General features: G+C 38.7%; 1 protein-coding gene across 1 annotated transcript; it reads left to right on the plus strand.

Moving 5' to 3' along the window:
* Positions 1-9,368: 9,368 nt before the first annotated feature.
* On the plus strand, positions 9,369-10,827 carry LOC124169495 (putative nuclease HARBI1). Its single transcript, XM_046548131.1, has 3 exons — positions 9,369-9,467; positions 10,304-10,480; positions 10,609-10,827. The coding sequence occupies exons 1-3, from the start codon at positions 9,369-9,371 to the stop codon at positions 10,825-10,827; spliced, it is 495 nt and encodes a 164-aa protein (XP_046404087.1).
* Positions 10,828-72,089: the final 61,262 nt, after the last annotated feature.

Here is a 72,089-nt window from a genome sequence, read left to right on the forward strand (position 1 = left end):
GTAGGGAGTTGTTCTTCTTCCAGAAATTCATTACGACGCATTTTTTTCAAATTTAATTCTAACTGCAAATCATCGCACCAAGCTTGGATAGCAGCAAGGTCATTCGTTAGTTCATCTATATATTTGCTGGAACGGATTTCTTTGTAAACTACAGCGTCGTCTGCAAGTAATCGTAACTTACTGTGTACTACTTCGCCAATATCGTTTATATAAAGAAGGAATAGGAGTGGGCCCATGACACTACCCTGAGGAAAGCCAGAAGTGACTCTAACCTCATTGGAGACTGCACCGTCTAATACTACTCTTTGAACGCGGTCACTCAAAAATTCTCTTATCCAGGAAATGACATCTTCGTCTGGACTGTAAGATTTCAGTATTATTATTAACTTTCCGTGGGGTACTTTATCAAATGCCTTTTTGAAATCAAGAAAAATGGCGTCTACTGGAATGTTGTCTTCCCCGGAGACTAAAATATCGTGGGCGAAAAGCGCTAACTGAGTTTCGCACGATCTGCTTTTCCTGAATCCATGTTGAGTTCCCATTAATATGTTTTGCGCGTCTAGGTGTTTCATTATCGAGCTGACTACGATGTGTTCAAGGACCTTGCATGAGATGGACGTTAAAGATATCGGCCTGTAATTAGATGGCTGTTCCTTGTCTCCACTTTTAAATATTGGTGTTACATTAGCGATTTTCCAGTCATTAGGTACTTCTTGTTGCTTGATGGATTTACTGAATATTAACTGCAAGTAGGGGGCAAGGTGACTCACCTAGAGGTGACTCACAGGGTGATTCATATGTAGATGTAGATATTTATTACTTGGCCTTACACAATTTCTAATGCGTGCAATTGAGGTTGTTAATCCATTTTTTGCGTAAATCCCTGAAAAAAAATCCTCATATGTATCGATATCTCCACTGCATAAACGCTCAACGATCGCCCACCGATTCAAATCCACTCGTCTAGATAATAGGGCTGTGCGAGACTCTCGACCACTCGAGAGTCTCGACGGCCGAGACGAGAATTTCATTTCTCGGCATTGTCGGGACGAGACTCTCGGCGCGGCGAAAGTCTCGCCTGGATTGCCCCCTTCGAGATTTCTCGACATCCGTCGAGACTCCCGGACATGGCGAGAATTTCCGATGAATATCGCAATCAGTCGATGATAGAGTTTACTATCCATTACGAATTTTATTGATTTATTCACATAATAAAAATATTTTACTTAATGATTATTAAGCTATTAATTAGTTCCCAATGGGGGATGCGGAAAAAATTATTTCCTTTTCCTGACCTCAATATTTAATATAAAATTTGAATCTTGGAGTGTAGGTCTTTAAATTGAAATATAAATTTTGCCGAGTTTTCTGTTTATTTACAAACCATTATCAGGGCTTAAAATTAAATTGAGCATATAATTTTGATACGTAGGTCTGTTAAAGGGTTACATCAATGTTTCCTACTATGTATTAATATAACAAAAAAGAAACATTCAATTGTAAATTAACAAAAAAGAATAGATCATAGTCTAATTCTATATAATTTTATATATTTATTTGAAATGTTTATTTATGGTAACTAAGGTTCATGGTTACCTGTCAATTTGGTTGAATAAATAATAAAAGATGCTTGTATTCAATGTCGATCTTATATTACAAATATATCTAGTTTTGGAAATAAATAAGATGTTTTATGATAGTCTTTTTGTTAAATTATTTTTAATGTTAAAATAGAAATAGTTTTATTTTTTATAATAGAAATAGTTTAAGATATTTAAAATAGAAATAGTTTAAAATAGAAACTGCCGCGCCGAGAGTCTCGTCCCGACAATGCCGAGATATCAAATTCTCATCTCAACCGCCGAGACGAGACTCTCGCATAGCACTACTAGATAGCCTTTATAATACTAGACTCGCTTTTGCTCGCTGGGGGGGGGGGGGCGGGCTCTGCTCCCCCGGGCCTCCCTACAAAGGCCTGCGTCCTCTGATGTTGACTATGTGAGGTCACATACTTTTTGTCTGCCATTTGTTACTTGAGATTCGTTTATTTTTCAGTTGGCTAGATTAGATAGTAGGGCATTTTCTTGAAAATGTCAACTTTATCTTTCAAATTAATATGTAGCCTTTATATATTTTATCTTGATAAATCTACAGGTAAATGACTTTATTTTATGAAATATGTATTTGAAACATCATTCACATCCTTATTAAAAATTTTCAATTTATACTTCGAATCACAGAGTTTTGAAGATGTTTGAAATATTACCCACACTTAGGAAGTTGACCAAGCAGTATTTCCGTCACATGTTAATTTTGGGCATATTTAGAAGGTATTTATTTAGTTTATTTTGTTTCTTCATGTGAAAAATCACCTTCATAAATGTTTTTTGATCATTCTGAGTTAGAATTTGACATTTTTTTGTATTTTACAATTTTATCGAAATATCCTATGGCATAGTTTTCTTTAAAGGTAATTCTGCCACAAATGGAATTGCCCTTAAGCAATATTTCCACTTTCAAGTAAAACGAACGCATGGTACATAGATTACAATATGAAAATACATATTTATAGAAGAGAAACCTGTTTCTGAGTGATTTAAAAAATAAAATAATTTTTTCCATGTAAGACATAGTCTCTATATTATTCAATTCAGTTACAAAAAAACGTTGAGAGCATATTCCACGGAAGCATTCAAAAACATGCTTTATATATATACATAACGACTTCACGAAGCACAATAAACTGAAGTTAACTACATTTTAATTGATAATTCATTGCATAAAAAGAGTAAACACTGCAAAAAGTATAGTTAAAAACACCAGTTTCTGATCGTACTCATCCCAGTTTGGATTAATATGGAGCATAAAATATTTCTATTACTCTTACCTAAAAGTTTGATCAATGTAGTTCGATCTATACTATCAACATGGTACCCATTAGTTTGATAAAAAAATTAAGCCCAAACGCATAATAAACCCGATGTAGCGTGAGCCAATGAATATTTTCCACCCAGATAACCATTTTTTTGATTGAAAATCATAAAATTGGAAGTTAAATGAAGGTTTCCTCAAAATAAATACAAAGCAGTAGGAGAAAAAAAATGTTCCTGCATGGGGTATGTGACATGGGCCCCCAACATACTATGGACCAGGCAAATCGGTTGCCATGATAAATATTACAAGAACGTTTCTTAATTATTTTTCACATTACTCGACCAATTTCTTGAAATATGAATAAGTTGTGACTGCGATTTCCCTTCGTAAGCTTTAGAGAGGATACACACAATGGAATTACGTAAAAACTTAATATCAATATCTAGTGCTATTGTGCAAATTGGAGATCCTTCGCATGAATTGAGGCTAGTACGACGAATTTTAGCAAAATATTATTTTTCATAATCGCGAATGATACCACTTCAAAAATACCTCTCTTTAAAGTTTTAATGAGTCGAGATTCACAAACATCTCCAAATAGCTTTAACATCCAACATAATGCGCGATAAAATCTTGTGGTGAGTAGTATATCACAAGATAAAATTGCACATTAAAAAGGATATTAGCGGAAAAAAGAACGAAAAAATAAAACGTTATCGCTATCACAATCGATGAAAATAAAATAACTTGGCCCACCTATCTTTTATGGAAGGTTAGTTGAGAAACCTTTCGATTGCAACCGTGCATCGGCAAAATGACAGGAACTACAGTCAATAGCACGAATCATATTTAAAAAATGGCATTATGTGCACTTTTTTACTATGGAATTCATCATAACCACACTTTCAATTTTGATAACACCGAAATTTCATATACAGAATGTAATTTATAAAAAAAATGAGTAATTTCCTATTTTATATTTCTCCGCTTTTCAATTGAATACGCTTTGTTGCAAACAAATTTTTGTTACAATGGAAAGAAGCCATAAAGTAATCAAATTTTAAAAAATTACTTTCTAAATTTCCTACCTTATCTTTATCATTTGATCGTTTTGATTCCTTTATCTTATTTTCCAATATAATTGCTCTTGTGTGCATAAACAAATAAACAAACTTTTGCTATGATTGTTTGTATGATTGCCGCGCCGCCATTGGATTTTGGTGGTCATTTTTGGAACTAATCTCTGTACTCAATTTTAAGTAAATAGACGGATATATAATGGGAAATTTACTGCTTTCATAATTTTTCCTTGGGTTTCAGAAAATTTAAGAGGGGGTCTTTACAACACTTTTTGTTTCATCTCGTCTCGTGCTCCTCAAGCATTTGTATGAGTGAGTGAGTGGTCGTTAGGGGCCTTATAGAATATAGACACCATATAGAAATTGAAACAAAAAGAGACAGAAACATAAATACAGGACAGTGACATAGTGTGGCGTGGAGATGGAATAAAGTCCGAAAACACATGGGAAATTTCAGCTACTTCGCAATCCGTGTTGGAATATGGGAAATCGGAAATATGGCTGGACCTTAACTTAAGGCTATTACCTTAGATATTAATTTTCTAGGAACTTGTACGAATGCTCGCGTTTTTATTTTTGGTTTACGTGCAATTGAGATTGTCTAATCATTTGGATTTTTCTCCAAAGGAATTACTAATATTGGGAAAGGAAATGTTTGCCTTGCTTTCGGCAACTCCGCAGTTTATATCTGATTGCTAATAATCTTAGTGATTATATTCCACAGCGTGATCGTTTCCCAGAAAAAATACCGGGAAAAATAGATGATTTTGTAATATTTATTCTTTTATTTATTGATCGCGCTTCCCTCCCAAATAGGATTCGGAGACTGGATTGGTTGACAGGAAATGCACCCTTAAATACTCCACCATCACCACCACGCCAACTGCTTCGTTGTTTTTAATTAAAAGCGAAAAGCACCTCTTTTGCGAGTGGCACATTCGCGTCTGAATGAAATCCCTGCGTGGAATGAATGAAATTACGGGGAACAGGTACGTTTATGCTTGTTTTTGTGTGGTAGTTCTATCAGATCTGCGGAAGGGAAAGAATTATTGGCTATCTGGCGAGCGTCAGATGTTTTCAAACGATTAGTACCAAGTGCTGATTGCGTCCGAAATTCGGTCGTGAAAATGCCTCTCGACGCCCATGTTTACTCGTTCGAACGCAGAGGTGCGTATTGGTAGAAAGAGAGCGGGGGAAGCAGATAGCCAATGAGTAAGTTAATCTGTGCAATAGTCAGCGCTTGTACTGGCAGATGTGTGTGTTGGGAGTTGTGAGAGGGTTTGGAAGTTGAAAAAGCGAACAGCAGTAGTGTGCTAGCTACATGCATCTAATTTTGCTATCACTATCGACATATTTAGAGCACGCAAACTGGGCACTCGGAACTCAGGTGAAACCTTCGCCCGCTAGCAGTTGGTATTTATCCCCCCTGCCCTCTCCTGGGTAGACGTTAAACCTAAACGCGACTGCGTGAAAGCGTGGGGGTATTTATGTGAATTCTCCCTCACACTTATGAGTTATAAGCTATAACTCGACATTCTTCAGTTTACTCACTGTTAAGGTCCGCCGCGGTGAGCGCAAGTGGTGACATCTGGCGAGCTGAGGATGTGATTGCGGCGTGCGCCCTTATTGTGGTTTCGATGGTGATCGCGAAGCATTTAGAAAAATAATTTTAGTTCCGGACGCGAAATTCGTTGTGAGGGACCGCTGTCGGACAGTTATTTTATTTTCCTTTCCCTTTCGCCGTGCCGTATCTTGCTGCTTCGTTGAGATTGGCGACTCTGCTCCCAACAATGTAAAAGAGTTATTTTTGGCGAGAATCGGTTTGTGGCTTTCGCACATTTTTTGTGCGAAACTTTTGTGGGCCGCACTGCCTCACCCGCATTTCACCACCTTGAATGAATGCTTTTACTTAGCCGCTCCCCTCCCCCGTCGATTCACGACTCCCTCGCTGTCGCCTGCTGCTATTTGCCTTTTGTGCGTTACCATGGAGACGGTGGCGACAATGAGAGACTCGTTCAGAATGGAAAGTAAAGAAGTAGTCAATAGTTCAAGAGAGCGTCGTTAGGTGTCTCCCGATCCCAAATATTGATAGCCATAGTAGCACTGTGAAAAGGTTTCCAGCATGGCACACCACAATTAGGGGCTCAGCCTCAGGACGCTATCTTACTTGAGACTGACTTACAATACTGGCGTTCGTGTAGCTGGCTGCATTCTATTGCAATGAGCCTTCCTTTCAATATATCCAACCTTCAATTGGCATGTCCTCCAACCAACCGCCCACTCATGTTTAGCTGTACACCAGCAAATCTCTCTTCTCCCTCACTATCTGCTTCTCTCCGTATTTGGCCGCTTTTGTTCGCATAAAATGGTCCAACTATGGTTCAGCACAGCCCAAAGCGTCTTCGATGCAGTTTAATTTTTAGATTCCATGTTCTTTTGCTTTGATTCACACCTATTACATTCTCTAATTATCTTTTCACGTTGTTTCCACTTCCATGCCCCATGCTTTATTCTTCATATACCTTCACCTCACTAGATGAGCTTTCGTACTACATGGATACACTAGTGACTAAATAATTTTCAATGTTGTTATTTATGTCATCTGTACTCTCTCAAAGTAATGGAGTTCTTATTTATTCTTTTATTAATTGATCGCGCTTCTCTACCAATTAGAGCTCGATTGTTTGAGGCGATGAAGAATTACCACAGAATGCACCCCAACCTTATTTAATCATCACCACGGGCTCTGTTTATTGTTTTGAATCAAAGGTGTCATCGGATTCGCGTTGGAATTTAAGCTATACTTTGAGTAATAGAAGCCGGATCGTTTGTTTTTTAGTGGAAGTGGAAGTCCTATCAGATCTGCGGAAGGGAAAGCATTATGCGGAGAGAGTTGGGCGTTTTCAAACAACTAGTATCAACTGCTGTTTGCGTCCGAAATTTGGTCGTATAAACACTTCTCGACGCTTTTGTTTGCTCGTTATAACGCGTGAGTGCGCAATGGTGGAGAGATAGGGAGAAGCAGAGAGCAAAGGAGTGAGTTAATCCGTGACTGCTTCCACGCTTGTATTTGCACTCGTAAGTTACGATTCGTGAGGTTTGCGAGCTGAAATAGCAAACAGAAGTCGTGGAACAAATGCGAGTAATGGCACCGTGGCGACCAAACGGTGCAGATTCCTCCTGATGGCACTCTTAGCACAGCTTCTCATAGCACATAGAATAGCTTAGCACAGCTTTCTCACCTAGACGACCCATTGCATGCGTCTTCACTGTCCGCCATTGTTAGGTTATATGCCCCCTGGAGCGCAGTGGGGAAATGGGAGGATTTTATGTTTTAGTGAACGTATGAAGATCTTCAAGCATTCCAGAAGAGTTGAAAAATTTTACCGGAGCCCGTAAGAACCATACCACAAACATTTACGGTATGAAAACTATGTTAACGACAGAAATAAAGAGAAATACCTGAATTTTAATAACAAAGGTATCAAAAATGTTTTTATGTGACGGTTAACCCATTTATTCTCATTTGCAATGGGGAAAATTGAAGATGAGCAATGCCCACGCTTTTCGACGCCTATTCTTCATCATATGAATGGTGTATGAAATAAATAAATAAATAAATATTCCGCCATTGTTGACGATTAAAACAATGGGATTCAGCGAAGACTTTACATTATGCAAACTTGATGACACTTCTATGAAGGTCGCCTGCTACAAGTTGGACAAGCATTTATTAGAACTGCCTCCTGGTGGCCAGCCCTTGAATCATAACGCGGCATCAGGAAAATGCGGCGCATTTGTTCAAGTGGTCTACTCGTTTTCTCTCTATCTGCACTCTGGTAAGGTCTTCAGCGTAAGTAGTGACATCTGATGAGCCGAGATTGTGATAGTAGAGTGCGTACTGATGCGGTTCCCAGGGTGATCGCGGAGGGATTACCAATCACTTTTAGTGAGGCACACTAAATGCGTTGTCAGGGCTGGCTATCAGATAGTTGTTACTATGACTTCATTTCCAATTTCGTACTCCTGCCCCTTGTTGTTCATTGTTTCGTGAACTGGTGGTTATTTAGTTTGGCTCCGCTCCTACTTTGCCCCCATCAATGCGAGATCAGCAGTTCTTTTTACCACCACGTTTTATCATACTCGCTTTTCTCTTTCCGTGAAAAATCTCGCAACTCAACTTTTGATCACGATCCTTATCAGTTAGAGAACTGAAAATTTTAGGATAGCTCAGAAGTGGATGACAAAAGAATGATCGTATACTTTTGCCACGATCGGAACAGCGTGTTGTGAAATATTCAGAAATAAAAATTAAATATGGCATTCCAAATGTGGCCACTGGACGCGTTGCAATCATAATTGGCGCGATAAAATATCAGTCTGTAAAGAGTAAAACACCTGTATATTTTTTTTTTATTATAATTTTTTATATTTTGTACAGTATTTATCTTCAGTAGAAACCTGCGATATACCATTCCTTTTATGACTTGCTCTGAAAATTGTACATTGCTACGTAGAATATTAGACTTCACACATAACTTTTGCCGTCTCTATGTTCCATTCAATGATTTAATTCACAAATTTTGCCTCAAAACTATTTCATTTTGAATAAGTTTGAAAAAATTAATTTAGAGATGAAATGGTAACAAAGAAAAGAGAAAGTGAGGAATTTTTAAAATGATACAGAGCGCTAAGACATCAATTTGAGGACAACAAGACAAGGTAGGTTGGCAACATACACTGCTTAATTAGAATCCATTACAAAACTCTTGACGGCTCTTGATGAAACTAATGCATTAGTTCTTGAAACAATAGAAAATAAAAAATATACTTTAAATTTTATCATCTGATAAATAGTGCAGGGAAGAGAATGGAAATCCATCTGTTTTAGTTTGTAGCACATGTTATTGCATTTGATTCAGAATGTGACATGAATGTAAATAAAAAGAAAAATTATAATAGTAATAATTATTATCCTACTTGATACACGGTGCTTTTATTATTTGGAGATTAAGGCCCGTATCATAAAAGTCCCCTCGAAGCCGGCCTCCACCTCATTGTCGTCAGGAGGAGGAGATGCGATATCATAAAACCAACCTCAACCTCAAAAACGTCGAATTTTGAAGCCAGCCTCGGCTCAAACTTTGAGGTTAGATTGTTGTCGGCTCAAAGCGTTTGAGGTGACTTCCGCCATTGTGAGAAGATGGATGCTTTCCCGAATGTGGAAGATAACAACGATTTGGAAGAGTTTTTGGAGCATATTGAGGACGATGCTTTCGTATATGCACCCAGAATCCGTCTAGTGGATAGAGACAATCACACAATAGAGAAAGAGATAGAGATTGGTACACAGACGAGGAATTCTTCGTCCGGTACCGGTTCCAAAAAGTAACCGCAACCGACGTGTTACTTCCGATGCTACGGCCGGATAAGGCCGACTTGAGAGGCGTTCCTGTCCCGAGGTTTCTACAATTGCTGGCTGTGCTAAGGTTTTATGCCACGGGCAGTTTTCAGGTGAGTGATTTAAATACTTTTCCTTATATATTTGTAGTGGTGTGCTTATCATTGATATTAGTTGTTACGTACAACATCATTGCTTTTATTCTTCTCGCACTGTATAACTAATAATCGTGAAACACCGGACGGATAGTATATTAGTTGACGAAAGCATTTATATATGAACTTATTATAAGCTAAAGGTGTTACATATGTGCATCGCTATACGAATTTCAGATAAATATTTATATGGTACATAATTTATATATTTCGAAACGCCATTTATAATTATTTATGTGTATTTTTCATTGTTGTAGATAGTCGCCGGTGATTTTCACGAACTGGTTCAGTCGACAATGCCGAGGATAATTAAGGTATGCGACTTTGTTTATTATGGCACAATCATGGGCGTACCCAGCGAGGGGCAGCTGCCCCTCCCCCCTAAAAGCAAAAATCGCAAAAGCCTTTAAGCAAAACCAGTACCGAATTGAAACGAAAGCATTGAATAAATTTTATTTAAACCCATGAAAAATGATATGCACAAGATATGCAACTAATATATAAATACTTTTTCAAGGAAATAATCTCATAAACTAATGTTGCAACATAGTTCCCTCCCCCTAGACCTTGGCTTGCCCCCCCCCCCCCCCCCCCCGGTATGATCCTGGGTACGCCCTTGCGCACAATTCTGAATCATCTCTATGTATTTATCTTTTACCTTGATCAAAGAGAACAAAAGAGTTGGAAACCTACTTACATTTAAGTTGTGTTACTACATCGTAAATGTAATGATTAATGCTTCTTTAAAAACATACAACACATTGGTTTGATGATTTGATCCAATTAAATTGCAGGTTATTAGCATAGAATTTGCCGGAAAGCTGCCAGAGGTAGTGAAGATTCCTCAGTCAAACGAGGAATTAGCCACTGCCAGAAACATTTTTTATAGAGTGTCACACTTTCCTGGGGTTGTAGGGTGTGTAGATTGTACGCACATTCCTATCACCAGTCCTGGAGGTGAACTGGCCGAGGTATATCGTAATAGAAAGGGATACTTTTCGCTGAATACAGGTAAATGTTAATTTTGATAACGATATGATTATTTACCTCATTAATAGAACACTTACAAGTGATATTTGCTTTACTCTGCATGTAATAGGTGGTTGTTGGTCCCAGGTTGGAGATTCTGGATATTGTTTGTCGATGGCCTGGGTCTACGCACGATGCTAGGATATTCCACAATAGCCGACTGCGTCTCCATTTTGACAGAGACGAAGTCAGTGGCTTATTGCTGGGAGATAGTGGGTATCCACCGCTGAGATACCTCTATACACCAGTGCGCAACCCAGCCACACCAGCTGAGCGGAGGTTGGTTTGAGAAAAAAATATCTTGTACAATTTTTATTCAAAAGGGTGATGTGCAGTGACAAAATGATTTCATGGAAATGATAGGGGACTTATGCATATCATTTTTTTCAGGTACAATGCATCACACATTGCTACCAGATCTGCAGTGGAGAGGGCATTTGGGATCTGGAAGAGGCGATTTCCCTGCCTCTCAATGAAACTGAGGACAGCCACTCAGACATCAGCAAAAATAATACTGGCTTGCGCTGTGCTCCACAACGTGGCCATCAGCCAAAGGGAGCCAGTTCCAGAGAACATACACTTGGAAGATCCCCATGCTGATGTTCCAATACCTGCCGTGCAAAACAGAAATCTCCGTGCAACAGCTGAGAGAAAGGCTTTCATCAACCGCCATTTTGCACGCCATCAATAGGTCGAACACCACTCTATGCAACATTACACTCAATACTTCAATTACAATTCAATTACACTCTACATATCACAAATTATACACTGTTAAATTTTAAATAATAATAATATGCAATGAAGTGTCATTGCTTTATAAATGTAGAGTGATGACATGTCAATGCATATTATTATTAATTCCTCGTTAAAACTTTCGCGGGTGCTCGTCATGTTGAATTAAAACTTTTGGGCTATGTCGCCGCGTCAGATTTTGGGTGGCCCCAACGTTTCCCGACCGATGCTGGTCGCTTTCTCAAGGGAATCTAAAGAGGTGGGATTTAAAATTGGTATATATAGGTATACGTGTCAGGTGGTGGGGGGAGGGGAGTGAGAGGTTGGAGGAGTAGGTTGTTGATTATTTTTGCCGATTACGGGTTGCCAAGTACGGCTGATTTTAAGGCCAGTGTCTCTGTTGAAGTAGTTTTTCTCCTCTTTAGATATTTCTATTGCTTCTCTTACGAGTCTCTGTTTAAAGCCTTTCACTCTCGCAACAATTTTTGCTTCCTTAAGGTCGATTGTGTGGCCCAGCGCTGCGTGTTCGGCTACCGCGGACTTCGTTGACTGCCCCAGTCGAATTGCTCTCTCGTGCTCCTCTAGACGTGTTTTAACCGATCTGCCTGTTTCGCCGATGTAGTTCTTCCCACAGGTCTGGCAAGGAATTCGGTATGCCCCTTCGACTTGTAGTGGAGTTCTATCCTTGACGGTTTTCAGTAGATGTTTTATCTGTACGTGAGGCGAGAATATTGTCCTTACCTGGAATTTGCGTAGGATATTTCCTATTCCTATTTCCGATTCCGATTTCCTATTCCGATTCCGATGGGTTCCCCTCTCTCCCCAGCAATTGCAAATATATTCATGGAGCACATAGAAGATACAGACATTCAGAACGCCCCCTACAAGCCGAAGATTTGGGTCAGATATATCGACGACACTTTTATCATTTGGACGCACGGCAAAGAAAAGCTTCAGGAATTTTTTACTTCTTTGAACGGGATTAACAGCAACATAAAGTTTACAATGGAGGTGGAGGAAGGCGGAAAACTTCCATTCTTAGATGTCCTCGTGGAAAAGAAGAAGGACGGAACATTGGGGCATGCAGTGTATCGAAAACCTACAGCAACAAATCGGTACCTGCACGCCTTATCTCACCATCATCCAGCGCAAATAAATGGAGTGGTCAACACGTTAATTCACCGCTCCTACAAAATAAGCGACCAGAACAACTTTGCCGTAGAGAGGAAGAAGCTAGAGGCCATTCTACGGGCAAATGGATTCGACGACAGAGTTATCTCTCGAACATTTAATAAAGTTATCAGAAAGAACAACGAGATCAAAATCAACACCGCAGAAGCAGCGAACTCCTCTGTAAATGACCTCAGCGACCAGAAGAAAGCCTTCCTGCCATACATTAAGGGGACGACTGACAGAATAGGAAATATCCTACTCAAATTCCAGATAAGGACAATATTCTCGCCTCACGTACAGATAAAACATCTACTGAAAACCGTCAAGGATAGAACTCCACTACAAGTCGAAGGGGCATACCGAATTCCTTGCTAGACCTGTGGGAAGAACTACATCGGCGAAACAGGCAGATCGGTTAAAACACGTCTAGAGGAGCACGAGAGAGCAATTCGACTGGGGCAGTCAACGAAGTCCGCGGTAGCCGAACACGCAGCGCTGGGCCACACAATCGACCTTAAGGAAGCAAAAATTGTTGCGAGAGTGAAAGGCTTTAAACAGAGACTCGTAAGAGAAGCAATAGAAATATCTAAAGAGGAGAAAAACAACTTCAACAGAGACACTGGCCTTAAAATCAGCCGTACTTGGCAACCCGTAATCGGCAAAAATAATCAACAACCTACTCCTCCAACCTCTCACTCCCCTCCCCCCACCACCTGACACGTATACCTATATATACCAATTTTAAATCCCACCTCTTTAGATTCCCTTGAGAAAGCGACCAGCATCGGTCGGGAAACGTTGGGGCCACCCAAAATCTGACGCGGCGACATAGCCCAAAAGTTTTAATTCAACATATTATTATTATTTAGAAGCATCTGTTTGGGCACATCAACACACAAAACACAGACATACACACCCTCTCTTGAAGTACTGGAGAGCTAGGGAAATGCCTTTTGGTCCCTGGTTCAAGGAAAGGAAAATCCTGATAGTCACCTCCCCGTGGTAGAGAGGGGGCAACGTTTGTAAAAACGGCTAACGACACAGGGACCGATTATCTCCCGGTATAAGGAGAAGCCTTGAAGAGAGCCATCCTCTTCCAGAGGGTGAATGTGCTGACAGAAGTTAGGATTGTATTCAGCCCTTTGTAATGGAAAACAAGTTTAAAATGCACATGAGCACACAAGGTCAACTGCATAGGATATAGAAGTCAAGGGAAAAGAACTACACTACCCATTCCAGAAGTATCACTCATTGTATTGGAGTATTCTTATAAGAATGATATGATTTTAGCAGAAATTTCCATAATAGCATGCCCTTATGCAGCAATACTGGGTGAGCTTCATCCCAGGATAAATAAATGCTGTAAGGTGAAAGAGGGAGGCGGGGAAACTTCTGGTAACATGATTGAAAATAGGAGCATCGGATGTCTGGGCTCAGAATAGGAAATTAAATTGTCAGGAGGGTAATAAAGCAATGCAATGTATGCAAGACCATTAAGAGGCCACAAAAGCATAGCATAGAGTGCACAATGTCACGCCATGATCATTTTGTTACATGCATATATAAAACACATTCAAAGCAGGTTTTAAATGATAACAAATAATGGTTGGCTGCTGATAGTGGTAAATGATATTTTTTTAGGGGTTAAACAATATTAGCATGTCCATATGGTAGTGCATGTAAACTTTTGAGATGTCATTCTCAAAGGTTAAAATACCAGTTTGCAAGCTTATTTATAGTTATTTGGAAATGTCAAAGGGGTTAAAGGCCTTCAAGTGACTTGTCTTTACCCCCCTTGACCTTTCCAAAACAGTATAAGATCACCAAACATGTATTTTAACATTTGAGAATGACGTATCGTACGGAGTCAAAACCTAGGTCAAACTATTAAAAGTTTTGTGGAACATACTAAGGTGTATCAATGATTATTTTCAGCTGTCACACAGCTCCACCAAATATCACCACCCACCCTTTCATTGGATATTGTTTTTTATTTAAATACTTCCAAGTTAATTGTTTGTTTAAACATATGTTGTGACTAATTACAGCTTTTCTTCTTTTAACTAGGTAATGCTGCCTTTGACATTATCGGACATGCTGCCCCCCCTGGACCTTGGCACATAATAATCATCACTGGATAATAACTGATTAGATTATGTAATTATTTTAACAAATGCTAATGCTCTTAAATCATATGCTTTCCCACACCCTATAACTGTGTATCACATCATATTACATTACTTTCTTTTCCAGATAATATGTTATTTTAACTTGTCATACCTGCAAGGTACCTATACGATTACCGAGGTTTCTCCCAAAACTTATGTATTTTATCTCTGCTGTTGCAATTATTAAAAAAATATCAAGCAACCGATGCCTTTTCTTTCTAAAATATTATTGACTAAAATCTTGTATGATTACTATCCTCTCAACTTTAAAGTATCACCAAAAATAATTTTATTACTATATAATAAACACCAAAATGCCTCACATCAAATAGAAAAATTATTCTTAACTATTTGTACACTTTGCAGTGCAGATAATGATGCAAATAATGATTTAGATGAATAACGATTCAAAATATCCAGTTTAGTTTTGAATGAAAATATATATTTTTCAAAGGTCACTACTTGACAATGTTTATGGTGGTTTATACCAACCAATGACAAATAAATTGATTGATTGACCCAGAGGAAAGTTCTGCAAATTCCATACCCCTAAAATAAATACCTTTCTTAAATAAATGCAGTTAAAAGAAACAGCACCAATTGACCAGAATGCATATTAAGGGATAAGCAGGCATTGTAAAGAAAACAATTTCATGCCATATCAGATAAATATATTTCAGGCCATGCAGGCAGAAGATGGTTATTCTGTGCAATTTGGTAGTACAAGGACATAATTGAGTGTATGCAGTCCGTCATAAGCAATGCAAGATGTTGGCAGAAATAATCATGGACATGCAGCAATTGAGGAAGGCGTGGGAGCGAGGAAAAGTGTGCTTGGAGCGAAAGCAAGCGACAAGCACCACCCAGAGCTATAGGCACATGGAGTGAATCACAGCAGTGGAGGTAAACCAACAGCACCAAGGGCACTCAAGAGAGATGGATGCAAGGTTGTAGCACTCGAGGAATTGCAAGTAGAATACAAGCAGCACCTTTCACTTACTATATTGTTGCTAGAAAGAAAAGAAAATTCGCAATTGATCATCTAAAATTCCAAGGCACTCTTCCACTATGCCCCTGCAAATACAAATTGTCATCATTAAATGTAACTAAAAATGCAGCTCCAGTTATATATATTATTAATCAAGTATTGTCATGAATTTGTGAGAGTGGACATGTATGCCATTTTATGAATTATAAGTTATTCAGGAATCAGTCATATCCATATAAAAGGCAGGAGATATAAAAAACATAACATAATTTAAATGATGCAATAAAGATATAAAAACAAATACGCATAAATTAACATAGGAGATCCTGAAGTGACTAAGTTATATAAGGATCTACCCACAGAGATACCATACCCGCTTATATTCTACTTCCAGTGCATGCAATGTTCTTTGATGCTCCAATTCCTCGAGTGCTGCCTGAATCCTTATCTGCCGCAGAAGAGCTTCGTCCTCTGCAGCAGCCTGCCTCATCTTAGCTTCATCAGCTGAGGCAGCCTGGATTCTGGCTAACCTTGCATCCAACTCCCCTTCGATGAGCTTCAGCTCTTGTGAGAGCCCTTGGTGCTGTGGTGTTTCTGGTTCCCCCCCACACAGTCTGTTGGCTGCTGTGGAGAAGGACCAGGTCCCATACGGGACTGTAGGGTATCCACAGCCTGCCTTGGCTCTGAAGCAGAGCGAGAGACAACAGCTGAGAACCCCACAGCTTCCACTATGGGTGTCTCCTCCAACTGGTGGGGTTCACTCCATGACCCAGCGGCATCTTCATTTTGAAACATAAAATGGATAAACGATTTTAATTTTTCCTGGTGAATACTTCTGATGAATATTTCTCGGGTTTGGAACCAGGTTAAAGCTTGAAATTGTACTTCCATTCATTAAACAGGCTTGAGGATGGGAGACAAGTCTTCTTCCAAAACGTCGGCTTGTATTAAAGCTTTAACCTGGTTGCAAACCCGAGAAATAATTGTCATAAAATGGATACTTTCAGATATGACTACATGGAATTATTATTTATGAAAGTTATGTTACTAGTTTCATAGTATCATGGAAAATCTTTGAAAATCAATTACTGATTATTTTAAAGGCCATTGAACAGCACAGCACCCAAGATCTCCGGCAAAAATATTCATTGACCTAGACAGTGGCAGCCTGTGACTTAGCTAGCGATTCTTGATTTTAAAACAAATCACTGGTCATGTCGCCGGGAAGTTAATTTCCAGTAAATTTACAAAAAATAGGAAAGGTAAGATATGGCGAGATAAACTATTCTTAAATTGACTGATTTGTTCCATTTTTGACTTAAAATATCTCATGTTTTAGCTTTAAATATCAATTAAATATTTATCACTGTCAAGCCCACTGGTTATGTCAATGGGCAAATCACGGTCTCATTTCACTGGGAAACTCACTGACATGAGTAGTATCTGAATTCACTGTATAGATCACTGAAAAGTCACTGTATATTTTTGCCAGGGATAAGATAAATAGTGCATTGGTATTTAGGTATCCTTGAACATTACTTTCACTCATTACTGCAATCTGATTATGTCTTCATAAAATTTGAGGTGTACAGTTGACAGGATTTTGTTCGAGAAAAATATTAAATAAGCAATCAACATTATTAATGAATACATTTCAATGACCCGTTGAACTTACCTTCTCCTCCGAGGTCTCCATCAATGATAACAAAGTCTTCAGGGCCGCTGGGTGCTTCCATCAATCGATCACTATCCCCAACTGACAACAGATAGTGATCGATCGATGGAATTGCCACTTCCAACTCTGGAATGGTGCTGTCTTTCGACGTGGATGGGCAAGGTCCTCCGCCTGTACCCATCCGACGTCGTGCTTCCTCTGCTAAGACACTTTTCCTCCTCATTTTTATATTGTCCCACGCCTTCCTCAATTGTCTACAGTTTCGCTAATAAAATGGAAAACAAAGAAACATTTCGTGATAGATATAACGGCCAAGTATTAACAATTTATGAGTTACACGAATAAAATATAACCGAAATACATCATAAGATAGGCACAGTTGAACTTATTTACAGATATATTCCAGAACCGATCTCGAAAGCGTAATATAGCAAAAACTATTCGATTATTAGATCATCCTATATGATGTCGACTTACCTGGCTTACACATCCATGATTATTAAACTCTTCAGTTATTTTCTGCCAACATCTTGCCTTGCTTAAAACGGACTCCGCATCCGAGCGCTTACACTCAATTACGTCCTTGTACTTGACCACCAAATTGCACAAAATATCCTGCTCCTGCCTGGCCATTCGCTCCGACTTCGCCATATTTCTGTTTCTATCGTTGATATTGGCGGGTATATCCCCGGCCGCATTCGGTATATCGCTACTGCGCATGTCTGCGCAAATACGATTCGAAAAAATTACCATGTAACAATGCTGGAAGACTGTCAACTCTGAAACCAGAAACATCGTCGACAACAATGCGTCATTTCCGCTGGCTCAAACCCCTCCTCCCATGAGCCGAGCTGGAGGAGGCTTTTATGATATGATGCTGTCGAGGGATCTCCTCGTCGACCTAGGCCGGCTTCAAACGAGGCCATCCTCAGCTCAAACTTCGAGGGGACTTTTATGATACGGGCCTAACTGTCTTGCCAAGTGAGAAAATTCCGGCATTTGGTTTTAAATAGATTTTCTTATAGCTTGTAATTTTGATAAACAATATCGCTGGCAGTTAAAAGTCGAGCATGAAAGGCAATATTGGAGACAACCACATGGTGGTTGCACTTAAAATTACAATCCAATGCAAAATTCCTCTCCAGCAAAACTAAAAAGTCTTCAATAACATTAAAGTATAAAAGCAGCATTTTTATAAAACAAACGTTTTACTAAAAAGAAGAAAATATGGGACCTAAAGTTATTGAAAATTTCAAGAGTGATTGATAAGAAAGTTTTATTAAGTTTTAGGAGAGCATTAAAGATATCAGAAACGAAAAATGTGGTGCGCATTAAAAATTATATTCGCTTTCGCTGAGAGACAAGTCTGATATATTGTTGACCAACAAGTATTACATTTTTAATCTTACATGCACACCAGGTTTTCAGATTTTGATGTCTGAAATGCTCTTCTAAAACTAACTTAACTTTTTCGTCAATCAAATTTGAAATTGCGATAGTTTAATGTGCCGTAGGCCGTTATTTTCCTGTTTTCAATAAAATGTGTTTTTTTTTATAAAAAATGTTAATTTTATACTACAATATTATTTCTTTTACGAGAGGAGGTTCGTGGCTTTCACATATTTTTTCGCGAGTGGTTTTCAGCGTAGCAGAGTAGGATGCATCGCAATTTCAGCAGTTGTTTGAATGATTGTTTGTTTCGTCTTTCCCATCCCATGTCGATTTACGGCTCTCTCGTTGTCGTCCGCTCGTGGGATTGTGTGCGTTACCATGGAGACGGCGGCGACAATGAGAGACTCTTTCGGAATGAAAATTCGAGAGGTACTCGAGAGTGAAGATAGCGTCCCTGAGCAGTGTCCCCCGATCCAACTTATGGATACCTTAAAAGGGTTTCCATAATAGTCTCTGGATGCTCCAATACGTCTGTCCCATCTGAGACTGCGTCATGCGGGCTGCACTATTTGCTGCATTCCAAGACCTTATTGCATTCATTCTATCAAAAAAATCAATCGTAGACCGAGAAAAAAGAACTCCTTTCGAATGTGGATTTGACCCATTTAACATTGTCTTTCTTTCAATGCGTCCTATCTAAAATATACCCTCCGAAAAACATTCTTCACTTATTGTGGTTGTGTACAGTTATAGTTGTATTTAAGTTAGTAAGGACGTCAATGGTGTGAAATTAAAGAAAGTGAAACTAAAAACATAGGAATACACACAAATATCACTCAATCACCCAGCATATTTTCATGGGGAACAAATTCCTGCATTGGTCTCAATCATGTAATCACTCGATTTACGAAGCTTTCGCGTACGCCAGTGACACTAATAAAGTAGGGAAAGTGGAGGTATTTAAATTTAATCCAAAGATATTGTGTGATAGAATCTTATAAATTTACCGCGGATTTTGCCAAAAAGTGACGAATGATAGATGAAGGTGGTGAATGTTTCACTCAATAATGTCGCAGTGCATAAGTTTACGACTCGGATATAAACTCAGCAATCTTTCACAAAAAAATTTAAATAAATGTTTATCCAACAGAAACACTTCCTTTTGTTGTTTGATTGTTCTTTTGTTTTCTTGAGATAAGTAAAATCAAGTGAATGGACTTTTGATAATGACATGGAAAGGTTGAAACCAGTCGAGTGTATATATTTTTGCAATGCAATAAAGTTTAATTTTTATCTATCACGTCAAGATTCTACCAAGAAGGCTCGCCAACCATTGATTTAATACCAATAGGATAGTTGATTTTTTGATCTAACATATTGTTTATGCCTGTTCCAAGTTCTTTATCACAGTTAAGTATAAATAATCTGCCCATTGGTTATATTTTCTTTTTGTATTAGGAACCTAAATTTATTTGTATTATGACTGAAATTACTTCTTTTTTTATAATATTGAATTCGCTTAATTGTAATGCTGGTAAATTACAACTCCTTTTTATTATCTAAATAAATAAAAGATCGTAACACTTTTCCACAAGAATTTTTAATGCGCACAACGCGTTTCGGCTCACTGAGCCGTCATCTGGTACAAGTCTGGTCTGGTACCAGATGATGACTCAGTGAGCCGAAACGCAATGTACGCATTAAAAATTCTTGTGGAAAAGTGCTACAATATTTTATTTATTTAAAATTGTCTTACTACCACCAATTGAAGCCTGAATCTGTTGAAGTAATTCCTTTTTTGCTTGTAAAGATTGGTATTATTACTTATCTATCTATTACAACTGGGAAATGGTGTCTTCGGCATTCCGTGCTCTTTAAGAATGAGCGTTGGTTTTCTTTTATCGCTTTTCGCGTCGGGAGCGTTTCATCTGAGCGTTTATTAGCGTGGCATGTAGAAGGGGAGTGGGACCAACGCTATTAACCTGAAATCTCTCTTGCGATTATCGCCGCGAATCATCGACCGATACAATATCTCGCCCCGCTTATCTGCAATCGATTGGAAACGGATCAGTTGGATCTGGTGATGACGGATGATCATGCCATGAAAAAGCTGCCGATTTCAATTTTACATCTGAAAGCAATGGACACCGTACCAAAACGGAAGATAAATATAAAACACCAACACACAATACGCAATGGACTCCCACTGATTAAATTTTAACCTATAACTATTTTCACAACTCTTAAAATAAAGAAGTTCTTAAATTTAAGCCAAATTCCCGAAAGTTTCGTTTTTTTGGGCCTGGAGCCAAAACCGTTGATCCAATCGGTCTGAAAATAGGGTAGTCCCTTCATCAAAGAAAACGAAAGGCATTGATTGCGATTCGTTACCCACCACTAGTGTATTCATAATATACAAATTGTATGGTTTTAGAAAGACCGGTTTCGACGAATGGCAATGGTCAATTTTTATCCTCATTTGAAAAAGGCCAGATTGGCGCCCATACGGTGCCACCTCAAGTGACGTCACAGGGACCTAGTTTCTATACGAGTAGATAGGAATTTTACATTGTCTGAGATTAGCAATGCATGCATGAGGCACAGAACTCAAGGAAACATGTCTTAATAATCACTTATTAAAACTGGCTAAGGTCGGAAAGTTTCCCTCGTTTGATAAGGTATTAATAACCCTTATTTAAGCCAGGCGCTACCAGCTAGCAGGGTACTCTACTACCTGCTAGCAAGCCTCGCCCCAAGGTCACCTCACTTGAAGCAGCGGGAACCAGAATGACGTCACACGGAGTTTTCCCGGCATTCATACTTAGCCGTAGCGTTTGCGCGCGCTTGGAAGTTTTGACTTTTCATTTAATCGAGAAAAATAGATATCGTAATTTAAAAATCTAAAAGCGTGAAATACGTACTCCAGGAGTAATAATCTTTCGACTTAGGCATTAAAAAAATAATAGGAAACCACCCTATTTGGGAATACGTTTACGTCGTAGTACCGAGTACACCTCACTCTGATTGGTATCCTAGATTGACGTTGTGCCAGAGTCGCCATTGGGGTCACATCCTGTGTGTGAGGGGATTAAACTTATGCGCAAAGGGTGACCAGGCACTCACTGATCAGCTTTCAATCTTAAACTTTTTCATATCTCTTAAAATAAACAAGTTATCGAACAATGAAGTTATGAGCATACGTGATACTTCTGGATGAAATGGTAATCCGTAAACATAGTCACAACCGTTTGGTTACACTCCATAGTAATGGACTAAAAACAACATTAATGGACAATAATTCTCCCGGGTCCACCTACACGGCACCCGTACCCTCTCTTTTGAGCGCATCGGTGTCGGGTGCGGAAGGGGGTTGGAGGATGGAGGGAGGGCCTGCTATTTCGAAAGAGGGTGGTATGCATGGTGCTGCCTCCTAGGTATTTGTCGCCCCCTCGAAAGGTGTGACCCCTTCAGCGGTGCGCTCGCCCCGCCATCTCGCGCCCACACACCGCTCCCCACTCCCCTTCGCCAGATGGTCACACAATTCCTCACGATATTTCAGGGTGTTCTATCCTAACTCAAAAATCCAAATTTTACGGTCGCCGGATTTTAGTTGCGAAGTCGGCCGCTACGGCCAGTGGAATGGGAAGCCTCCTTGGGTGGAGGGGAGTAGTCGCTGATCGAAGGAAAAAAAAAAGGAAAACAGGAGGTGTCGAGCTTAGCTCAGACCGAAAAAAACACCCGACGCTGTATCAACTTTCACTGTGGAGGGACGATGTTGAGAATGGTCAGGATTCGGAGGTTGACTTTTGCTCTCTGGTGGAATTGGTCCCATCTCAGCCACTCGGTTGATGTTCCTTGGATGAATCCAAATACGCACGCTCTCGACGAGGCTGGGAAGTACGGCCGGCTTCTATGAAGAAAGGCGATTACTTGCACTGTTCTCTCCTTATTCTACTCTCCTCGAAGGATAGAGCTGGTCAACGTTCACATCGCAAAATTGTTAAGTGCTATTCAAAGGATTGTAAAAGTCAATTACGCCAACCGAAATGCGCGTTCTTCGTGACTTTTTTTACTGTACAACTTTACATTTTTACGTTATTCCTCAGTATGAATGAAATAGTAATCACCCACGTCCATTTGAAAACGTTTATTCAATACAGTTACTTTCCGAAACATGTTTATTCAGTAATCATAGCGCCACAGGGAGAACATTAATGAGAAATATGACAAATACTGACTGAACGAAAATTGATTTTCAATCATCTTTAATATTTATTGATTTATATGGTAAGAAAAATAGACTGAAAAAATCCAAAAATAGACTATTCAAACCGCTTCTGTATGGATGGAACATTCCATTGAAAATAATAGTTATCGATAAAAATGTAAGTATTTTAATATTTAAATTTAATAATTTTAATGAAAAAGTTCGTATTAAGCATATAAAATAATTTTAAACATTATTAATGATACAGTCAATTAACAATTGAACTCTATGCCTATTTCTTTCTGAGAGAACACACTTAAGAAATCGCCTAGCACACAATTTATAATTTGAGAAAATGCAATCAAAACATACCACATAAAACTTTTCACTAACCATAAAAAAATATTATTAAAATATAAAACATAAGATAATATAAAGAATAAATTTTGCAGCCCACTACCAGTTTTCATTGGATTTACAGCCGTCACTGTCCTCATCAGAAGATGGTTCCTCCAGTAGAAATAAGTTTCTTATATCCTTTGACACATGTCTTTCAACATTTCCACGTATATACTTTCTATTGATATAAGAAGATCCGAAGTTGGGAGGAGCCTTCGGAAAAGACTTCCCGTTTTAGCAAAGCGCAAAATGTTTCGCGTGTGGTCTAGTCAATGCGAATGCGCACTTGAGCAAGTGGCCCCAGGAGGAGATCTATGCATGTGAGCTGGGAACGGTTTATTCTTCTCTGGCCAACATAGAAATTTTATTTCAAACCTGTCGCTATTTCTCTTGCATTCTTCCAATTTCTGAAAATGCCTACTGAAAAGGATTTGTTCATGACGTTCTTCGAAATGTTCTTTGTCTTTTAGTCTTTACCCAAGTTTAACTTGTGATGAAGGTATTGAAGGGCAAATTTACGTTTCGAAGACATCAAATTTCCACATCCAACAACAACAACGTCATGTATTTCTTTGCGGTTTACTTTCCTGCGCTCCATTTTTTCCCATCCGAAGTATCAACAGTCTAAATAACCGGAAAAGAAAATCGAAACTAGAATACAATTCCCCGGATAATATACTTATAGTCACTAAGATATTTTACCTAAAATGCGTACCTTTTATTGTTCTGACAAATCCTCCACTACCAGCAGTGGTAGTTTGGCCTCAACGCTGAAATTGCACGGTCTAGGGAAAATAACTGTTTATTCGCTTCCGTAGCGCAAGCGCTAATATGCTTTCGCACTCACGAAGATAAACTCGAAAATTTTCGCGGTAAAATCGTGAAAGGGAATATTTTTTAACCAATTGGAAAGAAGTATTCGTGGAAAACCCCGCGGGAGCTACTTCTTAGATATCGCTTGCGCGGATGTCGAAGAGAAGCGGTCCTCAAAAGTAGAGTAATCACTTCAGGCAATACAGCAATAAGCGGCATTTCCACAGACGGACAGCTATGTATCGATTACCAACTTCTTAAATGCTAAATAAGAATCATAACACGGTGGTTGGGTTTTCGGGTACAATAGGGATTAACGCGGTCGGCACGTTAGTGGCACTGCCGCGGCGGCACTCCGCCACTCGCGTGTCCTTTCCAGTGTTTGAGCGGATGGGAGTTATAAAAGGCCACTAATGGAATGGAATTTTAAATGTATGAAAGTGTAGAAAACTGTAATTTCGTCTCACTTCAAGAGCATTATCCTCTAATAATCCAAGATCTGAACAAATGTTTGCGTCTAACCAACGCGTCGTGAGGTTGGACATACACGCACATAACTTGATAGGAGAGGCGGGGTGGCAAATTGGGGCAGGATTTTTCCCTTGAGAATTAAAGTCGGCACTTTGTTTTAAAATTTGGTACAAAGTGAATAACATAATGTTTTCATATACACTATTTTAAAACAGGACATTTTAATTGTTCAATTAAAACTAATAAAATACATCATCATAATAAAAATACTCAGTACACCGGATTTTGAAAATGTTCATTTTTAATATAGAATGGTTTACATTAAGGCATTTTTAAACATAACGCAACAAAAGCAAAAAACCTCAGTACATAAAAAATGGGAAACTTTTTCTGATATACTTTTATATTAAATAGGCAGACTTCTCCTGCTTTAAAAAATTACTTAGAAATAAAATTACTTCAGTATTATGCGGTCAGTAATTATTCTATACTTTGAAAACATAGTCGTTTATTGAAAATTTTTAACTGAAAAAATCACTTTTGGCCAGCTTTTTTATATTTCAGCCCACTGTTCGTCCTCAAATCGTCAATTAACACCAAAGAAGCCATTCAAACTCATGGTTGGGATTCAAAAACACCCGCTATGCTCTCCCGATTTGGTTTCTACGGATTTTCACCTCTTTCAAATAGTATGCAGGTAATTTATTTCAATACTGACCCTTGGTTAAATGTATTTTTGAGTCTACACTGCGTGATTTTTACCAATGAGGTATTGAAAACCTTGTTAAGCATTGGAAACAGTTGAGTACAAAAAGGAGAATTCATTATTGATTTATTGATGATAATTTAATTTGAAAGTATTATAAGTAGGTACGGCAAGAACTTACTTTTCAACTTAACATTTCGTGCCAAATGGTCCACCTTTTTGTTATTTTATATATTATTGTACTTATGTTAGAAGCATCTTTCTGCATTGATGTATCAACATCCTCTGACTTGCAATTACATACTAATTTTTATCTATAAGAAAAGTGCATTAGGCATTCGATAATAAAAGGTGTGACAGTAATTTTTACACATGCTCAGTATATTTTTCCTGTATATGAGGAGCAACTACTTCTGTTAAATGAAGATAAACAGTTGATTGATAAATAAGCTTATTTCGAAAGTATATTTCATTGAATTTAGCCACGCTGCCAAGTTGAACAATATTTGAATTTGAAATATTTTGTAAATTGTTAAATAAAGGATGTTCAAATCAGTGATATTCGCGGATGACCAGGCGTTGATTAGCCAGTCAGCGAGGGGGCTTCAGGCTCTAGTGGATGCGTTATACGAGTGTTACGAGGAGTATGGGATGAGGATTAATCACAAGAAAACTAAGGTTATGCGGTTTTGTAAATCATCACGAGCAAGGAATGTGAGACTCAAGATAAAGGTAGCTGGGGAAAAACTTGAGCAGGTTGAGCAATTCAACTATTTAGGCAGTACGTTAGAGGAAAACGGATACAGTAGTAAGGACATCAGGAAGAGAATAGCATTAGCGAAGGAGGCGTTCATGAACAGGAAGGAGCTTCTGAGAGGATCGTTGTGTAAGAGTTTAAAGAAAAGGTGAGTGAAGAGTTTGATTTTGAGTGTAGCTCTCTACGGTGCGGAAACGTGGACACTGAGGAAGGAAGACGAGAGAAGATTGGAGGCATTCGAGATGTGTGTATGGAGAAGAATGGAGAGGGTGAAATGGACGGAGAGGAAAAGGAACGACGAAGTGCTGGATATGGTTGGCGAGGAGAGAAAGCTTTTAGATGAGATACGCAGGAGACAGAAGGTTTGGATGGAGTTAGTGCTTAGCGGTGAAGGGATGTTGAAAATGGTGTTGGAGGGTAGAATGTTGGGGAAACGAGGGAGGGGAAGGAAAAGAATAGGATTTTTAGATAGATTGAAAGAGAGTAGACCTTACAGTGAATTGAAGAAGGCAATGCTGGAAGGAAAGGGGGCTCCCAGAATACTTCTTGAATACTCCATGGAAACCTACCTTAATCGGTAAAATACTATGATCAATCAGTTAAATAAAGACGTGTTACGACTAACTCGTGGAATTGTGCCTTGCTAGAATTCTGTCCATGATTAGGTACCTTAAAATAGGAACTAGTAATGCGAGACGTGATAAAATGAGAAGGTTCATGCAAACTTCGCTGCTCCGAGAAGTGAAAAATACATTTTGAATTCGGTCAATATTTTCTCCCAATTCTATGTGTCACTCCATTCCTGCATCCCTTTCGGGTGAGATACGAATCAACTACCCGATTCGTTGAGACGCACCCTCTCTCCATCTGCCGCGGCATGCCGGTGGCAATCTGAAATAGTGCTCATGGTGCCTCGTTTTCCCACTTTTTTTTAGGAGCGAATCGTAATACCCTGCAAAAGTTGCGTACCCGGTTGGGTATTACAGATATGATTTTTTACAAAACCGGTTAATATCTTCTGTTCGCCATTTTGTCTTGAAATTTCGAAATTTTTAACGAAAAACGTTTAAAATGTTAATAACTTAAATTTGGTTTCAGCAAGCACTCATTTTTTCCAATGGTGTATAACATTGGTATTTCCTTGACATTTTAGGCTAAATACGTCAGCACTATTCCTTTTAATGTTCGAGAAAATGACCTTTTATCGTGTCCCCGAAAGCCGTTTTACGAGTAAGCAACCCGCAACACACATTCTCATTCTACGCCTTGCATGCAATAAATGACGCGAAATAAAGATGTGTTTCAGTCAAAAACGTGTAAATTATGTTTTAAGTTATCGAGGGTAGTCACTAGGATGAGTGCATGCTCTTTTATGCCATCGCCGACTATATTGACCATATTTCCGTGTAAGAAGGTATCACTGATGATATAAATTATCATTTGGGATTTACTATGACGGTTTTATGTCCCTCAAGGGTCAAATTCACTTCCCTGCGGTCAGAAAATTTTTTAGTATGATCTGGCAAACGTAGAGCTCCTCGATCACCTATCCAGAGAAGCTAGCCATGCGACCCAGAGCCCATCACGTGGAGGTGGCTGCACCTTGGGCTCCTCCACCTCCTCTACCCAACCAATCAACCAACGTTATGCAGACCAGTTTATTTGTTCTGAATCGTCACCGTCCGGAAATATTGTGAAAAATTGAGATTTCGATTGAAATTTTGGCAGAAATTACCGTGAAATCAAAGTGGATCTGATAACGCCATCCTTGGCGTTATTGTCGCATGCATGGGAAGCCGCTACAGAGACTAGCTTCACTGTCCGTTCCACTGCCACTGTGTGGTGGAGTTATACGGCGAATGAATTTTCTGGCGGATTATTTTCAGGAAGGGACAGTTTTTCAACGATTTCTTCATTTTATATATTCCTTACAACTGGTATCGCAATAATAGAAACATTGGAGCTTTCCCAATGAGTCATTTCTCAATAATCCATGGCTTCAAAATCCAAATGGAGAACAATTTTGCATCTGATGCCATGATTTAATTAACTGCTTCGTAATCTATAGCTATAAGAATTTTAATTTGTGCCTCCTGTCCGACAGTCAGTCGAAGGTCACTTATCACTGCGAGAAGAATATTTTCTGGGAGTGCGGGAAACACTTTTGTTTGGATGGATGAATAAACTACTGCTTGGTGCTTCCTTGACGAGTATCTTTCTCTATGAATGCTCTCACAGACGTGACGATAATCATCGGCGAACAAAGATTGAGTCCTGATCCTTCTTTGCATCTCTATGTAGACATTTAATATAAATGTTACCATTTCGAAGTATTTATTTGTAGGTTTCTTTGTCTGAATGTATAACCTAAGAACTGTGTTAGCTGTAGTCAACCAACGGGCTTTATTTAGTTTCCCAGGAATCATAGTGACTAGCCCTTCTGGACATATTTCAGACGCAGTGGCTTGAGGTATCTTGACTAAGTACTTCAGTTCCGTATTAAGGTTTCAAATTTCTTCTGGGCTGACGTTTGGCAGGTCACAACTTATGAGATGAAATGACACAACTGGGAGATTTTCACATTCAGGCAGTATTGAAACTGTATTAATACGGGCTGGAAAAAGCGAGGGTCAATGTGGAAGGAGGGAGGTTGAAACGACAACTGAATGAAATGCAGATGGCAAATATTGTCTATTTGCCATCTGTATTTCATTGAGTATGATGAATGAGATGAATGAAATTGAGAATGATGATGATAGGAATAGATGAACTATTGCATAGGTTTTCCCGACATTTCTTCCAATTTTCGCATGAAACCACCCTTCCAACCCGAACTGCTGTTCGTCCCGTCATAGTCAAGAACTATATTGCTGAACGCTATGTCGCTATGTGGAAGGTTACACGGGATTTCCACCGGGTCAGGTTATCCAACTCCATCTCGGCCGACGTTTCGATGGGCGAGTTGTCCATCGTCTTCAGGGCATATGTCGCTACATTGCTCTTGAACTATAATTCCTGCTTTAAAAGCTGCGTTATATTCTGCATCCCCCCCACTTACGCTATATCTCTGAGAAATTATTGCAGTCTTAGTCTACCGGGTATTATGATTCGCTCCTAAAAAAGTGGCAAAACGAGGCACCCTAGTAGTGCTATGTAATGAGGAATGTGCCAAATGATGACCTCGCTCTCCAACCTGCCGCATTAGAGCAAGCGATCCCCTAAACGTGACTTCCATTTAATTCTTTCCCTCTCCCTCATTGTGACTTTTTCACAGGTTCTTCAGCATTCAGCGTGGGTTGCATCGAAACAATCTTAGGATGATAAATATAATATTGGAGGAAGACAAATGCGCTCATTTTATTATCCACAACTATCTCCCCTTCCTCTCGCATTTTATCTTTTCTATTTTATTCCTGAAAATGTAAAGACGCCAATTCTCTTTCGATCCCTCACTCTCGTCGACGGAATATTATTCAGCTCTCTTTGCCGTGTATTTATTTATTCATAGTTGCAAATTTTTCGTCAAATATTTTATCCGATGATTTTGTGTGCTTAGTTTTCGTTATCTCAATCTGAAGAGGAGGTCTTTAGGTTTTTATTCTTTTGGAATATTGAAATAACTTGTTTGCAGGATGATACTCTTATTTCTTCGAAATATCTAACTGAATTTCCTCTTACACTGGATTTTAATTACCTATGTCTCAACCCCCGTCAATACGTATCCTGAGAACGTAGCCTTACTGCCCTCCTGTGACTTTTTTTATAGATTAAGTCGTTTCCCAATACCTTGGGAGACTGGAGGCTGGCTTAATATTTGCGGGTGTGAATTCCTTCCAAGATAACACGAAGATCTGATGCTTTCCCGGAGTTTGGTAGTAGCTTAGAGTAAGTATATTCTAGAGGGCTCACGGCATAGGAGGAAATCGTATCGAAAGTTTTAATTCTCAAAAAGCAGGAAGATGGCACGAGAGTAGCTAGCCAGAGGCGAGAGGGATCACTTCAAGGTCACCTCGCCTATCCCCTTTCCTTCCCGCTCACCCTCTTCCAAACTCTGTCAGTCCCCCAAGCATCGAAGGAAGGGAAGACGATGGTTACATCGGCCTGAGAGAGCATAGGAGAAAGAGAGGCGGCGAAAAAAGGCCCGGATCGCGAAAAAGTTTGACAAAAATCAGATTTTCGTTGGATGTCTTTGCAAATTGCTCTCCACACGTTTTTTGGCTTGCTACTTTCATTTCTGCAGTTATTTTTGCGAAAAAATATTATTTTAGGCGATACGTGGAACTTTAACTTATTATATGGCTAATTGTAACGCTGACTGCATAGACGAACGCAAATCATGATAAAACATGAAAATAAATGATAATTAGTTATGAAGTATGAGTTAATGATCTTTGAAATTAGTCAATAAACAAAAAAGGCTAAAAAGAGGTTCATCGACTTACGTTAAAGAGGTGCGATTTCCAGATTTCGTGAGGTTCTTCTGTATGGACCAAAAGTAATTTTTAAATAAATGTCAAAATAGTATTTAAGTGACTCTTTTATTCTCATATAAGCATGGTTAATGATTTATAACTTTACGGATTATGTATTGTAATTATTCATCATCAGATTCTTCCCAATCCCACCCATCCCTCTCTTCGCATTCGCTCGCAGAATTTTGAGACTCTAGCAAGACCAAGAGATCACGAACCTCCTGCGAAAGATCTTTAAGGCCCCCACAGTTGTTCAGTCAGTTCCTAATGTGCTAATATAAGGGTTCGATGTCAGGATCAGTCACCGGAAAATATCCTCTTTCGTATGAATTCGAGATATTTTTCTCGCGTAATGCTCGCGGTATTTTCTAATATCTTTATTGCGAGATTCCTGGGCCTCCTCCGATAGTTCTTCAATAGGAAGAAGAGCCGACTCGATTACATCTGCACCATGTATGCACCTTGTGCTCCGTGGGTGGCATGTAAAACCATCCATAATGTCTCAAAAAATTTTACGCTGTATCTAAGCAGAACTTCTTAAATTTTACCGGATCAATCAATAATCCGCAAGACAGAGATCTCAAAATTGTTGAGAATTGAAAGATTAATTCTTCTTCTACTCCTGCAAATTACTTGACTTCAAGCAGCTTCGTTTTCCTAATTTTGGAGCGCGTAGTAACGCCAGTGAATTGTTTACTTGGCCTACCCCTTTGTATATCGGATGTACCTGTTAAAAAATGAGACTACTAGAACAATATCCCAGGGGACCCCATGTCACCATTAAAATACTAGGAAAATACGAACCCGAGGTGCTTGGAAGGTTGCGAAATACATAAGGGAAATCAACAATTTTGTTCAACCAGTTGCCATTCCTCTAAAAAAAAGAGATTGATCGTGAACTAGCTCGCCATCTTCTCTCGTCGGAATAAATAAATTTCATGTTCAAAAAATTAATAAGCTCAAGTTTTGCCTTTAATCTCCGTGTAATCTGAAACAACCCCCTAGATATGCATTCAAATTCCTTTTTCGAGCAACTATGGTTTTCTCTTTTTTCTCCAGCATTTTTCCGTGCAGTTCTCGCCGCGTAAATGTCCATGAAATTTTTGACAGTCAACAATAATTACACAGGTTTGAAAAAAGCTACACAACAGTCCTCTTTCTACAAAGTTTAAATATAAAATAGAAGGGAAAATTGCCGGCCTCGGTGGCGGCAGGGTAACGTTCTCGCCTGCCAAGCAAGAGGTCGCGGGTTCGAGTCCCGCCTGGGTAGATTTCCCCGATCCAGGGCATGGTCGTTTGTGTACGTTTAATTGTTACATTTGTTGAACACCCCGGTGTAAAATGGCCAATACGAGCTGTATCCGGTGGTTTGAGAATAAAAAAAAAAATATGAAAAATAGTGCGTGCCTCGTCTAAGACCAATTTAAAAAAACGGAAACTAGAAACGGAAATAAATGAAACATAGTATACCTGCTCAATAATCCTTATTTATGTGGTTGTCAGGAACTAATAAATTACTGAATCACATTTTTTTAGTTATCACAACACTACAACTTCTTTGTGAGATCACTGTTAAACACAAAAACTGTGGCCAAAATAGGACTTCTCAATTAGTAATGGGTATGCGTTCACATCGACAGAAAAGGAGAAACCAAAAGGGTACCAAAATGTTTTGACCACTATTTGGACGGAGTTAAAAAGAAGACCCATGGAAATGTGGCCATTCCCCCAGATAACTTGTAGGGGTAGGGTTGGACCCCGTAAAGAGAATGTGAAATGTTTAGATTTTGTGCGAAAATGCATGCTAGCGGCGGACCTGCAATACAACCCGTCCAAAAGGAGGCGGGTGGAGGGTAAAGACCTCATCTATTAACACGTGCAGCTTCAATTGCAGGTCAGACCGCCCCTAGGAAAGCAATAAACTCAAGTTGGGTGGTGCACCAAGTTAAGATAACAAAAGGTCCCGATTAAGGACCACTTCCCACGTCCCTAAGGTCCGGCATATGTTCGGGAAACGGGTCTCTTGCCACTTCGGATTGAAAGAAAGGGAAGCCGGTAGTGGATTTTCCCATTAGCAGAGCATGCAGCCTATCGTATTTACTTCAATAGATTACCAAAACGCGATTGAAGTCGTTCTGAGAAGCGATCGAATACAATACAATAGGGTGGTTTCCTATTATTTTTTTATTGCCTAAATCGAAAGATTATTACACCTGGAGTACGTATTTCACGCATTTAGATTTTTAAATGACGATATCTATTTTTCGCGATTAAATGAAAAGTGAAAATTTTCAAGCGCGCGAAAACGCGACGCGTAACTATGAATGCCGGGAAATCTCTCCGTACGACGTATTTCTGGTTCCCGCTACCGCCCTGTGAGGTGACCTTGAGGCGAGGCATAGCGCTGATACGACGCAGGCTGCTAGCGGGTAGCTGAGTACGCTGCTGGCTGGTAGCGCTTGTCTTAAATAAGGATTATTAATACCTTATCAAATGAAGAAAACTTTCCGACCTTAGCCAGTTTTAATAAGTGATTATTAAGACATGTTTCCCTGAGCTCTACGCCTCATGCATGCATTGGTAACCTCAGACGATGTATAACTCCTATCTTCTCCTATAGAAACTAGGTCCCTGTGACGTCACGTGGAGTGGCATCGCATGGGCGCCAATCTGGCCCTTTTCAAATGAGGATAAAAATGGACCATTGCCATTCGTCTAAACCGCTATTACTAAAACGAAATAATTTTTATATTTTGAATACACTATTGGTGGGTAACGAATCGCAATCATTTTCTTTGATGAAGGAAACTACCCTATTAACGCTAAAGACCTGAAAAGAAGGAAACCGGTTGGGTTTTTAATGCATACTGTGTGGAATACAACAAAGTTAATTTTTGTGTCCATAATATATATTTTATTAATTAAAATGATCATTTGCAAACTTTGTTGTATTCCACACAGTATGCATTAAAAACCCAACAGGTTTCCTTCTTTTCAGGTCATTAGCGTTATCATAAACCTCTAGATAAATACCTGAAAATATCGATACCGGTTGAGTTTTTTCATTAGTACTGTATTGAATACTAAATGGTTTAGTTTTGAATTTATAATGTCACCATACCGCGAAGTGAATTCACAAAACATTATTCCGAATGTATATATACGTTCGTGATCGTCTATTTCATCGCCTGGTGTGGTCCTAAAAGTAAAAATGAGCAAAAATTGGTCTTTAGCAACTGCTAGATTAGGAGAGGATAAATGTGATTTAAATGCACGTTTACAGCACTATTCATAACATCTTCTCAACCACAATATCCATCTAATTATTAATAATATTTTCACCGCGGGAATAAACCTCCTCACGTTTGTATCCTGCCGTTTTATGCTGCCCTTAGCCTTGCTAATAAGGGACATATAAATATCCTCACTTATCGTCAATTATTATCGATAAAATACGGGAACATCGGCGACCAACTCCTTCTCCATCATGTTTAGCATGCTTATTCCAACGCTTTCATACCCCCTTTCCAGCCAAGGCCAAGTTCAGCATTCCTTCTGTTTTCTTTTTTTCACCTCTTTAGTGTTCAAGAGGCCTGTTCAGACAATTTCGCCTGCTAAAAAAGACAGAATCCTTCACTTCCATAAGCTTCCAAATTTGTTTACATAAATATCGTCTTTTTCCTTTTCCTTTTCGTCCAAATGATATGCATCGTGAGACACTCCCGTCCAGTTGCATCAAAATATTTGCAATTTGCATAAAAATTTTTGGACAAATATTTTGATGCAAATTTGACCGTGGGACACCGGTTTAACCTATGTGGCCTCTGTGTCAGTGCTTGGCGATGCTTTTTTGTCAAGGGCCCAGTGAATGGATTATTTCATCCTATTGGATGAAAATTTAGAACTCGGGTAACATACTGGAAACACTGCACTTTTTGTCGTAACAACACATCACAAATCTGGCTGCCCTGCGCTATACTCGATTGATTTCAGCTGTTATTCCTACTTCATAAGGGTTCCATACGCTAGCGCAGAAAATTTGTGGTCTACAATAAAGAGGGATGTGAGGAGAAGGATCGGTAGAGCATGCGTGGAGTCCTTTGAGACACATTTAGTGGAATATGTGTGGAGAAGTAGGCACCATGCAAAGGGGGAATTGTGCGCTAATTTTTTTTAGAGCGTTGACATACTTTCATCCAAATAAATAGAACACATAATAAGCTGACGAGGCTTTTAGCCGCTCATGTGTTTGACAATGCTTCCATCTTCTGTGATCGTAGCTAATTGACAATGGCCTTTTCAGGGCTACCTCAGGTATTGGTTTGATTGGCTTTTATTTGAATGGTCGTTCAAATTAATATTAGCAGTAGACCTGAAAGCGTGCAACAGTTCTGTGGATAACTTTAATTTTGGAGTACCCTATAGTGCATTTTAACATTCATGGCGTTTTCGCTTCCGTTCTCATCACATTTTTTACTCACTGAAGAGGCGTATAGTATCATTCCTGGTGGAAGGGATAAAGTGATTTGAGAGTCGTTAATACAGCAGATTCATTATTTCATATAGCATCCGTACCAAATAGAGGAGAGAGTATTCTTAATTTATTAGTGGTAAATATACCTCATCAGGTAATAAACGTGAGCACCGTCGAGGGAATAAGTGACCATAGCAAAGTTTTCTCTAAATACCGTTGGAAATTTTAAAACGGAACGTACAATTTTCATTTTTAAAAGGGCTGATTTTGATTGGTTTAAGAGTTATCTGAAAAATGCTTTCCCCGTGTTTCAATAATTAATGGTAAAGTTAAAGGTACTTGGAAAGCACCTAACTTTGGGAATTAATAGCTACATCCCTAGTAAAACAAAAAAAGAAGGTAGCTAACCGAAATGGTATGACGCGGAAAGGAGAAAATCATTGAGGCGACTGAGAGTATGCCATACTAAAATGAAAAGAGTCAGCACGGAATTATCCGCTAATGATCGCGAGTTAATAACTAAAAAATAAAGGTTATCTAAAGCCGGCACGAAGAAATGCGTTCACGAATTTTAAAAGAAAAACACTAGTAGAGCAGTTACGGGATAACCCAAAAGGGTTTTGGTCTTTTGTTAGGGAAGTTTAAGGAAAACGATCTACCGGGTGTTCGCTGAGAAACGATAATGGAGTTGTGTTGAAAAACAGTTCCAATAAATCCAATTTATTAAATTCCTACTTCAAGAGCGTGTTCAGAGAGCCTTCTGAGAACTCACCCGAGACAGTGTATAATCTCTGCATACGACAGATGTCGCTTATTGACATTTGTGCGCACGGAATAGAACATACATTGAAATCGCTCAATCCAAATAAATCACCTGGTCCAGATGAAATCCCTTCTCGCCTTTATAGAGAGCTAGCCTCAGAAATTGCCCCCTTCTTGCAGTAAATATTCAGTAAATCCATCAAGCAATACGAAGTACTTAATGACTGGAAAATCGCTAATGTAACGCCAATATTTAAAAGTGGAGACAAGGAACAGCCATCTTATTACAGACCGATATCTTTAACGTCCATCTCATGCAAAGTCCTTGAACACATCGCAGTCAGTTCAGAAATGCGGACCTTTAACGCTCCATTTAATAAACAAAGGTCCCTAATTATAGTATTTTTGAACGGAGTATTTATTTACGCTTCAACAAAATGTTTTGATTACCCTATGAAGTCCTAAGTACAAAATGAAAATTAAGTGGATACGCTGAATATCACATTACATCAGTCAATTTATTTCGACCCCTGCGTTTTTTAATTGGGTGAATGGGATGTGAACGACAGAGTAACTGCAAGGCATGCCGTAAAATGAAGGTATGTGAAAAGAATGACGGGGCAGTAAGGCGTATCATCACAAATTAATTTACAAATATTCACATTTGTATTGTGAATGGAGACGAAGTATACGGCTGAACGCTCAAAATTGGATTCATATTAGCTGAATACAAACTCTAAGCTCATACCGTAAAATACTCCACGCACTGCAGCATGAAATCGACATGTAGGAAATACTTATTTTATAAAAAAAATTGAATGAACCTGAAGAAAACAGGCAATGCACAATTGAGTTATTACAAGAAAGAACAGTACATAATCAGATCAGAATCGTTCGGTATTCGAGTCGCGGTACAAATTGTGTAAAATAGTTCATTGCGTGCATTAAAATAATGTATAGAGAATTAGAAAATGTGATGCGATTTTCCCATCGTTTTCATCATTATATAAATGTTGGAATATGACATGAAATATCATTGGCATAGAGTTTCCTCCACAGCAAAGGAAAAGAGGTTATTGACTATATAAGATTCTTTAAAGTATTTTTTCAGGCTCATTGGACCCTTTCGATTGCTAATGTCTTCTGTGAAATTATTATTGTTGTTACTAAAAAGTGGTTGAAGGTTCAGCTGTGGAATAAAGAGTCAGTGCATCTAGCAAGAGGAAACTTAAGAAATGAAGAAGATATTCGATCGGTAGATGACATGAATACATTTTGACGGTCGGAAAGAAAATTAGCGACTTACATTTTTTAATCTTTTGGAAATGGCGTTGATTGGTGATTCTTAGAATTGTTTAATTGTTTCCTGAAAACACAAGGGAGACTAGAACAAATTACCTATAGTGAATACGAGACCATGTGAGCATATATAATAATCATTTTCGCTGTCCACCTCACGAAAATACGTCGAGGGCAGGGGAAAGTATGAATTTTTTTTCCGTGAAATCTATTTTTGGATGGTTTTTTTCGTAACGTAATAAGTAAAACCCCACCTCAAAAATGCCACACATAACTGTTTTCATAAAATAACTTTCATAAGTAAGAGAAATGACCCATATGGCATCCATAATTCTGGAGGAGTGGAGTAAATATTAAAGGTCTGTCCGGAAAAAACGGGAATTTTCCGCCAATTTCATTTTTTCGCGGGAGAATGGCAACAGTTTACTTTTTATGAATTTGAATCTAGTTTTTCATATTATAGCAAATTATAAAATCAATGTGTCGAGTAAAAGTCACAGAAATCCGTTGCACTGAAGATAGGGGTGAATTAACGAACAAACTGACAGCAGTCCAAGCATGTTGCGATGCGTGCTAGTTAAAGTTAAATTTGAAAAATTGCGCAGTGGTGAATTCTTGAAAATAACCTAAGATATTTCATTCAAGGTACAAAACTTGAGACTGTTTTGGCGGGATGTTGAAAATGGTGTTAGAGGGTAGAATGTTAGGGAAACGAGGGAGGGGAAGGAAATGAATAGGATTTTTGGATAGATTGAAGGAGAGTGGGTTTACAGTGAATTAAAGAAGGCAGTGCTGGAAGGAAAGGGAGGCTCCCAGATCACTTCTTGAATACGCCATGGAAACCTACCTTAATCGGTAGACTACTATAATAATAATAATAATATATTTAGCAGTTCACTCACAAAAGAGCAAAAGGGTCATTTCAGAGGTGGAACTCAGGAATGAATGCTGTACAATATTGGAGAGGGTGACGTCCCATTATTAAGAATGGTCAGTTTATTGTCAAACGGGGATGCATACCTTCCGCTCGACTCGTGCAAATGCCGTCATTTTGGAATTTTTATAATATACAGATGTCAACATCAGACTGCATTTCAAATTTAAAAATTTTGCCTTAGCATTTTCTCAGATGCAATTTTCTACATAATTGAGAAAGAGGCATAGTTATTATGGCAACTGTCTTCTCTGTATACTCTGATGATTTCAAGATGATTGCATGCATTTTAAGGGCAAAATACATCAACAAAAAAGAAAGCGCGCGTCCTCTTAGCTGATGAACCTCCGTTGTGTAGTTTTTCGCCAAAATTGTCGGAAAATGCCAAGGAAAATGAATGCCCACAATTTATTATAACAGATGTTCGGTGTATGCTCGTAAATCCTGATGTTTTCTCGGGATGAAAACGTAATTAATAAATTAAGGAGTTTCACCCAGAGGGCATTGTGATTCTTATGGAGGGCGAATGCGACGTGTTTGAGGTGAAATATACGGAATCGGAAGTCCAAATGACTGCCTCCATCACTCGATACTCACTTTGCTTATTTGTTTTGATTGGTCATAAGAGATGAGTCTGCGTCTCCGGATAACTCCCCACGTCACTGTCCACCAATCGCCCGCTTTCCCTATCCCCCATCAAATTTATTTCACTCGCAACCAAATAATTTCTCCCGTAAATTTTCAGTACATTGGCAGTAAAAGAGTCCATGAAGGAAGACAATGCCGTCAGAATACTTCTTAATTACTCCGTGCTGACCTAATATGTAGAATAATTTAATTCAATGGAATATTTACCCGTCGAAGACCACCTATTCCTTCAGCTTGGTCACGAACTCCTCATTCCAAAAAGTATGTAAAATGTATACATTGCTTTAAAATTGTGATCTGCTTCCTCGACGGAATATTTGAACCCGGAGGGGAGGGAGAGAGGAAGAGGAAGGAATTGAAATCCGCCCCCAGATGAGAGAGCCACGACACCTCCAGAGGGGTGAGGATGGGGATGGAAGGGGTGAGATTGATGGGGATGGAAGGCCCGCGTTTATTTAAAAAAAAAATCCCATTTAAGAATTCTTGGTCTCAAAATGTACGAAATGGTGAGAAAAAAATTGTAAAAACGTTTCAGGTTCGTGCGTCGTCGGATATTCGTGCTTGAGGCGCCCGAAGGTCCTAATAAGGCGCCTGTAGGGCCTTAATGTAGTTATTTTGAATATTGAGGGTTTTTTTCGGCCCAGAGAAAACGCTTTCTTAAGTAAACGTACCAATTTATAATTCTCTGGAAAAAATTTCAACCTTTTAGTCGTGTCTTGATTCCTTCATGGTGGAACGCTGCCTCAAAGGCTCCCGCCCCCATGCCACCAGCCGCGCCGCGCGATGCGAGCGACACTCCTCAGTCCCGTGGATCCTCCCTCCTTCCCCTTGCATGCTGGCATCTAGAGTGACTGATTATGGCAATCCGGGGACAATATGGTTCATTTGCCTACATCATGCTGTAAAAAGTGACTGTAAGTGAAAAGGAGGAAAACTAGCATTTTCACTAGGTAAATATTTTGTTCTTGTTCAATCCAACATCTCTCAGGGCATAATCTGCTGAGGCAGTGCACACATGGACACGATTAAGAGTGAACTCGTTGTGCAAAAATATAAACCGTCTAAAGTTCTTATGAACACTAATTTCCATAGTTCGTGGCCCTCAAATTGGTGCCATTAAGTCATTTGTATTTGTTTCGATTGTTAAAATTATTTTATTTCAGAAGACGCAATACGCCTAGTGTATCTGAATGGTATATGTGAATATAACTTAAGGAGTGAGTTACTCCTTGTAACAAAGAGTCCGTAGTCTGTAAAAAAATAGTCAGAGCCGGAGGTAGAGCATCCTCGGAAGGAAGTTGGCGATTTTGATGTTGTGAAATAAAGAACCAAAGAGAAGTTTTATTTTCGCTCTTGTTCGCATACATACAGAAATCGTCCTCCGATAATTACTTCTACTTAACTCAGGTACTAAAAAAGTAACCGTTTCTATACCTAAAATCAATTGTACTTGCTATGAGTGCTTATGGCATTCCTGCCGTTTTGGTATGGATAGCTTGATATTTTGATGGGAACAATTCTTTCTTTACTGCCGCCGGCAGAAATCATTTGTTTAAAACCAGAAAACGTTTGGAATTTTTTTCGAACAGCAAAATCCTCAAAACCGATCCTCTCAGCTGAAAACTCATTGATATCGAAGGGTGCCGTATACTTCTAGCAATGCGGCTATTTAGAGGTAAATAGTTTGAATATCCCAATTTTTTCATTTTTATTGGTTTTTGAGATCTTCCCATCACGTTTTCCTACCAAGAAGAGCCAAAACAAAGCAACGGATAATGAGAGAACATTTCTCGCGGGTGTGCGATTTTGCCACGACGAACTAAGTATGTAGATTTTAATGCAAGGGGCACTAAAAAGTGCCCAGTGAAGTTAAAATAGGAAAGAGCCATATAGGAGGCATGAAATGATTGATATAATTTATTAAATCTAATATTAAAGGGTTGTGAATAAAAAGTTGGAAATCCTACATGTTGGCCACAAGAGATGTTATTCGATAGCCGCAGCAATAGGGTGGTTTCCTATAATTTTTTTATTGCCTTAATCAAAAGATTATTACTCCTGGAGTACGTATTTCACGCTTTTAGATTTTTAAATGACGATATCTATTTTTCGCGATTAAATGAAAAGTGAAAATTTTCAAGCGCGCGAAAACGCGACGCGTAAGTAGGAATGATGGGAAAAAGTCCGTGCGACGCATTTCTGGTTCCCCCTCCCGCCTTGTGAGGTGACCTTGATCGAGGCTCTGAGCGCTGATAGGACGCAGGATGCTAGCGGGTAGCTGAGTACCTTGCTGGCTGGTAGCGCTTGGCTTAAAAAAGGTTTATTAATACCTTATCAAACGAAGAAAACTTTCCGACCTTAGCCAGTTTTAATAGGTGATTATTAAGACATGTTTCCCTGAGCTCTGTGCCTCATGCATGCATTAGTAACCTCAGACGATGTATGACTCCTATCCTCTCGTGTAGAAACTAGGTCCCTGTGACGTCACGTGGAGTGGTATCGCATGGGCGCCAATCTGGACTTTTTCAAATGAGGATAAAATTTGACCCTTGCCATTCGTCTAAACCGGTATTTCAAAAACCTAATAATTTGTGTATTATGAATACACTAATGGTGGGTAACGAATCGCAATCAATGCATTTCGTTTTCTTTGATGAAGGAAACTACCCTATTGGTAACCCACACATCACTACAGCTTGCAATGTGAAATTCCATTGGCACTGCGTATTCGAAGTATTTGAGTTCGAATGAGTTCGATAGATGAACAAAATAGAGCCACTCAGCCAGCATGAATGCGTGTGTGATGTGTAGCTTGCCTTTGTTCTAGGTTCTGCAATTTCAAAGGCATATTTGCAGGAGCTCTGATATTTGGTATAAATTGCCTAGGAAAAGTTGTAAAAAATGGGCACTGCGGTTAATTTTATGTATTGGCCCAAATTATGACTAAAAACCGTTAAAATAAAAATATTTTTATTTTAGCTATATTAACTTGATAGAGATAAAATATGCTGCCACTTTCCGGCATTAGGGCCTACAGGGATAAGCACGTTTTCTGATCAGCAGCAACTCCATATTTTCTTAAGATATGCGATTTAGGTACTTCAATCTTCTTTTAAAATATCTGTAGCGTGTATTAAAGTATTATATTGAACGTCAAAATTATTTAATATTCTCTGCATTCCCGTGAAATCTTCGAACTTCGCAATTACCCTTCAGTCTTCCCTTTAATGAAGAAATGCGCTTTCGCTTATTTTCATTCCGCTTTACTTACGACGTGGGAATTCCAGCATTAATGCACTTATTTCAACATGATTGCCTTCCTTTTAGCAAATCCATGACTTGCAGAGCGAAAACAGAAAGAGCCATTGAGAGTTTAGCGAAAAGAAATCTTTTGGACTAATGTACTCATTGTTAGTTTGAAGCAAGAATTAACAAGAAGTTAAAAAGCATCTTTTTTCCCGGCTGGGTATGAGCCATTAAAATCTATTGATGCGAGGAAACTGGAAGAGGGTTATATGGAGGCATTAAATGTTAATGTTCCTTCTTATCTCCACGGAGTGAGCTCGTATCAATGGCGAGTGGCGTTGGCTCTGAAAAGACTCGCTCCCCCCTATCTCATCAATCGCTTACCTCTCATCTTTATTGTCCCTCTGCTCACCCTATCACCCTCACTCTTCTCTTTTCTCCCCAATCGTCTAGACGCCTCCTTCTCGCTTCAAACCCTCCACAACTATCCTATTATGCATGTTTCAACGATGTAATGTACACCAAAGCATTTAACGACCATTATGGTAACTTTCTGTCGAGCTATATATAAAATCATCCATTTCATTTCTAGGTGAAATTGAAATACCATAAATACACTCCATTTATACCCATTTCTTTTAGTATAGTCAAGCCATAAAATCTTGCAAATCAAAATATCCCGGTACCATTCAATATTAATGGTGAACGATAATAGTATGAGGACTTATTAGATTGGGAATAATTAGCTTAAAAAGAAACCAGGACTAATTTTTACAGTTGGCATGCGACATAAAAATTTCCTCACATTTTTCCGAATAATATTGAAATGTCTCACCGTCAAATGTGGAAATCATTGAGCTTCACATTTATTGCTACAGAGCAGCATCCAATTAGTCCCAAGTTAGCTAACGGCTTTTATCGCTGACTAGGCAAGAGAATCTCACGTGTTCAAATTTATTTTTTTTCACCTCGTAGAAATTTATAATGATCGAGTGCAATTCGGAAAGTAACCTCCCAATTGCTGTAAAAAACAGAACAGTGGAAATGAAAATTCTCTCCCCTATTTTTCAACATGTCCTACCCAATTGTTCAAGCACTCGTCGCACCGTTTTACCAGGTTTCCAATTGCTTCTGCATAAAAAGCGGCCACCTGCCAGAGTCAGTTCTTCGTCTTCAGCGAGACAGAGCAGAGCCAACAAATCCTGAACCATCCAGAAGATACGACGCGACCTCGCGGCTTCGATGGCTTCTGCACGATGACGCGCGCCCTCGCGGCTGCTGGAAGAGGTTCTGCGCGAATTCCAATGGGATGGGATCAAATAGCCTCCCCCCAAACCTTACTTGGCTTCTCCCGATTATCATCTGTTCACTCCGGTGAACAAACGGCCTATTTCGCTGTTGAGGATGAACTTAAACGCGCTGTGACACCGTGGTTGAAATAGCAGGCGGCCGCTTTTTATCTGAATTGGCAAGTTGGTAGGTGCTTGAATAATGAGGCAGACTATGTAGAAAAAATGGAGGAGTGTTGGACCTCTGTTATATAACAATTTCTCTTCTTCTTTGCGGGTATATTTTTTAAATAGCGAATCGGAGGTTTTACTTTCGAAATTGCTTTCACATCTTCAAGTTGCATTCCGTCAGTCTCAGCACAGCACACACATGACTGTGGGTTATTTCGAGGTGGGCTCTACCTAAATGACTATTGAATATCAATGAAAGCTGTCATGGGTGTATCCTCACTTTTTCCTTTCACCTTTGCTATGAAGAACTGCGCAAGGTTTTTGCGTGCCTAATATGAGCTGTTCTTGTCAATATTTTTATTCATACAACCGTTTTTTATAACAACGTTCTCTTTTTTTTACCGTCTTTTCGCCTTGATAAATCCTACCCGACTGATGTTGATGTATTTTCACTGCAAATCAAACATTTTACTGACTTGTAATTATCTCATTTGATAAAAATCAACCGATAAACTTGCAAAAATAAGAAGAATATGGCCACCTTATCGGTTTTTTGTTTTGTTACTGTTTGTTATGTGCATTTATTAGGTATTATGTTTTATTTTTATTGCTATAAGTACATTAAAATGGGAATTCTTGCTGTACGTTAGAAGTGCTAATGAGAATTGCACTTGAAATTGGCATTCATGCTTTAAACTAAAAACACCTCCAGCCTAGAGCCCTCTCTTAGAATTCAAGTACGCTTTTATCGTTTGGATTGACTTAGCCCACAAAGTGATACTTATAATCTCATACAAAGAAGCAATGGGACTTAAGATAGGATAGAATGAAATCTGAATGCGGCTGTTAAAATTCAGAAATAATTTAAAATTCGATGTAGAACTGTAAACTGCACTTATGTAGAACTAGTACTAGCGTCGCCGCATCATCTCATCATGTGCTGCGGTGGGCATTGCGTGCGTGACCTCGTTTTGTTTTATACAACTCTTACTCGTCCAAGATTTCGTGAGAAATATGAAGCTGTTGAGATGCGAAAACAACTGAGCAACTGAATCCGAGACGAAAGGCGAATGCTAATTGTAAATTTGGTTTCGATAACTACAAGAAAGGCAGTGACCGTGGGGTGGTGCCGAAAAAAAATGATTTCATATCAACCGTAAACCATATGGAAATATTGCAAAACTTCTTTCAACTCGGGAGGGGAACAAACGCTAATTGCTGATTTTCATTTTACGTAAATTGCTGAATCAATGACCGCACAATGTACTATCGTTTTCGATAACATGTAGACACCCACTAGCCCCACATAACTGATGCGGCCGGATCGGTGTAAACTTGGACGGTTGGCTCATGAGGCAACCTGCATCTTCATGTCTTCACGGCACCACGAGCCGACGCGGACAGACGCTGACGCAACCGGTCTACCGATGTTGGAGTCAAACTTCAGGGGCAAAAGGCCCAGAGAATTTCAGATTAGCGCATGTAATGCATCGAGGATACTCACGTCCACAACCCGTCGGAGTGTTTTCTTTCTTACTCCGTGGCGAGGTTTTCCCCTCCCTTTAATTTCATGCTTGGACTCACCATTTCTGTTTCGCTAATACGCGGCTCCTAAGACGATTAGGTCTATTCTGGGCGCGGTAGATGAGGTGAAGCTATTAGAGGGTACGAGTCCTACGAAATCATATTTTTTTTCGCCTTTTGAAAGAGGATTTTTTAAAGCTGCATACTGTATTTAGATGACTAAATAAAAAGTTGTAATGGAATTTAAATCTACAATCATCGTTATCACATTTATTTATAAATAGATTAATTCACGGAGTGGTAATAGGCAGAAATTAACTCTTTACACTAATTCATGCGATGAATTTTAATGATTATTCATTAATGACCAAAATAATGGTCACTCATGTCTTCAAACTTTTTATTCAGACTAATTTGTGATTTCACTATGATGTATTTTCTTAAGGGTAGAATGGTAGATTTTCCACCTGGTCCTTATGGCGGATTGGGGTTCGCATACTCATTGTTAGGATAGCGTTTTTGCTTTCATACATGTAACATCCCACATTTTTTTCGTGATCAAGTGCTATACATTTTAAATCTATGATATTCCAATTATTTTTCACACTCTAGGGTTATAAAAATGATTTTAACTAGGAGTGTATCTGGTTATTTAGTGAGAATTGTAGTTAATATGAATAGTTATATTTATCGACTGAAATTGGACAGTAACTAGCCGAAATGACATGAAGACACCACCTGCTTCCTCTGCCTATAAACTCTTCGCACGGGTAAGGAATGCAGGTTACTTCACGTACCAACCTTATAAGTTTTGACCGACCCGAACACATCAGTTAAGTGGGGCTCGGTGGTGTCTACATTCTATTGGAAACGATAGTACTTCTCGCTACTGCTTACATTCTACTGATGTATTAATTTTTAAAATCAAAATGTATCCGGCTCATGCAAAACCCATACTTGAAAATTCTCCACATGGGCACAATAGTAGTAGATGATATACTCGGTAAAGCATTTTGAAAAATTTGTCGTAGCGACCGCATGAAAACAAAGGATTGAATTAAGACAGAAATTAGTGCCAGTTTTAATGAATATTCCGGTTGCCATCGATTCTGGACGATGAAATAGTGGGTGGCATAGGATAGATCATAATGGGCGCATTGCGATATTTGTTTCGGCAAAAGTGTTTCTGATTGGCGATTTCCGATAGTAGGGAGAAAAAAAAGAAAACGGGCACAGTCCAAGGTCACTTCCGCGTAGCAACTGCGAGGAGAGGCGTCTCGCTGCACAAGCCCCTCCCCTCCCCGCCACCAACATTCGAGCGACATTACGTCATTTCAAAAAACGTGAATTGCAATAACCAGTCGGCATTGCATCACCCTGTTGGTGTCCCGCGCACGTGTCTCCCCCACCCTTCGCATTTCCTGGAGACGCAATATCCCCCCGACATTGCATCACCCAACACGTGCGGCTGCAACGTGACCTGGCTTTCGCAAAGAATATGACGCAACCCCACCCCTCTTTTTCGTGTTCTGGAGACGCAATATCCCCCCGAAATTGCATCATCCAACACGTGCGGCTACAACGTGACATGGCTTTCGCAACCCCCCACCCCTCATTTTCATGGATATATAAGCCTCACCAAATCGGAGCGGACTCATTCTCTTGCTTCAAGCTGCCAGCACAGTGATCTTCACCTAAAGAAGTCAGCCAAAATTTCGAGGACCTTCCTAATAGCTATCGTCGATATAAGAAGTCGTCAGAAATCGGGAGGACGACCTCAGACAGTGAATTGGTGAGTGCCAGCCTGATTCCATATTATTTTGGCTATATTTATAATAAGTCCATAGAAATAAGAGGTCATTAAATCCGATAATATTGATCAGACAGCCTCAAAAATCCTTACGAGTGACTTTCACACAACTAGCATTCATCCGTAATATTTTTCTCGTAAAAACCCTTTTCAGGGTATTAAGGGTATTTAGGGTACGGGAAAATTCTGGTGCAAGTACTGTCATTTTTCACCTAAAAAATTCGGGGGGTTAGTATAGAAACAATACCGTTGAAAAAATTTTGACAAAGCAAGTAGTTTAGTTTTGGTGGGCCAATTTATGAGTGATGGTATTAGGAAAATATAGGTTAGCAGCAGGTAGCTTTGTAAGAAAATCTTTAATAACTCCGTTATTTGAAGGAATTAGGGTATAGTTTAAAGGAAAAAGTTTCTTTGTTTTTCAATGCACATAAGATGCAGCAATCAAATTTTCTATGACCCTTAAGGGTTCTCATTCAGGGTAATCAAGTACCCTTATTTTCCATGTTAGGGTTTTAAAAGTTATTAGAAAAGTTGTTCATCTTTCAACTCTATACACGAAGCACCGGTTGATTTTTTCATAATTACCCCCCAAAGTGTCAAAAAATCGGTTTTAAGTTAAGAGGGGACAGAAAATTTCTCTCTTCTTGGGGACAATATAAATCTGTTAATATCTTTCTTATTTGAAGTGATAAATGCAAACTGTAAACGGTATAGGTGATAAGTTTTAACTACGCTTCAAATATAACAATTAAAATTTCTCAGACCCTCATGGGGTCAGGGTCAGGGGTCTCTTTCACCCTTATTATAGGAGTTAACCTTTCAAAGTTTCTGACAAATATTGTTGCTCCTTAAACGTTATATATGAATTAATAATTTGTTTTTCAAATTCGCTCCGGTAGCCCTTCAAAAATTAACTTAAAAATTAGATTTGTACTTAGAATTTTCTCTAGTTTGGGTAAGCATATTTAATCTTTTATATCTTCCCTAGTTAAAATCATAAAAATACGATACAAAGAGGAAATTAGATTAATTTTAATTACCTTTATAAATTATCAAAACTTTATGAAACCCTGAATGATTCAGGGTCAGGATACTTAGGTACCTCTAATTAGGGTGTAAGACTATTGATATTTATTACAGGAAACAAGCTATATTGATAGCTAAATACAGTGCAATAACTGAAAAAATGTTTTAATCCTCGTGCCGAAAAATGCATTGACTTACATTTGCATGATTCAATTAATTTTGATTCCACCATCTAAACGAGCTAGTTGTTACCGGTTTACCTTCCAAACTCTTTATCATGTACATTTTAATTATTTTTAACCATGTTTCATATATAACTTAACAAATTAATGCAGGTATTTCATTTGATATCGAACTTTTAGCGAGAACACTTATATCTCCAATTAATTAGGTTTATCTCTCCTCTTCATGCAGGATACTGAATCATCAAATATGTCATCCTTCATATCCACAATCCTAAACAATTTTAATGCCGAACGTTATGTGACCCCACAGGAGCTAGAATCAGCGCTCACGGGGATCAATGAACGCATTATATTCTATAACGAAACGGTAGATGACATGGAAACTTATAATAGAATGACAGAATCGTTAGATAAGGCAAAGGGCAGAAAATTTTGCACTTATTGTGAAATCTTTTACAATATTGATGAGGCTATGCCTCATGAGAACACTAACGCGCACCGGATGAAAATTAATGAGCAAGTTGGTAGAGGGTTTAATGAAATTCAGTCGGCAATTGGTTCACGGCTAAAGACGTTTTGGATAACTCCAGAAGAGGAGGACGGTGCTCTTGATTTACTGTCCTTTTTAGATGAGATCAAGACGCGTACAATTGCAAAATTACTGGATTCTGTGATTCAGAACAATTCCATCAAATTTAATCTTGTTCTTATTTGTAAATTTCAAAAGGGTGAGAGAGAGGAAATGGATGCTTCTTTTAAAACTAACAATCGACGTCTATTCTTAGTAGATAAAATTGAAGATGTTGTCGACGAAACCTTTTCAAAATTACTGAAGGAAAAATCCGAATTTGAGGCTAAAGGGTCAGGATGGGCATTAGATCGTGTGATTGGGTTGGAATTACGTATTAACAAATACAAGCCATTAAGAGGATCTAGTTTCATTCCACTACCTGCGAAGATCGCTAGGAAAGAGGCAGTAATTAACGTTAGAAACAACGACAATTTTTGCTTCAAGTATTCAATTTGGGCAAAACATATCGCTACAAACCCTCAACGTGTTAGCTTGTACAACACGAACGAATTTTATCACGCCTACGACTGGGATTGTATCACTTATCCCGCCCGACTGAATGAAATCCCTAAATTCGAACGCGCCAATAACATTTCAATCAATGTGTTTGGATTGGATGACAAAAATAACGTTTATCCTTTAAAAATTGTAGATCATGAGCTCGGGGATCATAGAGACTTACTTTACATAACTTACGAGAATACTGCCCACTATTGTTGGATTAAGAACTTAAATAGGCTGATTAAAACTCAATTAACAAGAAATAATAATCCTATATTCATTTGTAAACGTTGTCTTACACACTATCATGACGAATCAAAACTCAAGGCTCACAAAGAGCTATGTAGGGACACAGGCGAACCCAGTAAAATCGTAATGCCAGACGACGACAATAAATTATTGAAATTAACCAACATTAACCCTTAGTGGACCAAGGGAGGGCTAAAAAATGTCCACCTTTTTATTTTTTCAATATTTTAAGTACTCATTCACCCAATAAAGATTTATAACTTCGTTATATTGTCAAATATAGATTTAAAAAGATAAATACATCTTGATGTATATGGAAAATTTTGTTCATACAATGTTATGAGAGCGTAAATACGCGGTGGACACAAAGTAACCCTCCCTTGGTCCAACCTGTGACATATTTTTCGACCGAATGGAATCGTGTAATGGGACAAATAGTTTTGTTTGGCATTATAATTTATAACTTAATTAGTTTAAATTGAGTATTAACGTTTATTTTAATTCAACAATAGGCTCCATATTGGATTTATGTATTTAAACTATAGGATGTAATTACTTTGATTTTATTTCACAAATTTCTACTTTACATAGTTTCAATTATTATTCTATTCTAAGAAATCAGAATTCGTAAAAATAGTTTTCAATGTATTTATCTTACATATTGATTAAGTTTCTTTAAAAATTTTGAACTGCATGTTTAAAATAAATACTCTGTTTCTATTCACTTTGCTTACTCTTATAGGCTCTGCTTGACAGAATTATAAACTGATACATTACCTATATCGAAAAAAAGCTTCTGAATACCCTTCTGAAATTTTGAATATTGAAGTAATTCCCTCTATAATACTTTCACAAAAACCTTTTCACTGTATTTATTTTATTCACTCATGAACAGGAAAGGGCGCAAACAGCTCTATCCAGCCATTCATGAAGCAACTTTTACAAAATGAATTTTTGCATACCCCCGAAACACTTTGGTTACCTATCTAATCAGACTCGCAAGAATTCGAAGTATTTTACCTTCATGTCAAACTGGAATGCTATTGATGCGAAAATATGAGTGCAACAAGAACTAGCCCACTTTCTTACCATGATATTAGTGTTTTTAAATTTATGACACACCGGCTAATTTACTCAATACCTTCACCCTCACCCTCAGCTGCTGCGTGATTTGAACTCTCGCCATTCAAGATGCAATCTGTATACAATATAATGCAATTTATACAATCAGGATACAATCCCAAAATTACCTATCATACGGTGAGCATTTACGATGCATGGCATGCTGTCGGCAAAGCTCCTGTGAAAGTTTGGTCCTCATGTTGACATCTAGAGCTACTATGCGGTGGCTTTTGAGTGAAAGGGTTTATATCTTTGAAAAGTTTTCCTATCTGCTTACCTGCTTGACTGTTATTGACGTGTAATGAGAATTGGAAATTACAAGTGACACAAAATAAATCAGTAATGAAGAATCGAGTGAAACTGTAGTCCATGCTAGTGAAATCAGTTCAAATAATGAAGTAAGGCAGTTGAAGGAAGTGACTTTTGTAGGAAAAAAGGCAGCTAGGAAGATATCGAGTACGTTGCAAAAATGGCAAGGAAAAACCTGAGTGATCCTCCTCGCGTGACTAGGCGAACCATTCAAAATATATTGCGGAAAAAGCAATGTTTATTACCTGCTGGTAAGGAAAAGGATAAGCGCAAGTCATTTGAAAAAATTTCAACCCTGAAATTCTTGACATGATTTTACGGCATACAAATGAAGAAGCAGAACGAGCTCGAAGTCTAAAAATGATACGGTAGAACTAAAATCCTACGTAGGAGTTTTGATATTGTTCGGTGCAAACAGTGATAGCAAGTTAGAATTGCATGATTGGTGGTTACATAGATTTGGAAGGTCCTCCTATATTGCTGCGAAGAGTTGAAACTGATTTCAGGAACTATTGCCTTATTTGATGAAAAGTCTACTCGGGGAAAGACAAAGATGAAAAGACAAAGTTGCGCTTATTTTTCGGTATTCCAAATGGTCAATGTGATATCACCCAAATATTACATTTGTGAACCCGATGTGTTAGTTGATGAAATGTTATCATTGTTTAGGGGAAGGTGCAGATTTATAGTATTCGTGAAACAATAACCAGGGCAGTATGGGATACTTATAAGAATGCTCACCAACTGTTATGAGAGGTATGTGCTCAACATGGAAATTGTTGCCTCAGAAAATTATGAATCATCAACAAGCAGAGGTTCAAACAAAATAGTGAACGCCTGGTGGTCCCAATCAAGAATTACGGGAGAAATATGTCAATGGATAGATACTATAATTCTGTGGAGCCAGCAGAAGAACTTTATGGATTGACTATGGTTGGAACTATGTAGAGTAACAGAAAACGTATTCCTGAACAATCGAAGGGAACAGCTAGTAAGATTTTTTCATGTTTGTTTGAATTTACAGACCCAAGATCTGGGAGTCCACCGGTGACTCTTACCATTCATCACCAAAGAGAAGCCTAAGAAAAATATCGTTTCTCTATCCATACAGCATATAGAAATCTATTCATATCCGATATAAATGTCAGTAATTGTTTCAAAAATAAATGTGACGTAAATTTGCTCTGCTACAACACCAAAGGAGGAGTTGATGTTATTGATCAGATGCTATGCAAGTATTCCACCAAAAGATCTACAAGAAGTTAGCCAATCTGTCTTCTTTGCACTAATCGACATTGCTGCCCTAAATGGATTCTCTCTTTTTATACTCATTTTCCTCAGTAAAACTAAAAAAAAATTAAAAGGAGACATCATTTAGACATATTTGTTGGGCCTTGAACTTGTGCGGCCACAATACAGTATTAGTTGGAAAAGACAATAGGTTTACAGAACCACATTTTATTGATGATGGAAGGGGTTGCGGATAGAAAAATACAGCCGTCATATGTTCCTGTCAAAGTAATCGGCACAGGAAGTTTCCACGCGTGCAGCAACTCACTCACTTCAAAAAGAGAAAAACCAAACAAATTATAAAAAACTATGATTATATGTACTATATTTAACAGTTATATTTGCGGTAAACATGGCATAAAAACTAACGTATACAATACAGGCAATAATGCTGCCCTATCAGAAGATTCGAATTGATTATTCATTAGTGATTGCTAATGTTAATAATTTTATATCTTTATCGGAATGATATGGTTATTGATAAATAAATACTACGAACAATATAGAACATAATTTTTTTAATTAGGAGACGTATTATGATTTATCATGTACTTTTAAATTAGGTAACTGAAAACGGAATGGAAAATTTTAGATTTATTTTAAATAATTATAAAATTGTTGTCCTGGAGTACGGTTGCTGAAAATTGACTTAAATTTGAAATACTATGCCTTATTGTTATTTTAGATGCACAGTTATCGGTGATTTAGAAACTTAATTTTCAAATAAGAGCATGAAATCCGGAACCTCTGTGAAGAAGTTTTATCATAATTTCGTTTATGATCAGTTTTAAAAGATTTGAAAATTTCAATATTTTTATTGCGATTTTATGACTTTCAGCTGGATAAACAACTTTTAAAATGTTTTAACAATGTAAAAACACAATTGTTGAAGATATATTCTGTTTCATTATTAGTTAAAACGAAAATATATAAGTGGACATTTTTTGACCCTCCCTTGGGCCACGGTGTAACCGGAAAAAGGTTGGTCCTTTAAGGTTTAATCGCACTTTCCGTGTACCTTACGTGATATATGCTGATTTTGAATGTCTTCTAAAAAACATCAGTACATGTGAACCTTCTTCTAGGACATCATTTATAAATGCTACTCAGAAACACGTACCATTTAGTTTTTGTTACATGCTAAAAACACCAGACGGATGTGAGGAACCAGTATTGTATCGGGGACCTAATGCAGCACGGGCTTTTATTGAGTGCATGAAACAGGAGGCCCAGAAGGTTTTCAAAATTTACAAGAACCCTATTCCGATGACTCCACTCACCGAGGAAAAAGAGAGCGCTTTCCAAAACGCATCGACGTGCCACATTTGCGAAAATGATTTGGGTACCGATAGGGTTAGAGATCACGATCACCTAACGGGGCAGTATCGAGGCCCAGCGCATTCCTTTTGCAATGTTCAGTACAAGATGCCTAAATTTCTCCCCGTTTTCATTCATAACCTGTCCGCGTATGATGGTCATTTCATTGTTCGTGAATTGGATTACGATGAAAGACAAATATTTGTTATAGCAAACACGGAAGAAAAGTACATTTCTTTTGCAAAATCAGTTGAAAACAATTTTGTTGTACGATTTATTGATACTTGTCGATTAATGTCCACCTCATTCGCGTCACTAGTCTCCAACCTAACTGAATTTAAAAATACTACAGAAATATTTGGTGGTAAGACACGACTAGTTACACGAAAGGGGGTTTATCCCTATGATTACACAGATTCGTTGAATAAACTCGATGAAACCTTGCTCCGGGGAAAGGAAAATTTTTACAATCGTCTAACAGATGCAAGGAATTTCTGACACTGAATATGCGCATGCATGTAATGTTTGGGAAGCTTTCAACTGCAACACTTTGGGCGATTACAGCGATGTTTATCGAAAAAGTGACGTCACTCTTCTCGCTGATGTTTTTGAGAACTTTCGTGACGTGTGTTTTAGCGCGTACAAACTCGATCCTGCGTGGTACTATACCGCTCCGGGATTGACTTTTGACGCAATGCTAAAACATACTCGTATTGAGCTTGAGCTTTTAACAGACTATGATATGTTACTGATGATAGAGAAATGTATTCGAGGAGGAATATCTCAATGCTGCAAGCGATATTGTGAAGCTAACAATAAATACATGGAGGCTCATGATACTAAAAAAGAAACTAACTACTTGACATATTTGGACGCAAATAATTTGTATGGCTGGGCCCTCTCAAGACCACTCCCATGTTCAAATTTCAAATGGCTTTCACCTGATGAAATTCAAAACCTAGACGTATACAATATTTCAGATTTCAGTGAAACGGGATATATTCTTGAGATTGACCTCGACTATCCGCGAAACCTTCACGATAAGCATTCAGATTTTCCTCTTTGCTCAGAAAATAAAGTTCCACCTAACGGTAAACATGCCAAGTTGCTAACAACACTCGAAAATAAAACAAAATATGTAATACATTACGTAAATTTGAAGCAGGCTCTTTCTCTAGGTCTAAGACTCCAAAAGGTAAATCGAGTCATCGAGTTCAGTCAGTCTCAGTGGTTAAAGCCATATATCGACTTGAACACTAACCGTCGGAAAGTTGCCAAAAACGAGTTTGAGAAGGATTTCTATAAACTTATGAATAACGCCGTATTTGGAAAGACAATGGAGAATGTTAGGAAGCGAATTAACCTTGAACTTGTGACCTCTGAAAAAAGGATGCAGAAATTGATCAATAAATCCACTTTTCTCGATAGAACGATATATACCGAGTCTCTAGTCGCCGTTCACACACGGAAGGCCATCATTAAAATGACGAAGCCAATTTACATAGGTTTCTGTGTGTTGGATCTAAGTAAAAGATTAATGTATGATTTTCATTACCGAACAATGCTTCCAAAATACGGTGAAAGATTATCACTTGCATACACAGACACGGATAGCCTTATGTATTGTATAAAAACAGATGATATTTACGAAGATATGCTAAAAAAACATGGACGTGTTTGATACTTCCAATTATCCTAAAAATCACCCCTGCTTTACCGAAAAAAACAAGAAAGTAATCGGTAAATTTAAGGACGAATGTGATGGTAAAATTATGACACATTTCGTAGGTTTACGTAGTAAATTGTATTCGTTCAAGATGGAAACAGGGAAAGAGACAAAAAAAGCAAAGGGAATAACTAAATCCGTGAAAAAAAAATGCCTAAAATTTGAAAACTACGTGCATTGTCTCCGCGAGAACTCAACAGAGTTCCGAAAAATGACGGTAATTCGAAGCAGAAATCATGAACTATGCACTATGAGAATGAATAAAGTAACACTGAATGCGTTCGATGACAAGCGATACATCTGCGAGGATGGTATCAATACCCTTGCTTGGGGGCATTATAAAATACCTCGAAAACGAACACATAATGAGGCATTCGGTAACGATTGAAATTGATAAAAACTAGTTTCCTCGTAATCATAATTCCAGTGTTAATCATGACGTTAGCCTGGAAACATCCTTTTACCTGCATCTGCGCAGGACCATCAGGATGTGGAAAAACTACATTTGTCACACAGTTTTTGATAAATTTACCTCAAATGTTAGATAGTCCAATACGACAGATAATTTGGTGCTGTAGCCCAGGAAGTGAGCCTAAATTACGATTACCTATTCACTTTTTCTCTGAAATACCCTCTTTCGAAGAATTTGGTGGCGTTCCAACTCTGTACGTCATAGATGATTTAATGAGTGAAGGAGCCTACAGCAAAGATGTGTGCAGATTATTCACCAGAGGTAGCCATCATTTTAACATTTCAGTGTTTTTGATCACGCAGAATATTTTCTATCAAAGTCAGCAATCGAGAAACATATCATTGAATTCAAAGTATATTGTCGCGTTCAAAAACCCCAGAGATAAGTTACAATTTGGTCATTTAGCTAGGCAGGTCTATCCAGAAAAATCGGGAGAATTGGAGAGGGTATATAAGCAGGTTACGCAAGAACCATTTGGTTATTTAGTTTTGGATCTCGCACAGGACACGGACGAGAGATTCCGCTTTCGAACGAAAATTTTTACCCAAGACTGTCATTTACATGCCCCAACGAGATGAAAAGATTGAAGAACAATAAACATTTGCTCCATGCGTTAAAGTGAGCTAGACCAAAATTACGTGCTGCGATATTAAAATCTTCCGATAACGAATTAATTAAAGCTATTTGCGATTGTTGCCTAAATACTCTAAACGGAAATCACAAGATTGATAAGTGATTGAAACGAAAATTATCCAAGCATCGTAACACACTGAGAACGTTGGCTGAAAGAGGAACTAGTGTAAAAAGAAAACGAGCTCTTCTCGTACAAAAAGGTGGCTTCTTACCATTACTACTGGGTTCGATAGTAAGCGGTGTGATTGGTAGCTTGCTGGGAAATGAGTTTAAAAATATGCTGGTAGTGAGTCCCGAAGTCTTTGATCGCAGTCATGCAAAGGCTAGGTTGAGTAAGTTGGATAAGGAAATGAAACTTGTGTTAGCGAGTAAAGGGCTCAAGGATATTGACAAGTGGCATTTGTATAAAAGAATACTCGATAAATATCTCGACTCAGCGTCAGACTTTAAATCTCCAGTACACGTTCCAATAGTGAAACACTCACCACCAACACGACTACATGAGGGTAGCGATGCAATGAGAAGGCGGTTAGCCGAAATTAAGAGGACAAATTCAGAGTTAGATTCGACATGGGCACGAGTAAAGGAACAAATCGAAAGCGATTCTCCACCGAGAAAAATGAAGCGGATAATAGCAACTCCAAGAAAGCCAAGCACACCTCCAAGGGAGCAAAGAACATCTCCAAAGGAGCGATGGACATCTCCGAGAGCAATTCCAAGGCGAACCAAGCGAAAAAGGGTACCAAAAATGTTCGGGGCAGAGTGGGACACGACGTAATAGCTAGCGTGTACAAAAATCCCGAACATCCTGCTGGTTTTTCTACAGAACGTAAATTAAATAAGGCGACTGGGATCCTGATAAAAACAATACGAGAGTGGCTGGAATCACAAGAAGCGTACACGCGTCACAAGCCGGCAAGAAAGAAGTTTTTTAGAAACCGTTACGAAGTAAACTATATAGATGAGTGTTGGCAATGTGATTTAAATGATTTGAGAAGTTTTAAAAAGCAAAACAATGGGTTTTGTTACATTTTAACCGTAATAGACATATTTTATCGTTATGCTTGGGCTAGTCCTCTAAAGTCAAAAAGACCAGAGGAAATTACAGAAGCATTTAAGGTCATATTTCGAGAGCGCAAGCCATTGAAAATTCAGAGCGATAAGGGAGGGGAATTTGTTAACAGAAAGTTTAAAAGTTTTCTCTCGAATCAAGGTGTAAAGTTTTACACTACAAATAATCCAGAAATCAAGGCTAGCCTCGTGGAACGCTTTAATCGAACTCTCAAGACAAAAATGTATAAATATTTTACAAAATACGCAACTTACAAATATATCGATGTGCTTCCAAAACTCGTTAGTTCTTATAACCATAGTACGCATTATAGCATTGGGATCGCTCCCTCTCAAGTAAATGTTAAAAATGCATTTTGCATTGCTAGTCGGTGAAATGGCTTAAAAAAGACGGATGCAAAATTTAATAAAGATGATTATGTGAGGATTAGTAAAGAGAGGATTCCATTCGCCAAAGGATACACACCAAATTATACTAAGGAAATATTTCAAGTTACAAACATTGATCAATTGAAACAAATACCAACCTATAAACTGAAGGATTTGAACGGAGAGGATATAAAGGGTAGTTTCTATGCGGAAGAGTTAGTCAAAGTTAGTGTGTCTCCCGACATGGAGTACAAGATCGAGAAAATATTGAGACGCAGGGGTAGTAGTCCTAATTTGGAGTATTTTATCATGTGGGATGGATACCCATCGTCATTTAACTCGTGGATTTCCGCTTCTTCTGTCCGTAAAATATGAATGAATTTTATCTTACACTACCCAGCGATAGCTCGAGGGATTTTTTCCCAAGAAATACAATCGCTCATTATCGTACAAAGTTGAGTCATCGAATCGATTTAGAAAATAACGAGTGGTATGTCGGTCTTGCTGAAATTTCGATTTCTTCCATTGAGGTAAAAAAAGCTCCCGAAGACATACCTGCTGTTATCGATAACTTTACCTCAGCGTCTCGTGGATCAGATGAGTTACCTCCTAAGGATAATAGGACCCGGACTGAAGAGGGATTAGTTCCAGGGGATAAAGATGTTATAAATGTGAAACTTCAAGATGGTTCATACTTTACAATTCCCATTGACTCTTACGACAGTATTGCGGCGGCATTTGCAAGACCATATATTACCTCCAGCGCACGAAAACAAACTTTCATTTCAAATGAAGTAATGCGCTATATTGATAGAGTGAGGGTAAGGATTAATCAGGTTCGAGTAATGAACGCATATTACCACGGTCTGTGCAAATGTCAGCGAACGGAGTAAAATACTCGTTATCTCCTGGAACGTATGATTCGTTTGCTAACTTATTCAATGAAACTATGTCAGGCTTTAGTGGAAAAAGCAAGGAAAAGATAAAAAATGACCTATTATTATTACCGACTGTTCTCATTAGATTATCATTTAAAGATTCAACGTTGACAGAGGATGAGTTAGCTGAAGTCATCGATGGTGCCAGGGCAGAGGTTAACACTGAAGGTGACATAGGAAAAAGAGAAAAAAGAAGCATTGCAGCCTCCTCAACAAATGTTTACGTTTACACAGATATAATAAAACCTCAATTAGTCGGAGACACCTTGAGTCGTTGCATCCGCATCTTGAATTCGAAAATTGGGGAATATCAAACATTCAACCCTATTTACTATTACCCCGTCGAGAAAAACAATATCGAGAGTGTGGACATTCTATTGAGTGATAAACTCGGTGAACCAATATTTTTTCATAGTGGAGAGCAAAGCTCGATTGTGGTGCTACACTTTATAAAAAAGAACTGATTGACTTTAACACATCATTTTACGGAGAGATGGCGCCGGTGTCGGATCGATATTATGGTTATTATTCCAAACAGGTAGGAGGAGAGATTGGATCCCTGTATAGAGCTTCTTATAGGGTGCAAAAGGGACGAGGTATCGGGAGTTTTCTCGCTGGTCTGTGGCGATTTGCAAAACCTTTGCTATTTAGTGGGCTTAAGACTGTTGGTAAGGAGGCCGCGAGCGCTGGAGCAGCAGCTCTTGGAAACCTTGGTACAAAACCGGTTAAGGAGATACTGCACAGTAGAATAAACGATGCGGGTCAGAACTTGAAACGCAAGGCTGAGGAAAAGATAAAAGCCATGTCTGGAGGAGGGTTGAGGATCGTGAAACGTCCTAGGTTAAATAAAATAAAACCAAGTTGTGTAAACAAAAACCGACAGTCAATCAGAAGTCGAAGAGGAAAGAAGGTCGTTGGAGGAGATATTTTTTCGCGATAATGGCAGAGCATATGTTATTTTCGTTGGATTTGTTCCAGCCCAATCCACCGGTGCAAACTAACATCTTAGCAAAAAGACTCGTGTCCTACAAACCCATATCTTCGCTAGATAATCGATCGGTTATAGAATTCCTGATCAAAGACTCTGGGGATGCGTACAAGGATTTGAATAGCATATATCTTAGACTAAGAGTGAAACTTTGTAAAAAAGACGGGACTGATTACAATGAATCCGCTACCAATCAACCGGGGGTAGTAAACAATATTCTGCACTCTCTCTTCGAGCAGTGTAACGTTTATTTCAATGGGACGTTGGTCACACCATCAGAGGATAATTACCATTATAGAAGCTACTTGGAAAATGTGTTAAACTATGGTACAGACGCAAGCAAAACACATTTACGAAATGTGGGGTGGGAGTTGGACTCGGGAGACGATGTAAACATGACAGATGCATCAAATTCCGGTTATACAAGGCGCAAGGGCTGGTTTAAGAACAGTGCAGAGGTCGAGTTGTATGGTAAACTGCACGTAGATGTTTTCAACCAGATGCAGTTAATGATGGATCGAGTAGATATCGGTATAAGACTATTGCTATCTAATCATGCTTTCTATCTTATGGGAGGGATTGACGATGGACAATTGAAAATTTTAGACGCAACCTTATACGTTCAACATTTCGATATTACCCCATCCATTTTAGTTGCACATAATGAAATCCTGGAAAACAACAACGCTAAATATCACTACAAACGCACGAAACTGAAAACTTTTACTGTTCCTTCTGGTGGACGAACTTTGAGCCTCGACAATGCGATCGTGGGACGAATACCGAATACAATTATTTTTGCAATGGTTGATAATGAAGCATATGCGGGAAGTCTGAATAAGAATCCATTTGCTCTCTCTCACTATTCGCTCGAGAATTTTTCACTCTTTGTGAACGGTGTGCAAATTCCATCCGAAGGATTACAATGTAATTTTTCAAGTAAAAAGTATTGGGCACGAGCATATGACACGATATTCTCAGGTAGTTGGATTAAGCATTACAATAGAGGTAATCAAATCACTTACGACATGTTTGGACACGGTTATTTTATGTTAGTCTTCGATCTAACACCCGATGATTCGGGTAGTGAGGATTATATAAGTCTGGGTGATAGAGGGGCTGTGAGAATAGAGGCGAGATTTGAAAACGAATTATCGAGAACGGTTACGTGTTTACTTTTCTCAGAGTACGATGCAACATTAGAAATTGATAAAAACAGAAACATTATCACAAACTTTTAGTCATGGATGAGATTCAAATCAACAGGTTACTAAGACCACTCAGTATATTTCGCGGAGTTACGCATCTGATAGGTTACCAAAATCACCACAAAATGGGGTTTACATAATAAATTTAGATCCATCTAAATTACCAGGTTCACACTGGGTTGCAGTCTATTTACACAATCATTTGGCCGAGTATTTCAATTCGTACGGTTTACCTCCTTTTGTCTCAAATATAAGAAATTTTTTAAAGCCATTCTCAGTCACTCGCAACCGCGTTCAAATTCAAAGCTTTCGTTCGGATATTTGCGGTGAATACTGCTGCCTCTATACCGCTAGTAAATCATTAGGTCAAACACTACACAAATTCCTCACACACTTTCATCACACCATCCCTCATCTCAACGACTGCCGAGCTCTGAAGCTGTTTCATCAGACCTTCAAGCGAGTGAGGCGGGCCAAATGTCATCACAGAGCTCAGCGGTGCTGTTCTCGAATAAATATGATGAGCAGGAGGAGGAGTTGATTATTTGAGAAGAGTCTGTTGCAGAATGCAGATCGTGGTATCTGTGACTTATAGCCAAGGCGGGGTGACGGAGCTTGCAGCCGTCGACGTTGATTCAAATCGTCTATTTTGGGGAAGTTTCAAGAAACATGGGAAGCTCACCGCTGGAGGAAAGAAGCTGCGTTTTCCAGACCCCCTACAACGAGATGAGACTTCCTTCAACGAGGGATTCATTTCTCACGCCGAACTTTCATCTACCCTGGAAGCTATGACTGAGGGTGCAACCGCTCTCTACGCATTCAGCGAAGCAGAGTGTGAGTTCCCGACCGATCTCACGGGACGTACTTTCATCTCTCTCGAAAAAGAGTTAAACTGTCCCCATCCCGAAAAATGTTCCTTTCTTACCTTTACCTGCCTCAATCCTTGTCACAAGTTGCGTAATAGTACCTGTGCATTGAGAGATGCACATTCATTAGCGCAATGGTTTCAGTACAACCGTCTAAAGGCGGAAGTCGATCCATGTTCTGATGAATGTTCCCCCACCCCTCTTCCGTCATCAAACTCTAAATAAGGACAATAACGTCACCATACATCAGCCGTCATGCAGACGTCGGAGGCCTCGGATCTACATCGTCCACCGGTGAAGAGAAAGAGACCCGCTGAACATCCCATTCCTACTTCATTCCACAACTTGAAGAATTTAGTACTTCAAACTGTGTACTACTTGAACAGTGCAAAAACAAAGAGTGTGTGTATTGGATACGATCCTAGCAGTGACTTTGAATCAGTCGTGCAATTTAATCAAGTTGGAAAAAAAGTGTAATTGTTTCACAAAGCGAGTGGAAAAATATCTTGAACTGTGAAAAGGACGTGGAATTGTTCTTTTACAAAGGAGAAAAGCATTTTTTAACTTTCTGTTGGTCTTATGCAAATTACTTTGGGAAGACGCATTTGGTTATTAAAAAGACCTTTAATTTAAAGCAAGAAGAGTGGTTTGCATTGGTGAAACTCTTCAAGCTGATTGATTTATTTCTCCAGAGACTGTTGGATGGTCGTGACAAAGTGAGACATTTTCTCGCCACCAAAATTAGCAAAGAATATCACGGATTGTGATTTTGAACGTCTTGAATTAGAGATGGCACACATAACGTATGGTTCGGCTGATGAATAGCCTGTGTGTGAATGAAAGGCTTTTTAACCTCTGGCACGAATGAGAGTTCTGTAAGTTAAAAGGTCTTGATGTAAGTTCAACCCCTGGCATTGGGCGTAAAAACCTTGTAAGTTGGACATACATCGCGATGAGTGCCATTATCGAATTTCAAGGATTTACAGACAGCGATGGGAATTTCATTGTCAAGGAGTTGGCAATCATCGCTGTACAGAACAAATGCTGTAATACGTGGCTATTTAAATTGCCACAGAGACTGCTTTCTACAAAAGAGTCTGGCTGAGAAATAACTATCACGGCTTGACAGAATATTCTGGAGACGTAGATTATCATGATTTGGAGAACATACTGCACAACTACACAAAGCATTACAAATTGCTATTCGCCAAGGGTGCACAAAAAGCGTCTTTCATAACCAGTCTTTTTCCTGAGGGAATTTGTGTGGCTAATCTGGAAATTTATGGATGTCCCTCGTTAAAAAAATTAACTGCAAATGAAGGATGTTTAATTGAAATTCATATGGATGGTAATCTACAGTGTGCCAGAAAAAATTGTTTTAAGCTGGCTGATTGGTGTATACGAAATAAAATTTGTTGAAATAAAAGAATGTAAACCTATACTCTGTGTTATTATTTAATAAAAGAACATAAAATCTTTTAAGACATTTTTTTATTGTTAATAAATATACACATCATATTCAATTTTGAGTATAAACTTTATCACTCTCAGACGGACACCTTTAGTAGCATCTGTGATATCATAATCCACTTTTGATCGTCTATGGTCAGTGTAACACACAGGTTTTGGACCATCAATACAATCACTTTTAATTCCTCCTCCTCCTTTTGCGTAGACTCGAGGCTTGATGCATTCGTACACATCACACTAGATGATTGGGTGTTGCTTTTCCGCGAGGCGTCGCTTTTCCGGATCGGTAATGTCATCCTGAGTAGTTACATTAAATCTCTCCACTATCCCATTCTCATTCTGGAAGCCGGAGAAAGTCACCTTCTGTCCGACCACTTCAAATGTCTTTCTCTGGTGCCGGAATACACAGTAGTAAACTGCCTTAAAAGGTACCGAGAGCACAAAATCTTTGCCTCGATGAGGGATGTATACGATGTAAGTATCCGGATCTGGCTGTTTCTCCACCCGGAGATTTGTGTGCTCCAGGGAGGCTTCGGGATCTCTTTGCAGGTCAGCGACAGTTCTGGAGGCCATGGTAACGTTGAATGAGTTAATAATCATTCGGGAGTCATTTATATGCGGGAGTGGGAGGAGTCACGTTGCAGCCGCACGTGCTGGATGATGCAATTTCAGGGGGATATTGCGTCTCCAGAACACGAAAAAGAGGGGTGGGGTTGCGTCATATTCTTTGCGAAAGCCAGGTCACGTTGCAGCCGCACGTGTTGGGTGATGCAATGTCGGGGGGATATTGCGTCTCCAGGAAATGCGAAGGGTGGGGGAGACACGTGCGCGGGACACCAACAGGGTGATGCAATGCCGACTGGTTATTGCAATTCACGTTTTTGAAATGACGTAATGTCGCTCGAATGTTGGTGGCGGGGAGGGGAGGGGCTTGTGCAGCGAGATGCCTCTCCTCGCAGTTGCTACGCGGAAGTGACCTTGGACTGTGCCCGTTTTCTTTTTTTCTCCCTACTTCCGATGGAGTCACCTTAGGCGATTTCAATCCCAGATAAGAGTCGCCGCTCGGGATAATTGAAAGATATTGTGTCCATTTTTGGGAGCCTTATCAATCTTTGATATTTTTTTCGTCCATTTCATAAAAAGGGCATTGACATCATTCAAAGGGGTCTAAATCGATCCTCCGAACAAAGTGGCCATTCTTCTTGGTCTCCCAATATTTCCCTTTCTCTGAGTGAACTTCCACGAGAGGCCATGTAAGTCAGACAATCCAGTGAGATACGATACTAATTCAGAGGCAATAGCAATGCTCCGAAATGCGGTGAATGTTTTTCCTCTCGATATCCATTAATATCACTCACTGAGCGGCGCTAGCGGGTGTAGTGATTCATTTCATTCATATAGCAATAACGTTGTTACCTTGAATGTATTTCCGAATGTATTTTTGATGAATTGAATGATGTATTTGAATGTCTTTGAATGAATTTATTGATGAATTGTACTCATGTAAGTATATATTAACAAAGAAATGTAGTACCCCAGACGATATGCACTGTCTGGGCGTTGTGCGCAGTTTAGAAACAAATAACCTTGGCGTGAAATAAACCAGACGCTCAATTGAGTCAATTCTTCATTGTTCAATTTATAGAGTTGGTCTTCCTTTACCGAAGCAATGTTTTGATACGCTCTCTCCTTCCTACGCCATTCCAGCAAAAGTAGTCATACTCATTTCCCCCAATACCGCTTACTAGACCTTTTCCAGTCGGAGGACTGTTTTCAGGAAATTAGACGAGCACTATTTTAGAGACCTAGACGAGATCTTGCCTCGAATGTGTGAACTAGAGAATTTAACTCATATAATAAAAGTTGTATGAGTAATATTAATGTCATAAAAATTGTTTTCAAAACTTTGGTATCGAATGAGACAGCATTTTCTTGCAATGCCTTGCAGAAACAGAATTACGTATGGGGGAATGTATAACTTCTTCGTTCTGATTTTGTGAGTGAGAGTAATGGAGTGGGAAAACGGTGCGCTTCAACTGACTCTAGTACGGTAGACGCTTTGGTGTGGCGTTGACGCCGGTGGGGATAATTTCAACACTTAAACACTCTCCTCGGGATACCGCGCGGGTAAGATTATATGAGAGCGCCGACGTTTCGGGTACCGACTCGCAACCCATTCTCCGCGCGGTATCGCGAGAAGAGTTTTTACATGTTGTTCGCCGGGAAAGTGTTAAATCTTACATAATGTCAACTCTTTCTTATCCCTTCAAAATTATTCTCTCTTTATTCGCAAATTTTCAAGTTTGTTTTCGGGCAACAATGGCTTTATATTTCCACGCACTATACGGTAGACACTCGGTATTTCTTAAAAGCACTGACATTTTTATTTTTCGCAATATGACTTTTATTTCCGGCGTTGATAAATGCGCTCTTAGTTACCAAATATTTCTCTTAAATACTTCATCAAATTAAAACATCCTTGAAAGTTAAATATAAGACCAAGTTACATGTGACAAATAATGCTTTATGTATTTATTTTTATTTTAAAACATTTTTCAGTGGCCACGTTTTCACATAATTTTTATTCGGCCGACTTAATTACCGTTTGTCGGAGCATCGGTTTGCTTCTAACATAAGGAGTAGGGTGATAAGGTGCCTTATATATATATTTCATTATATTTTACGAAAATATCCCAGGTTGAGTACACATAGTAAAAGACACAATTAAAGAAAAATACTCACAAAGCTAAATTTTCGGTGGAACCTTCAATCTTCCTCCGAGTCAGGAAAAGGACTGTTGGTAATTGTTGAAGGAGAGCTGAGGGAGGAGGTAGGGTGCAGGGCAGTGGCGCCGACTCAATGGGGCTTGAGGGGGCCCGAGCCCCCTCAATAATTCGTTATGGGTGTGAGGAAAAAATGTGTCAGGCTTGTCGATTTTCCCCTGAGTGTCCAGATATCGAGATTGTAGTTATAAGGGTTATAATGTTGATCATACGACTCTTCTAAAATGCTTAAAAAACTTAAAACTCACTATTTATAAAATTTTCCGGGAAAAGATCCCCGGTTTGAGCCCCCCCAATATTTTTTATAAGTCCGCGTCCCTGGTGCAGGGGGGAGGGGGGAAGAGTGGTATAAGGTAACTAAATGGATTACATATCTGTTGAAATCTAACCCTGGAGGATGGAATGCTTTAAAAAGCCAAATGTAACTGAATTCAATCGAATTGACTTTAAGATGGCGCCCTCGCACGATCGCGGAAGGCGATGCAGACCCTATTAACCAGTTTGTGCTGCGCTCGACACCCTTAGGTACATAGCGGTTTCTTCACTCAGAATAGTGATAAAGGTTAACTATGTGCATTGAGACGAAGACGGGTCTTTTACCAGGTTTCCCAAAGGAGATACTTGTCGCTTAATTTCATGAATTTTGATTTTATTTTAACCACCATCACCACGGCGCAAAATCACGTAAAGAAAATTCTACCGACCAAAGCAAAATATAATCTTTCAACCACAAGCAAAGGCTACACATATACCACACGTCGCACAGTGGGCCAAAATCCAAAAAAGCTGGCCAAAAGTCGAAAAATGAAGTTAGCGCAATTAACCAAAAACAGTTGATATTCAGTATTAAGCATTTACTCTATAAGATAGGCTACTATACAGAGCATGGAATACGTTAATATAATTTTTACAGCTGTTCAAAGTAGAGCATGTCGGAGTGATTTTAGCGACCAAATTTTTTCCGTTGAAAATAGCTAAATTTGTGGCTTCATTACAGAGTTGTTGTTAATAATAATGGTTGTAAAGTATATTTATCCATAAAATTGGTCTTCATGAAATGAATAGAGACAGTGTTTATTTCATTTTAGTTGTTAATTAATATTTTTATAATTTTTCAAAAACTGTTGATTTTTCATTGAAATTTATGTTTAACGGTAATTATCGTTTATATCTACATCAGGATGCACGGAGTTATTTGCACTGTGAGATAGACTAAAGCATATAGAACAATGTTTAGAATGTAGTTTTTGCGATAACTTGCGATTCTAATTTTAACAACCATATTTATGTAAATCCACCCCGGCCACTCGGACCACTGTGGCGGCTACGAAACGGCGGCGGGACTAAGCGAAGAAAGTATATGATATCCGTGCATAAAGACTACGGAATACTAAAAGTTCAATGACATTGGTAACTTGAATACATATTTTATGAATAATTGTCATCTTGTTTTTGCACCTTATACTATAAGTGGCTAAATTCAACGAACATCTTTATCGCAAATAACAATTTCTTGCCATATTGGTGACTGGCAATCCCACGATTAGGTCATTACAAGGTTTCTCAGCAGAGTTATGGGCTAAAATATCTTTGAAAGGATTTCCCCAGAATTGTTGGTTTCCCTCAAGCATCATGGACAGGCTGCGGTAAAGTGGTTTAGGGAAAGTCATGCACGTGCAGCGGCAGGCGGCCGTGCCGACTGGTTGAGGATATGCGAGTCTCTGTACTTACTGGTCCGACAATGCTGGTTTTACAACCTTACCAGTAATGACTCTTTTCTACTTTCCCTAATTCATCCGTAGCTATCCCAAGTTATTACAAATAGAATTATTAGCTTGTGTCCCTAGGGGTTTTCCGGTTGTTTTTGCGTACCACATGCATCAGCTGTCCTAGAGAGAGTTTTGAGGGAACTGTAAGTGACTGTGCTGTGTTACAACACTGGATTGATCTGTTCAACGTCAGAAGCACTTCAAAGGAGGATATAGTTACCTACTTTTACCTGGGAACTAAAGCCTCCTTGCTCCTGCCTCCGTTTCGTTGTGACTTCAATAAGTGTACTCCGCATCCACCGAAAAAGATTTTACTTTCCATTGTGGCGAGAAGCAGTTTGAAGTTAAGCAAAATTTTAATTTTTAAAATGATTCCTAGTTGGAGTCCGCAATTTGTTTTCTGCTACCTATGTAATAATTATGATAGTTCGGCTGTCGATGGAACTGATTACAATGATATTTTTTTATGTCTTTTTGATTCAAGTTGTTGACAGTGAAATTATTAGCTAATGTTTCTTCAATATTAAAATTATAAATTATTATAGTCTCTGCCACTGGTTTACATTTATGCTGTCTTGCACTTGACTACTTATTATTTGTGGTGCCTTTATGGTATGTATACCCTTTTCTGACGGTTCTACCCTTGGGTCTTCGCGCGGAGGCTGCGTGCGGACGGTAATAAACTTAACGGTTCGCGCGCTTTTCTAGCCCTATTTACTCGTCGGCTGCCCATTTATGTACCCAGATTTGTTCTTTTACTTTGAAAACGTGCAAATGTTTCCAATCTAGAACTTGAATTTTCCCAAAATAAGCCGTCTATGCGATTGGCTCGCTCATTTCTAACCGAGTCAGTTCCCCTTCAGTATTCCTTTCGCATTGCCGAAGGACGTTCACAGAGTAGTTGCTCAGTTATGGATACAACGAAAGTGACTAATCAAGATTTACATGGTGTGGTCTTGGCATATAGAGAGGGGACTATTCACAAACTTTTAATACATGGAGCGGGAATCGTGAAACATGACATTCTTCCTATTGGACAGCTTTCCGAAGAGGCATTGGAAGCCCGACACAAGGAAATTAGAAGATTAGTACAAATCTGGTATTTGATAGCTTTAACGTTGTTAACAGTAGAAAGCATTCTATTTTTCTCTTGATATTTCCTTAGCAGAAGGTAGGCGTGCCCCTGTAGAGTTTACTTCCCGCATTACATTCGCCTATTTTAATTGCTATCGCCCTTCTAAACAATAACGTAGACTAAATAAGTTCAATTGCACCTTTAAAATACACAATTTGTAAAAAGTTTCGTTAATTTACTAATACTTTAGACTCTAGCGACTTTTGGCCAGCTTTTGTCGATTCTAGCCCACTGCGCGTCGTAAATAAAAGCTAAAATTTGCGATATTGTGAGACCTTGCAGCCAGTTTTACGAATACGCGCAGTCGTTGCGAATCATCCTAAACACCTTTCCTTCTTCCGCGAGTCATCCTTCACTTGTTTGCCTTCCATCCTGTCCCTCCCCTCCACAGCGCGCAAGCCCTCCCCTTAACAACAACACCACCGCGGCCGGTCACATGTTTTCTTCGCTGCTTGATTTTGAGGTCGCACCGTAGTTCTTTCTTTCTGCGTTTTATTTTGTTGGTGCGATGGAAGAGTCGAGCAAGTCACAAGGGAAATGACGACATCGAAAAGGATAGAAGCCTTGGAAAAGGAAGACGCGCAACAAACAGAGACTTCTATCAAATTTACATAAAATGATCTCAAAAATGTTCTCCTATCTTTTGAGACTATTTTCTAAAGTATATGTGTATAGTTGCGTTTTTTTATGCTTAATTTTTATGGATGCCATAACAAGAATGAATATGTTTAGAATCCGTAGTATTGAAAATTTATTTTCTATTTACAGTTTTTAAATTTTTTCATTAAACGATTAAAATGTTTTCTTTTTTACGTACTGATAACATGGCGAGAGGAAAACTTCATTTTTTTCATATTACTACTCATAAGATTTTACACCGCATTAGAAAATAAATTATCAACTTTAATTCTCAAAAGAGAAATCTTGCACCAACCTGCCAACCCACCTCTCCTATCAAGTTATGTACCAGAGTGTCCAACCATACGAAGGGGTGATTAGATGTGGAAATTTGATCAGCTTTAGTTATAGTGGAGGATGTTTGTTGGAACTTATTATTGTTTAGCGTATTCGTATTGGCTTATACATTAGGGTGGTGCGAAAAAACTCAAGTTACAAATTCAGTGTCGTAATAGCGCGGAAAAGTTGCGATACGTTAGTACAAGAAAAACAAAAAAAGAATTATTAAAATCGGACGTCATCTTCCGATCCCGCAAAGCACCTGAAAAAATGACAAAAATGAAAAAAATTGTTTTTTTTTGTTGTAAAAAAAATTAAATAAACTTTATATTTTTTAACGCTATAGCTAAAAATGATTACAAATAGTGTAGATTATTAGTAATATATACATATAAATGGCTTTAAACAGTTATATCCGATCGCGCAAGACCATTAAAAATGTATAAAAATTGCAAATTAGCCGATTTTTCAGAGTTATGTAATAATTACTTATGACAAATTTTAGTGAAGTTTTAGGTAATCCAGTAGATCAAAAAGAGACAATATAGCTGGCCACTAGACTTGAAAGGCAAAATTGTGCTTTAAAAAGGCAGCATTTTAACCCTGTTGAAATCGAGAGTGAAGATGTTGAGGTTTTAAATGACGCCACGCAAAATTTAACAATGAAGGAGCAATTTGATGACTTTGAAGATTAAATGTCTAGTACATCCAAGAAAAATTTGTCACCACGGCAAATGAGGGTAAAATTACAAAGTAAAGCTTTGCATTGTGATTGTGACCGTGCAGCTGCTGTTATAGAATCAAGTGCACTTGAAGACATTGGTGTAATAACTGAAGGAGATACTTCAAGTTCATTGAATGATGTGATATTAGAAGGGAAAGGAGAAATACTATAAGCGATTTACAGTAAATCAAGAGGGGTAAAATTACAAACTACAGCTTTGCATTGTGATTGCAAATTGATTTAGGTGAACTACACGGGTAATACTTGGAGGGAAGGATAGACGATACCCTAGTAATAGAAATTATTGATTCGAAGGAGTACCGCTGGACAGTTAAAGAGGAACACCATTCCCTAATAAAAGAACCGTTCTCTGTGTATGTAAGTCATGTTTATCCAAGCTTCGGGTCTGCTAAAGACATTTGGCCTTCATATTATCTCATTTCTCTGATCAAGGAGTATCGTTGAAGTACTTAGATTTAGTTTTCTGTGATGGCACAACAACAACATTGGATAGAAAGGTGGCACTATGAGAGAGATCGAAGAACACATTGGACATCCGCTGCAGTGGGCAGTTAGTTTACTTCATTTCATTGAATTACTTTTCCGCCATCTTTTTCAGTATTTGGATGGTGAATTAACTGGCCAAAAATCTTTAAGTTGGAATTCTAAAACTGAATGATTATGGAAAGCTTCCAATACTGCATTTCCAAACAATTGAATATGAAATTCTACAAGTGGATGGATAAATTTTAAGCAAGGGCCAAAGATACCTTATTAACATAAGTCAAGCAATTATTTGTGGTGACTTTCCAAATGACTTAGCAAACCGTGATCCAGGACCATTTTCACATGCTAGATGGCTTACCTATCCAAATCGAGTTCTCCGACTTTATGTAAGTACCGAAAACCCCTCAGATACTTTTAAAGACGTAGTTACTTTTATTTTAAATCTTACATGCCTGTTCGTGTGTACAGAGCAATAGAAACCTCTTGATTCTTGACTTAAGATTAAAATAAAGTAGTTTTCCCGGTTATTGAACGGAACTCTTACTTTGCTCACCCAGAGAACGTATTGATGGCGATGTTTTTTTATTATAGAAGGCACATTAGAGAGCAAGGGCTAAAAAGAGTATTAAAAGCCACAGACTTAACCAAAAGGCTAACCCATTGGAAACTTAATTACTCCTACCATGGACTTCAAAGCAACTGAAAATATATAATTGATTGACCGGAATATAGTAAAACTATCTACTCCACCTCTTCTTCGGAGAATGACCAATGAAGAAATAGCTTCCTTCATTGAATCAGGCGATAAAACAGATTAGGATATTAAATCTTCCCATGTCACACGCAAGCAGTGGAGCATCCCTTAAGCTTTGTGGTTACCTATCCAGAGATGGATTTATTCGGGCTATATTCAAATCAAGGTCCATTATGTCAGACTTCACCACCAAATCGTAGTATAAAGTAGCGTTCAAAAACTAAAAGCTAAAAGTAGGACAAAAAATGTAAATATTGTAAGTAGCACTAACCCTCATTGGTTGGATTGAGGGAAGGGAAAGGGTTGAACCCGAAGTAAGGCCACCTCCCCCCGGAGAGTTTAAATGGGATGTTTAAATATTATTAAATCATATCATAAAGGAAGAGCTGCATAATCAAACATGTATATTAGACTAAAATATTACCTCAAGTAATTATTACACAACTCTGAAAAATCGGCTAATTTGCAATTTTTATACATTTTTAATGATTTTTCGCG

This window comes from Ischnura elegans, chromosome 12 (genome assembly GCF_921293095.1).
Source record: "Ischnura elegans chromosome 12, ioIscEleg1.1, whole genome shotgun sequence".
Lineage (NCBI taxonomy): Eukaryota > Metazoa > Arthropoda > Insecta > Odonata > Coenagrionidae > Ischnura > Ischnura elegans.

Coding starts and splice junctions, on each gene's coding strand:
- LOC124169495 (XM_046548131.1), top strand. CDS start 9,369: ATGCTACGGCCGGATAAGGCCGACTTGAGAGGCGTTCCTGTCCCGAGG. Junction 9,468..10,303: donor ATGCCACGGGCAGTTTTCAG/GTGAGTGATTTA, acceptor ATTAAATTGCAG/GTTATTAGCATAGAATTTGC. Junction 10,481..10,608: donor CTGGAGGTGAACTGGCCGAG/GTATATCGTAAT, acceptor TGCATGTAATAG/GTGGTTGTTGGTCCCAGGTT.